This window comes from Ranitomeya variabilis, chromosome 2, assembly GCF_051348905.1.
Source record: "Ranitomeya variabilis isolate aRanVar5 chromosome 2, aRanVar5.hap1, whole genome shotgun sequence".
NCBI classification, from domain to species: Eukaryota; Metazoa; Chordata; class Amphibia; order Anura; family Dendrobatidae; genus Ranitomeya; species Ranitomeya variabilis.
Genome location: NC_135233.1, coordinates 1,013,096,997 through 1,013,169,085, shown reverse-complemented (window position 1 = coordinate 1,013,169,085; position 72,089 = coordinate 1,013,096,997). Strand labels below are relative to the sequence as shown.

General features: G+C 44.5%; 1 protein-coding gene across 1 annotated transcript; it reads left to right on the top strand.

Moving 5' to 3' along the window:
• Window positions 1-34,543: 34,543 nt before the first annotated feature.
• Window positions 34,544-56,976, top strand: LOC143804031 (alpha-1,4-N-acetylglucosaminyltransferase-like). Its single transcript, XM_077281776.1, has 2 exons — window positions 34,544-34,789; window positions 56,398-56,976. Exons 1-2 carry the CDS (start codon window positions 34,559-34,561, stop codon window positions 56,974-56,976), a joined length of 810 nt encoding a protein of 269 aa, XP_077137891.1. The 5' UTR covers window positions 34,544-34,558.
• The last annotated feature ends 15,113 nt before the right edge of the window (window positions 56,977-72,089 follow it).

Sequence of the window (72,089 nt, the reverse complement as noted above, 5' to 3'; positions counted from 1 at the left end):
TGTTTGCGGTATCCCCAAGGTCATCAGTGTTAAACTAGTGGACAACCTCTTTAAGCTTGTTTAGCTAGTTCTGTACTCCTATAGTAGTAAATCGATAAAGACACACACTTGTGCACCCACACCTAAATTAACTCTCCATTTAGATGGCAAGTACCCGCCATACATGGAGGCACACTAGCTTGGGGGATGCTTGTTCTCAACAAAGATCAATGTTCCACATATTTTTATCACTTTAATCTGGAAATGTCATTAATGTCTTTTACACCTTAAAGGGGTAGTTTAGGAGTTTTGTATTTTTTTTTTTTACGGGGCTAAGTATTAATAGGCAGGTAATTGCTAACTACCAGACTGTTCTGCCTGAAACTGATCTCTACTACCTTAGAGTGGTCAGAGACAGCTTCAAGAAGGATTTCTATGGTTTCTGTTGACATCGCATTGACAGAACGGCCTTTTATTTTCTGCTCTGCTTTGTCAATGTGGCACCTCTCCCAATGTCAGCTGTCAATCAGCGTAGTGTCGGCAGTGACGCCCAATGACAGAATGGAAAGGGAAGAGCTGCTCTGTTGATGTAAGGTCAAATGAAGCACCAGAATCACTGGCAGGAGCTGTCTCTGACCACTTTGAGTCAGCAGAAATCGGCACCAGGAAGGACAGGCAGATACGTAGCAAGTTCATAGCCTCATAAGAAAAAAATACTAAAGTCTTGGATAACCCAACTCAGATATATTGAACTTTAAAGGGTTTTTCCATTTTTAGAAAAGTGGAAACCAGAGTACGCCCTATCCCCTGCTGCAGTGCTAGCTCCAAACCATTGGCCATTCTCTGTGTTTTGACTTCAGCAGAGATATCACATTGATAACTGAAATCATTGCTGCAGTTAAACGCTGAGCACAGGGTCTCGTGCCAATTATAATAGTTCCTAAGTAGAGATCTATAAATGGATATGCAGAGGATCAAGTTCAAGTCGAAGTTCCTGTGGTTTCACACAAGTTTGTGCACTTTGAGATTTTATCTGTGGTTTGCAAAAAAAATCTTACTTTGTAGCATTTCCCGCATGGCTAATGTATAAAGACATGGACACGTGTAATTTTGCATTGCCATGCAGGATTCCCCATAATTCCCTGCAGCTATGACATCTTACGGATTATCATACTTTGTACAGTGGTGATCACTACTTTGGCCATCACTAATCAGTGGTTTTTGTTCCCCTCCTCTTTTTGTTCTCCCCTTTATTTGCTTTTTGTTTTGGTTAATATGCTAAAGAGGTAGAGTTAACGTACATAAGGGGGTGTGTATGTGATGACAAAAGAGACAAAAGAAGCATAATTTACGTGAAACAGCTGTCGCTCATACGTCTCTTTATGTCTCCTCTCCTCATTCTATGACCTCAATAAGGTTGCAGATATTTCACATACCAGTGGTGAGTGTAGCTCTTTTTCATGTTTTCATTCTTCATTATCATGAAATCATTGGTGGCCAGCAGCTTTGATCCTCCTTCTTGAAGAGATTCAGATTATCTAATATTCTTTTGTGCCGTGCTGAGTAGTGTTGAGCATTCTGATACCGCAAGTATCGGGTATCGGCCGATACTTGCCGTATCGGAATTCCGATACCGAGATCCGATACTTTTGTGGTATCGGGAATCGGTATGGGGATTAATATCAATGTGTAAAAGAAAGAATTAAAATAAAAAATAGGGATATACTCACCTCTCCGGCGGCCCCTGGACTTTACCGCCGTAACCGGGAGCCGTTGTACCTAAGAATGCGCGCTTGAAGGGCCTTAGATGACGTCACTGCGCTCTGATTGGTCGCGTAGCGGTCACGTGACAACTACGCGACCAATCACAAAGCCGTGATGTCACCTAAGGTCTTTCAAGCGCTTGAAAGACCTTAGGTGACATCACGGCTCTGTGATTGGTCGCGTAGCGGTCATGTGATCGCTACGCGACCAATCAGAGTGCAGTGACGTCATCTAAGGCCCTTCAAGCGCGCATTCTTAGGTACAACGGCTCCCGGTTACGGCGGTAAAGTCCAGGGGCCGCCGGAGAGGTGAGTATATCCCTATTTTTTATTTTAATTCTTTCTTTTACACATTGATATGGATCCCAGGGCCTGAAGGAGAATTTCCTCTCCTTCAGACCCTGGGAACCATCAGGATACTTTCCGATACTTGGTGTCCCATTGACTTGTATGGGGATCGGGTATCGGTATCGGATTAGATCCGATACTTTGCCGGTATCGGCCGATACTTTCCGATACCGATACTTTCAAGTATCGGACGGTATCGCTCAACACTAGTCCTGAGCTGTTTTATGTCTGCTCTGTGAGACTCATGTGTGATCACAGCAGCAGTAGTCAAGTTTCTAATCCCTGGTTCAGCATCTTCCCCTCAAATACCCTACTCCCCAATAGCACTTTTAACCCACTTTTCCTTTTTGCGTGTTTTACATGAGAGCGTTCTGTGGCCGCAATACTGTGATAGGAGTCTAAATCCCCCACTTCCCAATTGCATTTTATGCTGAGCATCCATGTTTAACCCCTTCACCCCCAAGGGTGGTTTGCACGTTAATGACCGGGCCAATTTTTACAATTCTTACCACTGTCCCTTTATGAGGTTATAACTCTGGAACGCTTCAAAGGATCTTGGCGATTCTGACATTGTTTTCTCGTGACATATTGTACTTCATGATAGTGGTAAAATTTCTTTGATATAACTTGCGTTTATTTGTGAAAAAAATGAATATTTGGCGAAAATTTTGAAAATTTTGCAATTTTCCAACTTTGAATTTTTATGCCCTTAAATCACAGACATATGTCACGCAAAATACTTAATAAGTAACATTTCCCACATGTCTACTTTACATCAGCACAATTTTGGAACCAAAATTTTTTTAGGTGACGGAGTTATAAGGGTTAAAAGTTGACCAGCAATTTCTCATTTTTACAACACCATTTTTTTTTAGGGACCACATCTCATTTGAAGTCATTTTGAGGGGTCTATATGATAGAAAATACCCAAGTGTGACACCATTCTAAAAACTGCACCCCTCAAGGTACTCAAAAGCACTTTCAAGAAGTTTATTCACCCTTCAGGTGTTTCACAGGAATTTTTGGAATGTTTAAATAAAAATAAACATTTAACTTTTTTTCACTCAAAATTTGTTTCAGCCCCAATTTGTTTTATTTTACCAAGGGTAACAGGAGAAAATAGACCTCAAAATTTGTTGTACAATTCGTCCTGAGTACGCTGATACCCCATATGTGGGTGTAAACCATTGTTTGGGCGCAGGGCAGAGCTCGGAAGGAAAGGAGCGCCATTTGACTTTTCAATGCAAAATTGACTGGAATTGAGATGGGACGCCATGTTGCATTTGGAGAGCCCCTGATGTGCGTAAACATTGAAACCCCCCACAAGTGACACCATTTTGGAAAGTAGACCCCCTAAGGATCTTATCTAGATGTGTGTTGAGCACTTTGACCCAACAAGTGCTTCACAGAAGTTTATAATGCAGAGCCGTAAAAATAAAAATCATATTTTTTCACAAAAATGATCTTTTCGCCCCCATTTTTTTATTTCCCCAAGGGTAAGAGAAGAAATTAGACCACAAAAGTTGTTGTGCAATTTGTCCTGAGTACGACGATACCCTATATGTGGGGATAAACCACTGTTTGGGTGCATAGCAGAGCTCGGAAGGGAAGGAGCGCTATTTTACTTTTCAATGCAAAATTGACTGGAATTAAGATGGGATGCCATGTTGCGTTTGGAGAGCCCCTGATGTGCCTAAACATTAAAAACCCCCACAAGTGACACCATTTTGGAAAGTAGACCCCCTAAGGAACGTATCTAGATGTGTGGTGAGCACTTTGACCCAACAAGTGCTTCACAGAAGTTTATAATGCAGAGCCGTAAAAATAAAAAATCATATTTTTTCACAAAAATGATCTTTTCGCCCCCAATTTTTTATTTTCCCAAGGGTAAGAGAAGAAATTGGACCCCAAAAATTGTTGTGCAATTTGTCCTGAGTACGCTGATACCCCATATGTGGGTGTAAACCATTGTTTGGGCGCAGGGCAGAGCTCGGAAGGGAAGGAGCGCCATTTGACTTTTCAATGCAAAATTGACTGGAATTGAGATGGGACGCCATGTTGCGTTTGGAGAGCCCCTGATGTGCCTAAACATTGAAACCCCCCACAAGTGACACCATTTTGGAAAGTAGACCCCTTAAGGAACTTATCTAGATGTGTGTTGAGCACTTTGACCCAACAAGTGCTTCACAGAAGTTTATAATGCAGAGCCGTAAAAATAAAAATCATATTTTTTCACAAAAATGATCTTTTCGCCCCCATTTTTTTATTTTCCCAAGGGTAAGAGAAGAAATTAGACCACAAAAGTTGTTGTGCAATTTGTCCTGAGTACGACGATACCCCATATGTGGGGGTAAACCACTGTTTGGGCGCATAGCAGAGCTCGGAAGGGATGGAGCGCTATTTTACTTTTCAATGCAAAATTGACTGGAATTAAGATGGGATGCCATGTTGCGTTTGGAGAGCCCCTGATGTGCCTAAACATTAAAAACCCCCACAAGTGACACCATTTTGGAAAGTAGACCCCCTAAGGAACTTATCTAGATGTGTTTTGATAGCTTTGAACCCCCAAGTGTTTCACTACAGTTTATAACGCAGAGCCGTGAAAATAAAAATTCCTTTTTTTTTTTCACAAAAATGATTTTTAGCCCCCAGTTTTGTATTTTCACAAGGGTATCAGGATAAATTGGACCCCAAACTTTGTTGTCCAATTTGTCCTGAGTACGCTGATACCCCATATGTGGGGGGGAACCACTGTTTGGGCACATGACAGAGCTCAGAAGGGATGGAGCGCCATTTGGAATGCAGACTTAAATGGATTGGTCTGCAGGCGTCACGTTACATTTGCAGAGCCCCTGATGTACCCAAACAGTACAAACCCCCCACAAGTGACCCCATATTGGAAACTAGACCCCCCAAGGAACTTATCTAGATGTGTTGTGAGAACTTTGAACCCCCAAGTGTTTCACTACAGTTTATAACCCAGAGCCGTGAAAATAAAAATTCCTTTTTTTTTCACAAAAATGATTTTTTAGTCCCCAGTTTTGTATTTTCACAAGGGTATCAGGATAAATTGGGCTCCAAAAGTTGTTGTCCAATTTGTCCTGAGTACGTTGATACCCCATATGTGGGGGGGAACCACTGTTTGGGTGCATGACAGAGCTCGGAAGGGAAGGAGCGTCATTTGGAATGCAGACTTAAATGGATTGGTCTGCAGGCGTCACGTTGCATTTGCAGAGCCCCTGATGTACCCAAACAGTACAAACCCCCCACAAGTGACCCCATATCGGAAACTAGACCCCCCAAGGAACTTATCTAGATGTGTTGTGAGAACTTTGAACCCCCAAGTGTTTCACTACAGTTTACAACGCAGAGCCGTGAAAATAAAAAATCTTTTTTTTCCCACAAAACATATTTTTTGGCCCCCAGTTTTGTATTTTCCCAAGGGTAGCAGGAGAAATTGGACCCCAAAAGATGATGTCCAATTTGTCCTGAGTACGCTGATACCCCATATGTTGGGGTAAACCCCTGTTTGGGCACACGGGAGAGCTCTGAAGGGAAGGAGCACTGTTTTCCTTTTTCAACGCAGAATTGGCTGGAATTCAGATCGGATGCCATGTCCCGTTTGGAGAGCCCCTGATGTGCCTAAACAGTGGAAACCCCCCAATTATAACTGAAACCCTAATCCAAACACATCCCTAACCCTAATCCCAACGGTAACCCTAACCACTCCTCTAACCCAGACACACCCAACCCTATTCCCAACCGTAAATGTAATCCAAACCCTAAACCTATCTTTAGCCCCAACCCTAACTGTAGCTCCAACCCTAGCCCCAACCCTAACCCTAACCCTAGCCCTAACCCTAGCAATAACCCTAGCCCTATCACTAGCCCTAACACTAGCCGTAACACTAGCCCTAACCCTAGCCCTAACCCTAGCCCTAACCCTATCCCCAACCCTAGCCCTAACCCTAGCCCTAACCCTAGCCCCAACCCTAGCCCTAACCCTAGTCCTAACCCTTGCCCTAACCCTAACCCTAGCCCTAACTCTAGTCCTAACTCTAGCCCTAACCCTAGCCCCAACCCTAGCCCTAACCCTAACCCTAGCCCTAACCCTAGCCCTAACTCTAGTCCTAACTCTAGCCCTAACCCTAACCCTAATGGGAAAATGGAAATAAATACATTTTTTAATTTTTTTATTTTTCCCTAACTAAGGGGGTGATGAAGGGGGGTTTGATTTACTTTTATAGCGGGTTATTTAGCGGATTTTTATGATTGGCAGCCGTCACACACTGAAAGACGCTTTTCATTGCAAAAAATATTTTTTGCGTTACCACATTTTGAGAGCTGTAATTTTTCCATATTTGAGTCCACAGAGTTATGTGAGATCTTGTTTTTTGCGGGGCGCGTTGACGTTTTTATTGGTAACATTTTCGGACACGTGACATTTTTTGATCGCTTTTTATTCCGATTTTTGTGAGGCAGAGTGATCAAAAACCAGCTATTCATGAATTTCTTTTGGGGGAGGCGTTTATACCGTTCCGCGTTTGGTAAAATTGATAAAGCAGTTTTATTCGTCGGGTCAGTACGATTACAGCGATATCTCATTTATATCATTTTTTTATGTTTTGGCGCTTTTATACGATAAAAACTATTTTATAGAAAAAATAATTATTTTGGTATCGCTTTATTCTCAGGACTATAACTTTTTTATTTTTTTGCTGATGATGCTGTATGGCAGCTCGTTTTTTGCGGGACAAGATGACGTTTTCAGCGGTACCATGGTTATTTATATCAGTCTTTTTGATCGCGTGTTATTCCACTTTTTGTTCGGCGGTATGGTAATAAAGCGTTGTTTTTTGCCTCGTTTTTTTTTTTTTTTCTTACGGTGTTTACTGAAGGGGTTAACTAGTGGGGCAGTTTTATAGGTTGGGTCGTTACGGACGCGGCGATACTAAATATGTGTACTTTTATTGTTTTTTTTATTTTATTTAGCTAAAGAAATGTATTTATGGGAATAATTTTTTTTTTTTTCTTTATTTAGGATATTTTTTTTATTTTTTTTTTACACACATGTGGGGAATTTTTTTTTTACTTTTTTACTTTGTCCCAGGGGGGGACATCACAGATCATTGATCTGGCAGTGTGCACAGCACTCTGCCAGATCTGCGATCCGCTGTGCAGGGCTGCAGGCTTACCAAGTGTCTGCTCTGAGCAGACACTCGGTAAGCCACCTCCCTCCCTGCAGGACCCGGATGCCGCGGCCATCTTGGATCCGGGACCTGCGGCGAGGAGGGAGGTAGGAGACCCTCAGAGCAACGCGATCACATCGCGTTGCTCCGGGGGTCTCAGGGAAGCACGCAGGGAGCCCCCTCCCTGCGCGATGCTTCCCTATACCGCCGGTACACCGCGATCATGTTTGATCGCGGTGTGCCGGGGGTTAATGTGCCGGGGGCGGTCCGTGACCGCTCCTGGCACATAGTGCCGGATGTCAGCTGCGATAGTCAGCTGACACCCGGCCGCGATCGGCCGCGCTCCCCCCGTGAGCGCGGCCGATCGGCTATGACGTACTATCCCGTCGAGGGTCAGATAGGCCCAGGTCACCTCGACGGGATAGTACGTCTAAGGTCACAGAGGGGTTAAAGGAAATCTGTCACCCCGGGACTAGTGTTGAGCATTCCCATACCGCAAGTATCGGGTATCGGAATTCCGGTACCGAGTTCCAATATTTTTGTGATATTGGAAATCGGAATCGGAAGTTCCCAGTGTATGGTTCCCAGGGTCTGAAGGAGAGGAGACTCTCCTTCAGGCCCTGGGATCCATATTCATGTAAAAAAAAAAATAAATAAAATAAAAAATATGGATATACTCACCCCTCTGGCGGCCCCTGGACCTTACCGATGTAACCGGCAGCCTCCGTTCCTAAGAATGAGGAGTTTAGGACCTGCGATGACATCGCGGCTTGTGATTGGTCGCATGAGCGGTCACATGAGCGGTCACGCGACCAATCACAAGCCGCGACGTCATCGCAGGTCCTAAACTCCTCATTCTTAGAAACGGAGGCTGCTGGTTACAGCGGTTACTACCAGGGCGCGTCAGAGGGTGGGTATATCCCTATTTTTTATTTTTATTCTTTATTTTACACATGAATATGGATCCCAGAGTTTCCTCTCCTTCAGACCCTGGGAACCATCCAGGATACCTTCCGATACTTGTTTCCCATTGACTTGCATTGGTATCGGGTATCGGTATCGGCGATATCCAGTATTTTTCAGATATCGGCCGATACCATCCGATCCCGATACCTTTGAGTATCGGAAGGTATCGCTCAACACTACCCGGGACGCTTTTCAGCTATCACTATGAGTATATAGGTAATAGAAAAGTTAATCTATTCTTACATGTATGCCTCATAGCTGCTGTCTAGATGTGGAGAAATAGACTTTTATTTCATTATGCTAATGCTTTCTTCCTGGCTTCGGGGTGTGAGGTGTCAGGAATAAATCCCTGCTTCCATTCTTCATTATACTATCACTTCGCTGACATGCATATCTGTTATGATCCTCAGTGGCTGAGGATCACAAATCTGACCAACTAAGAAAGAGAACAGGACGAGTTCTGGGGATGTAGGAACTAGACTGACCGCAAACCTGATCCTAACCGCACACACTATAGGCAGCCGTGGAACGTTCCTAAAAATCCTAGACGTCTCTTCACAGCCTGAGAAACTGGCTACCCCTAGAGAGAAATAAAAGCCTCACTTGCCTCAGAGAAAATACTCCAAAGTTTAGACAACCCCCCACAAATAATAACGGCGAATTAAGGAGAAAACACAAACGTAGAAATGAAAACAGGTTCAGCATAGGAGGCCCGCTAATCACTAAATAGAGAAAGGATAGCAAAGAATCTGTGCGGTCAGTAAAAAACTCTATCCAAAAATATCCACGCAGAGAATGCAAGAACCCCCACACCAACTAACGATGTGAGGGGAGCAACTCTGCACCCCAGAACTACCAGCAAGCAAGAAGATCACATATTAGCAAGCTGGACAGAACTCATCAGATACTGAGAAACATATTGTACAAAGATGAGCAAAAATGAACTAGCCAAAACTTAGCTTCTCTTGAAGAGACAGATACGAATGAAGTCAGGAAAGCTCAGAACCAGTACTGAATACAATGACAGCAGGCAACAACTGAAGGTCCAGGTGAGTTAAATAGGAAACCTGAATAGCAGGTGATGAAGCAGCTGATCCCAGCCACAGTCCCGCAGAATAACAAAAGAGCCACCAGAGGGAGCCCAAAGATAGAACTCACACAGTACCACTCATGACCACAGGAGGGAGTCCGAAAACAGAGTTCACAACAGTACCCCCCCTTGAGGAGGGGTCACCGAACCCTCATCAGGGCCCCCAGGGTGATCAGGATGAGCCACATGGAAGGCACGAACCAAATCAGCCGCATGAACATCAGAGGCGACAACCCAGGAATTATCCTCCTGATCATAGCCCTTCCACTTAACTAAATACTGAAGCCTCCGTCTTGAAATACGAGAATCCAAGGTCTGATTAGTTTGCTCGGTTTGGCCATTCGTCTGAGGATGGAAGGCCGATGAAAAAGATAAATCAATGCCCATCTTAGCACAAAAAGACCGCCAAAATCTGGACACAAACTGGGATCCTCTGTCAGACACAATGTTTTCAGGGATGCCGTGCAAACGAACCACATTCTGAAAAAACAGCTGAACCAAATCGGAGGAGGAAGGCAACTTAGGCAAGGGCACCAAATGGACCATTTTAGAAAAACGATCACAGACTACCCAGATGACAGACATTCTCTGAGAGATTGGAAGATCCGAAATAAAATCCATGGAAATATGCGTCCAAGGCCTCTTCGGAACAGGCAAAGGCAAAAGCAATCCACTGGCACAAGAACAGCAAGGCTTGGCCCAAGCACAAATCCCACAGGACTGCACAAAGGAACGCACATCCCGCGACAAAGAAGGCCACCAGAAGGACCTAGCCACCAAATCTCTGGTACCAAAAATCCCAGGATGACCCGCCAACACCAAAGAATGAACCTCGGAAATAACTCTGCTGGTCCATCTATCTGGGACAAACAGTCTCTCTGGTGGACAACGGTCAGGTCTATCCGCCTGAAACTCCTGTAGCACCCGTCGCAAATCTGGGGAAATGGCAGACAAAATCACCCCCTCTCTGAGAATACCAGTCGGCTCTGAAACCCCAGGAGAGGCAGGCACAAAACTCCTAGAAAGAGCATCAGCCTTCACATTCTTCGAACCAGGAAGGTACGAGACCACGAAATCAAAACGGGAGAAAAACAACAACCAACGAGCCTGTCTAGGATTCAACCGTTTGGCAGACTCGAGATAAATCAAATTTTAGTGATCAGTCAAGACCACCACACGATGCTTAGCTCCCTCAAGCCAATGTCACCACTCCTCAAATGCCCACTTCATTGCCAACAACTCCCGATTACCAACATCATAATTCCGCTCGGCCGGCGAAAATTTTCTTGAAAAGAAAGCACATGGCTTCATCACAGAGCCATCAGAGCTTCTCTGCGACAAGACAGCCCCTGCTCCAATCTCCAAAGCATCAACCTCAACCTGGAAGGGAAGAGAGACATCTGGCTGACACAAGACCGGAGCCGTAAGAAAACCGGCGCTTCAGCTCCCGAAAGGCCTCCACGGCCGCAGGAGACCAATTAGTCACATCAGAACCCTTCTTGGTCAAATCCGTCAAAGGCTTTACCACACCAGAAAAATTTGCGATGAAACGACGGTAAAAATTAGCAAAACCCAAGAACTTCTGAAGACTCTTAACCGATGTAGGTTGAGTCCAGTCATGAATAGCCTGGACCTTGACTGGGTCCATCTCAATAGTAGAAGGAGAAAAAATAAAGCCCAAAAAGGAAACCTTCTGGACTCCAAAAAGACACTTTGAGCCTTTCACAAATAAAGCATTGGCACGCAGGACCTGAAACACCATCCTGACCTGCTTCACATGGGACTCCCAATCATCTGAAAAGACCAAAATATCATCTAGATACACAATCATAAATTTATCCAGATATTCTCGGAAGATGTCGTGCATGAAGGACTGAAACACAGAAGGGGCATTAGAAAGTCCAAAAGGCATCACCAAGTACTCAAAATGGCCTTCGGGCGTATTAAATGCTGTTTTCCATTCATCGCCCTGCTTTATACGCACAAGATTATACACACCACGAACATCTATCTTGGTGAACCAACTAGACCCCTTAATCCGAGCAAACAGATCGGATAACAATGGCAAAGGATACTGAAATTTGACCGTGATTTTATTTAGAAGGCAATAATCAATACAGGGTCTCAATGAACCATCCTTCTTGGCCACAAAAAAGAATCCCGCACCCAGAGGGGACGAGGACGGGCGAATATGTTCCTTCTCCAAAGACTCCTTGATATAACTCCGCATAGCGGCATGTTTGGGTACAGACAAATTAAACAGTCAGCCCTTAGGGAACTTACTACCAGGAATCAAATTTATAGCACAATCACAATCCCTATGAGGAGGTAGGGGCACTGGATTTAGGCTCATCAAATACATCCTGGTAGTCCGACAAAAACTCAGGGACTTCAGAAGGAGTAGAGAAAGCAATTGATACCAAAGGAGCATCGCCATGAATTCCCTGGCAACCCCAACTTAACACAGACATTGCTTTCCAATCCAAGACTGGATTATGAGCCTGCAACCATGGCAGACCTAACACGACAACGTCATGCAAATTATATAGTACAAGAAAGCGAATCACCTCCTGATGTGCAGGAGTCATACACATGGTCACTTGAGTCCAGTACTGAGGTTTATTCTTGGCCAATGGTGTAGCATCAATTCCCTTCAATGGAATAGGGAACTGCAAAGGCTCCAAGACAAAACCACAGCGCTTGGCAAATGACAAATCCATCAGATTCAGGGCAGCACCTGAATCTACAAAAGCCATAACCGAGTCAGATGACAGGGAACAAATCAAAGTAACAGACAAAATGAATTTAGGCTGTACAGTACCAATGGTGACAGATTTAGCGAACTTTTTTGTGCGCTTAGAACAATCTGAGATGACATGAGCAGAGTCACCACAGTAAAAGCACAACCCATTCTGACGTCTATGATTTTGCCGTTCCATTCTGGTCAGAATCCTGTCACATTGCATAGACTCAGGTTTCTGTTCAGAAAATACTGCCAGATGGTGCGCAGGTTTGCACTACCGTAAACGCCGATCTATCTGAATGGCCAAAGCCATTGACTCATTCAGACTCGCAGGCGTGGGGAATCCCACCATAACATTCTTAAGGGCTTCAGAAAGACCTTTTCTGAAAATAGCTGCCAGGGCACACTCATTCCATTGAGTAAGCACCGACCACTTCCTAAATCTCTGACAATAAACCTCTGCTTCATCCTGGCCCGGAGAAAAGGCCAGCAAAGCCTTTTCTGCCTGGTCCACAAGATTAGGTGTTGTGAATTTGCTTTTTGCTCCCTCTAGTGGTTTCTAGTTTTTTGACTCTGGTTTTTCTGTCATTCCTTTTATCCGCACCTGGGTCGTTAGTTAGGGGTGTTGCTATATAAGCTCCCTGGACCTTCAGTTCAATGCCTGGCAACGTAGTTATCAGAGCTAGTCTGCTGTGCTCTTGTCTACTGATCCTGGTTCCAGTTATATCAGCTAAGTCTGCCTTTTGCTTTTTGCTATTTGTTTTGGTTTTGTATTTTTGTCCAGCTTGTTCCTAATCTATATCCTGACCTTTGCTGGAAGCTCTAGGGGGCTGGTGTTCTCCCCCCGGACCGTTAGACGGTTCGGGGGTTCTTGAATTTCCAGTGTGGATTTTGATAGGGTTTTTGTTGACCATATAAGTTACCTTTCTTTATTCTGCTATCAGTAAGCGGGCCTCTCTGTGCTAAACCTGGTTCATTTCTGTGTTTGTCATTTCCTCTTACCTCACCGTCATTATTTGTGGGGGGCTTCTATCCAGCTTTGGGGTCCCCTTCTCTGGAGGCAAGAAAGGTCTTTGTTTTCCTCTACTAGGGGTAGCTAGATTCTCCGGCTGGCGCGTGTCATCTAGAATCAACGTAGGAATGATCCCCGGCTACTTCTAGTGTTGGCGTTAGGAGTAGATATATGGTCAACCCAGTTACCACTGCCCTAAGAGCTGGATTTTTGTATTCTGCAGACTTCCACGTTCCTCTGAGACCCTCGCCATTGGGGTCATAACAGTTTGCCAGGCCAGTATTAAATGTTTAATGCATTGCAGAAGAGGGATTATAAGAAAGAAGATTCTGAGTTTTTTTTTTCTCCTTCCCCTTTACCTCAGAGTGGCTATGCTTGCTGCAGACATGAATGTCCAGACCTTGATTACAAGTGTGGACCAGCTGGCTACTCGTGTGCAGGGCATACAAGACTATGTTATCAGAAATCCTAGGTCAGAACCTAAAATACCGATTCCTGAACTGTTTTCCGGAGACAGGTTTAAGTTTAGGAATTTCGTGAATAATTGTAAATTGTTTTTGTCCCTGAGACCCTGTTCATCAGGAGATTCTGCTCAGCAAGTAAAAATTGTTATTTCGTTCTTACGGGGCGACCCTCAGGATTGGGCTTTTTCGCTGGCGCCAGGAGATCCGGCATTGGCTGATCTTGATGCGTTTTTTCTGGCGCTCGGTTTACTTTATGAGGAACCCAATCTTGAGATTCAGGCAGAAAAGGCCTTGCTGTCTATGTCTCAGGGGCAGGACGAGGCTGAAGTGTATTGCCAAAAATTTCGGAAATGGTCCGTGCTGACACATTGGAACGAGTGTGCACTGGCCGCTAATTTTAGAAATGGCCTTTCTGAAGCCATTAAGAATGTTATGGTGGGTTTTCCCATTCCCACAGGTCTGAATGATACTATGGCACTGGCTATTCAAATTGACCGGCGGTTGCGGGAGCGCAAAACCGCAAATTCCCTCATGGTGTTGTCTGAACAGACACCTAATTCGGTGCAATGTGATAGAAAAACCGCAAATTCCCTCATGGTGTTGTCTGAACAGACACCTGATTTAATGCAATGTGATAGAATCCTGACTAGAAATGAGCGGAAAATTCATAGACGCCGGAATGGCTTGTGCTACTACTGTGGTGATTCTACACATGTTATCTCAGCATGCTCTAAACGTATAGCTAAGGTTGTTAGTCCTGTCACCGTTGGTAATTTGCAACCTAAATTTATTCTGTCTGTAACTTTGATTTGCTCACTGTCATCTTATCCTGTCATGGCGTTTGTAGATTCAGGTGCTGCCCTGAGTCTCATGGATCTCTCATTTGCTAAGCGCTGTGGATTTACTCTTGAACCATTAGAAAATCCTATTCCTCTTAGGGGTATTGATGCTACACCATTGGCAGCAAATAAACCGCAGTATTGGACTCAGGTTACCATGTGCATGACTCCTGAACACCGCGAGGTGATACGTTTCCTGGTTTTACATAAAATGCATGATTTGGTCGTTTTAGGGCTGCCATGGTTACAGACCCATAATCCAGTCCTGGACTGGAAGGCTATGTCAGTCTCAAGTTGGGGCTGTCGTGGTATTCATGAGGATTCCCTGCCTGTGTCTATTGCTTCTTCTACGCCTTCGGAAGTTCCGGAGTATTTGTCTGATTATCAGGATGTCTTCAGTGAGTCTGAGTCCAGTGCACTGCCTCCTCATAGGGACTGTGACTGTGCTATAGATTTGATCCCAGGCAGTAAATTTCCTAAGGGAAGACTGTTTAATCTGTCGGTACCTGAACATACCGCTATGCGTTCATATATCAAGGAGTCTCTGGAAAAAGGACATATTCGTCCGTCTTCTTCCCCTCTTGGTGCGGGATTCTTTTTTGTGGCAAAAAAGGACGGATCTTTGAGACCTTGTATTGATTATCGGCTTTTAAATAAGATCACTGTCAAATTTCAGTATCCTTTACCGCTGTTGTCTGACTTGTTTGCCCGGATTAAGGGTGCCAAGTGGTTCACCAAGATAGACCTTCGTGGTGCGTACAACCTTGTGCGCATTAAGCAAGGTGATGAATGGAAAACCGCATTCAATACGCCCGAAGGTCATTTTGAGTACTTGGTGATGCCTTTTGGGCTCTCCAATGCGCCTTCAGTTTTTCAGTCCTTTATGCATGACATTTTCCGGAAGTATCTGGATAAATTTTTGATTGTTTATCTGGATGATATTTTGGTTTTTTCTGATAATTGGGATTCGCATGTGGAGCAGGTCAGGTTGGTCTTTAAAATTTTGCGTGAAAATTCTTTGTTTGTCAAGGGCTCAAAGTGTCTCTTTGGTGTACAGAAGGTTCCCTTTTTGGGGTTCATTTTTTCCCCTTCTGCTGTGGAGATGGACCCAGTCAAGGTCCGAGCTATTCTTGATTGGACTCAGCCCTCGTCAGTTAAGAGTCTTCAGAAGTTCTTGGGCTTCGCTAACTTCTACCGTCGTTTTATCGCTAATTTTTCTAGCATTGTGAAACCTTTGACGGATATGACCAAGAAGGGCTCCGATGTAGCTAACTGGGCTCCTGCTGCCGTGGAGGCTTTCCAGGAGTTGAAACGCCGGTTTACTTCGGCGCCTGTTTTGTGCCAGCCTGACGTCTCACTTCCCTTTCAGGTTGAGGTGGATGCTTCGGAGATTGGGGCAGGGGCCGTTTTGTCGCAGAGAGGCCCTGGTTGCTCTGTTATGAAGCCTTGTGCCTTTTTCTCTAGGAAATTTTCGCCTGCTGAGCGAAATTATGATGTGGGCAATCGGGAGTTGTTGGCCATGAAATGGGCGTTTGAGGAGTGGCGTCATTGGCTCGAGGGTGCTAAGCATCGTGTGGTGGTCTTGACTGATCACAAAAATCTGATGTATCTCGAGTCTGCTAAACGCCTTAATCCGAGACAGGCCCGCTGGTCATTGTTTTTCTCCCGCTTTGATTTTGTTGTCTCGTATTTACCAGGTTCAAAGAATGTGAAGGCCGATGCTCTTTCTAGGAGCTTTGTGCCTGATGCTCCTGGAGTCGCTGATCCTGTTGGTATTCTTAAAGATGGAGTCATCTTGTCAGCTATTTCTCCGGATCTGCGACGTGTGTTGCAGAGATTTCAGGCTGATAGGCCTGAGTCTTGTCCACCTGACAGACTGTTTGTCCCGGATAAGTGGACCAGCAGAGTCATCTCCGAGGTTCATTCCTCGGTGTTGGCAGGTCACCCGGGAATTTTTGGCACCAGAGATCTGGTGGCCAGGTCCTTTTGGTGGCCTTCCTTGTCAAGGGATGTGCGGTCATTTGTGCAGTCCTGTGGGACTTGTGCTCGAGCTAAGCCTTGCTGTTCTCGTGCCAGCGGTTTGCTCTTGCCCTTGCCTGTCCCGAAGAGACCTTGGACACATATCTCCATGGATTTCATTTCTGATCTTCCGCTATCTCAGGGCATGTCCGTTATCTGGGTGATATGTGATCGCTTCTCCAAGATGGTCCATTTGGTTCCTTTGCCTAAGCTGCCTTCCTCTTCCGATCTGGTTCCTGTGTTTTTCCAGAACGTGGTTCGTTTGCACGGCATCCCTGAGAATATTGTGTCAGACAGAGGATCCCAGTTCGTTTCCAGGTTCTGGCGATCCTTTTGTAGTAGGATGGGCATTGATTTGTCGTTTTCGTCTGCTTTCCATCCTCAGACTAATGGACAGACGGAGCGAACCAATCAGACTTTGGAGGCTTATTTGAGGTGTTTTGTCTCTGCTGATCAGGACGATTGGGTGACATTCTTGCCGTTGGCTGAGTTTGCCCTTAATAATCGGGCTAGTTCCGCCACCTTGGTTTCGCCTTTTTTCTGCAACTCTGGTTTCCATCCTCGCTTTTCTTCGGGTCATGTGGAGCCCTCTGACTGTCCTGGGGTGGATTCTGTGGTGGATAGGTTGCAGCAGATCTGGAATCATGTGGTGGACAACTTGAAGTTGTCACAGGAGAAGGCTCAGCGCTTTGCCAACCGCCGCCGCGGTGTGGGTCCCCGACTACGCGTTGGGGATTTGGTGTGGCTTTCTTCCCGCTTTGTTCCTATGAAGGTCTCCTCTCCCAAATTTAAACCTCGTTTTATTGGGCCTTACAAGATATTGGAAATCCTTAATCCTGTATCTTTTCGTCTGGATCTTCCTGTGTCGTTTGCTATTCACAATGTATTTCATAGGTCCTTGTTGCGGCGGTACATTGTGCCTGTAGTTCCTTCTGCTGAGCCTCCTGCTCCGGTGTTGGTTGAGGGCGAGTTGGAGTACGTGGTGGAGAAGATCTTGGATTCTCGCCTCTCCAGGCGGAGGCTTCAGTACCTGGTCAAGTGGAAGGGCTATGGTCAGGAGGATAATTCCTGGGTGGTCGCCTCTGATGTTCATGCGGCCGATTTAGTTCGTGCCTTTCATGCCGCTCATCCTGATCGCCCTGGTGGTCGTGGTGAGGGTTCGGTGACCCCTCACTAAGGGGGGGGTACTGTTGTGAATTTGCTTTTTGCTCCCTCTAGTGGTTTCTAGTTTTTTGACTCTGGTTTTTCTGTCATTCCTTTTATCCGCACCTGGGTCGTTAGTTAGGGGTGTTGCTATATAAGCTCCCTGGACCTTCAGTTCAATGCCTGGCAACGTAGTTATCAGCGCTAGTCTGCTGTGCTCTTGTCTACTGATCCTGGTTCCAGTTATATCAGCTAAGTCTGCCTTTTGCTTTTTGCTATTTGTTTTGGTTTTGTATTTTTGTCCAGCTTGTTCCTAATCTATATCCTGACCTTTGCTGGAAGCTCTAGGGGGCTGGTGTTCTCCCCCCGGACCGTTAGACGGTTCGGGGGTTCTTGAATTTCCAGTGTGGATTTTGATAGGGTTTTTGTTGACCATATAAGTTACCTTTCTTTATTCTGCTATCAGTAAGCGGGCCTCTCTGTGCTAAACCTGGTTCATTTCTGTGTTTGTCATTTCCTCTTACCTCACCGTCATTATTTGTGGGGGGCTTCTATCCAGCTTTGGGGTCCCCTTCTCTGGAGGCAAGAAAGGTCTTTGTTTTCCTCTACTAGGGGTAGCTAGATTCTCCGGCTGGCGCGTGTCATCTAGAATCAACGTAGGAATGATCCCCGGCTACTTCTAGTGTTGGCGTTAGGAGTAGATATATGGTCAACCCAGTTACCACTGCCCTAAGAGCTGGATTTTTGTATTCTGCAGACTTCCACGTTCCTCTGAGACCCTCGCCATTGGGGTCATAACAATTAGGTTCCTCATAAAGCAATCCAAGTGCCAGAAAAAACGCATCCACATTCATCAATGCAGGATCTCCTGGCGCCAGGGAGAATGCCCAATCTTGAGGGTCATCACGTAACAAGGAAATAATATTTTTAACTTGCTGAGCAGGGTCACCTGAGGAACGAGGTCTCAAAGAAAGGAATAACTTGCAATTATTCTTAAAATTCAAAAACCTAGATCTATCTCCAGAAAACAACTCAGGAATAGGTATTTTAGGTTCTGACATAGGACTGTGAATGACATAATCCTGAATGCTTTGTACCCTTGCAGTAAGATGATCCATGCTAGAAGTCAAACTCTGAATATCCATGTCTGCAGCTCAACTCAGAGCCACCCAGAGATTAAGGGGAGGAGAGAAGCTAGACAAACTGCAGCAAAGAAAAAAAATGCACTCAGGACTTCTCTTATCCCGCTTCTGCGATGCATTTAACACTTTCGGGCCTGCTGTACTGTTATGATCCTCAGTGGCTGAGGATCACAAATCTGACCAACTAAGAAAGAGAACAGGATGAGTTCTGGGGATGTGGGAACTAGACTGACCGCAAACCTGATCCTAACCGCACACACTATAGGCAGCCGTGGAATGTTCCTAAAAATCCTAGACGTCTCTTCACAGCCTGAGAAACTGGCTACCCCTAGAGAGAAATAAAAGCCTCACTTGCCTCAGAGAAAATACCCCAATGGTTAGACAGCCCCCCACAAATAATAACGGTTAATTAAGGAGAAAACACAAACGTAGAAATGAAAACAGGTTCAGCATAGGAGGCCCGCTAATCACTAAATAGAGAGAGGATAGCAAAGAATCTGTGCGGTCAGTAAAAAACCCTATCCAAAAATATCCACGCAGAGAATGCAAGAACCCCCACACCAACCAAAGAAGATCACATATTAGCAAGCTGGACAGAACTCATCAGATACTGAGAAACATATTGTACAAAGATGAGCAAAAATGAACTAGCCAAAACTTAGCTTGTCTTGAAGAGACAGATACGAATGAAGTCAGGAGAGCTCAGAACCAGTACTGAATACAACGACAGCAGGCAACAACTGAAGGTCCAGGTGAGTTATATAGGAAACCTGAATAGCAGGTGACGAAGCAGCTGATCCCAGCCACAGTCCCGCAGAATAACAAAAGAGCCACCAGAGTGAGCCCAAAGATAGAACTCACACAGTACCACTCATGACCACAGGAGGGAGTCCGAAAACAGAGTTCACAACACATATCACACTGACCTGTGACATGCAGTTGTGGCTCCGGAATCCCACAATGCACCCTGTACTCGCATGACAATCTGTACCTCTTCTTTCTCTCTATGGTCAGTATATTCAGCATTCTTGTGCACCGGTGCCTGCGCACAAGGACCGGAACTTAGAAAGAAGGATGAAGTATAGACTGTAGTGGAAGGGCAGGGCAGGCTGCATGCACGGGATTCCGGAGCCAGATTCAAGCACCACAACTGCACCACACAGGTCCGCTATTTATAGCTGACACAGGTCAATGTGATGTACATGACAGCGGGGAGATAGTATAATGAAGAGCGGAGGCAGGGATTTCTTCCAGGCACCACACATCCCAAAGCCTGTAAGAAATCATTAACATAATGAAATAAAAGTCTATTTCTCCACATTTAGACAGGAACTATAAGGCATACAGGTAAGACTAGATGGGTGAATAGTTACTCCCACTAAAGTTTATTTTTTTTGTCCTATTCGTTATTTGCTCCATAGTAAAAAGAAAACCAAATTTTCACAATTGTAGGCAAGTTCAATACATGAACTGATGCAAACCCTCAAAAAAACCTATGAAATTTTAGGTTCTGAGGTAGTAAAGCATGAAATATGCCAAGGCAGTTGAATAATTTTGCAAGCCTTTGTACTAATGTACACATTTCTAATTTTTAGAAGAATGAAATAAAAATTACTTTGTAATCAAGAAGACACATAGGTGTTGTGAATTTGCTTTTTACTCCCTCTAGTGGTTACTAGTTTTTTGACTCTGGTTTTTCTGTCATTCCTTTTATCCGCACCTGGGTCGTTAGTTAGGGGTGTTGCTATATAAGCTCCCTGGACCTTCAGTTCAATGCCTGGCAACGTAGTTATCAGAGCTAGTCTGCTGTGCTCTTGTCTACTGATCCTGGTTCCAGTTATATCAGCTAAGTCTGCCTTTTGCTTTTTGCTATTTGTTTTGGTTTTTGTATTTTTGTCCAGCTTGTTCCAAATCTATATCCTGACCTTTGCTGGAAGCTCTAGGGGGGCTGGTGTTCTCCCCCCGGACCGTTAGACGGTTCGGGGGTTCTTGAATTTCCAGTGTGGATTTTGATAGGGTTTTTGTTGACCATATAAGTTACCTTTCTTTATTCTGCTATCAGTGAGCGGGCCTCTCTGTGCTAAACCTGGTTCATTTCTGTGTTTGTCATTTCCTCTTACCTCACCGTCATTATTTGTGGGGGGCTTCTATCCAGCTTTGGGGTCCCCTTCTCTGGAGGCAAGAAAGGTCTTTGTTTTCCTCTACTAGGGGTAGCTAGATTCTCCGGCTGGCGCGTGTCATCTAGAATCAACGTAGGAATGATCCCCGGCTACTTCTAGTGTTGGCGTTAGGAGTAGATATATGGTCAACCCAGTTACCACTGCCCTATGAGCTGGATTTTTGTATTCTGCAGACTTCCACGTTCCTCTGAGACCCTCGCCATTGGGGTCATAACAGTTTGCCAGGCCAGTATTAAATGTTTAATGCATTGCAGAAGAGGGATTATAAGAAAGAAGATTCTGAGTTTTTTTTTTTTTTTTTTCTTCTTCCCCTTTACCTCAGAGTGGCTATGCTTGCTGCAGACATGAATGTCCAGACCTTGATTACAAGTGTGGACCAGCTGGCTACTCGTGTGCAGGGCATACAAGACTATGTTATCAGAAATCCTAGGTCAGAACCTAAAATACCGATTCCTGAACTGTTTTCCGGAGACAGGTTTAAGTTTAGGAATTTCGTGAATTATTGTAAATTGTTTTTGTCCCTGAGACCCTGTTCATCTGGAGATTCTGCTCAGCAAGTAAAAATTGTTATTTCGTTCTTACGGGGCGACCCTCAGGATTGGGCTTTTTCGCTGGCGCCAGGAGATCCGGCATTGGCTGATCTTGATGCGTTTTTTCTGGCGCTCGGTTTACTTTATGAGGAACCCAATCTTGAGATTCAGGCAGAAAAGGCCTTGCTGGCTATGTCTCAGGGGCAGGACGAGGCTGAAGTGTATTGCCAAAAATTTCGGAAATGGTCCGTGCTGACACATTGGAACGAGTGTGCACTGGCCGCTAATTTTAGAAATGGCCTTTCTGAAGCCATTAAGAATGTTATGGTGGGTTTTCCCATTCCCACAGGTCTGAATGATACTATGGCACTGGCTATTCAAATTGACCGGCGGTTGCGGGAGCGCAAAACCGCAAATTCCCTCATGGTGGTGTCTGAACAGACACCTAATTCGGTGCAATGTGATAGAAAAACCGCAAATTCCCTCATGGTGTTGTCTGAACAGACACCTGATTTAATGCAATGTGATAGAATCCTGACTAGAAATGAGCGGAAAATTCATAGACGCCGGAATGGCTTGTGCTACTACTGTGGTGATTCTACACATGTTATCTCAGCATGCTCTAAACGTATAGCTAAGGTTGTTAGTCCTGTCACCGTTGGTAATTTGCAACCTAAATTTATTCTGTCTGTAACTTTGATTTGCTCACTGTCATCTTATCCTGTCATGGCGTTTGTAGATTCAGGTGCTGCCCTGAGTCTCATGGATCTCTCATTTGCTAAGCGCTGTGGTTTTACTCTTGAACCATTAGAAAATCCTATTCCTCTTAGGGGTATTGATGCTACACCATTGGCAGCAAATAAACTGCAGTATTGGACACAGGTTACCATGTGCATGACTCCTGAACACCGCGAGGTGATACGTTTCCTGGTTTTACATAAAATGCATGATTTGGTTGTTTTAGGGCTGCCATGGTTACAGACCCATAATCCAGTCCTGGACTGGAAGGCTATGTCAGTCTCAAGTTGGGGCTGTCGTGGTATTCATGGGGATTCCCTGCCTGTGTCTATTGCTTCTTCTACGCCTTCGGAAGTTCCGGAGTATTTGTCTGATTATCAGGATGTCTTCAGTGAGTCTGAGTCCAGTGCACTGCCTCCTCATAGGGACTGTGACTGTGCTATAGATTTGATCCCAGGCAGTAAATTTCCTAAGGGAAGACTGTTTAATCTGTCGGTACCTGAACATACCGCTATGCGTTCATATATCAAGGAGTCTCTGGAGAAAGGACATATTCGTCCGTCTTCTTCCCCTCTTGGTGCGGGATTCTTTTTTGTGGCAAAAAAGGACGGATCTTTGAGACCTTGTATTGATTATCGGCTTTTAAATAAGATCACTGTCAAATTTCAGTATCCTTTACCGCTGTTGTCTGACTTGTTTGCCCGGATTAAGGGTGCCAAGTGGTTCACCAAGATAGACCTTCGTGGTGCGTACAACCTTGTGCGCATTAAGCAAGGTGATGAATGGAAAACCGCATTCAATACGCCCGAAGGTCATTTTGAGTACTTGGTGATGCCTTTTGGGCTCTCCAATGCGCCTTCAGTTTTTCAGTCCTTTATGCATGACATTTTCCGGAAGTATCTGGATAAATTTTTGATTGTTTATCTGGATGATATTTTGGTTTTTTCTGATAATTGGGATTCGCATGTGGAGCAGGTCAGGTTGGTCTTTAAAATTTTGCGTGAAAATTCTTTGTTTGTCAAGGGCTCAAAGTGTCTCTTTGGTGTACAGAAGGTTCCCTTTTTGGGGTTCATTTTTTCCCCTTCTGCTGTGGAGATGGACCCAGTCAAGGTCCGAGCTATTCTTGATTGGACTCAGCCCTCGTCAGTTAAGAGTCTTCAGAAGTTCTTGGGCTTCGCTAACTTCTACCGTCGTTTTATCGCTAATTTTTCTAGCATTGTGAAACCTTTGACGGATATGACCAAGAAGGGCTCCGATGTAGCTAACTGGGCTCCTGCTGCCGTGGAGGCTTTCCAGGAATTGAAACGCCGGTTTACTTCGGCGCCTGTTTTGTGCCAGCCTGACGTCTCACTTCCCTTTCAGGTTGAGGTGGATGCTTCGGAGATTGGGGCAGGGGCCGTTTTGTCGCAGAGAGGCCCTGGTTGCTCTGTTATGAAACCTTGTGCCTTTTTCTCTAGGAAGTTTTCGCCTGCCGAGCGAAATTATGATGTGGGCAATCGGGAGTTGTTGGCCATGAAATGGGCATTTGAGGAGTGGCGTCATTGGCTCGAGGGTGCTAAGCATCGTGTGGTGGTCTTGACTGATCACAAAAATCTGATGTATCTCGAGTCTGCTAAACGCCTTAATCCGAGACAGGCCCGCTGGTCATTGTTTTTCTCCCGCTTTGATTTTGTTGTCTCGTATTTACCAGGTTCAAAGAATGTGAAGGCCGATGCTCTTTCTAGGAGCTTTGTGCCTGATGCTCCTGGAGTCGCTGATCCTGTTGGTATTCTTAAAGATGGAGTTATCTTGTCAGCTATTTCTCCGGATCTGCGACGTGTGTTGCAGAGATTTCAGGCTGATAGGCCTGAGTCTTGTCCACCTGACAGACTGTTTGTCCCGGATAAGTGGACCAGCAGAGTCATTTCCGAGGTTCATTCCTCGGTGTTGGCAGGTCACCCGGGAATTTTTGGCACCAGAGATCTGGTGGCCAGGTCCTTTTGGTGGCCTTCCTTGTCAAGGGATGTGCGGTCATTTGTGCAGTCCTGTGGGACTTGTGCTCGAGCTAAGCCTTGCTGTTCTCGTGCCAGCGGTTTGCTCTTGCCCTTGCCTGTCCCGAAGAGACCTTGGACACATATCTCCATGGATTTCATTTCTGATCTTCCGCTATCTCAGGGCATGTCCGTTATCTGGGTGATATGTGATCGCTTCTCCAAGATGGTCCATTTGGTTCCTTTGCCTAAGCTGCCTTCCTCTTCCGATCTGGTTCCTGTGTTTTTCCAGAACGTGGTTCGTTTGCACGGCATCCCTGAGAATATTGTGTCAGACAGAGGATCCCAGTTCGTTTCCAGGTTCTGGCGATCCTTTTGTAGTAGGATGGGCATTGATTTGTCGTTTTCGTCTGCTTTCCATCCTCAGACTAATGGACAGACGGAGCGAACCAATCAGACTTTGGAGGCTTATTTGAGGTGTTTTGTCTCTGCTGATCAGGACGATTGGGTTACATTCTTGCCGTTGGCTGAGTTTGCCCTTAATAATCGGGCTAGTTCCGCCACCTTGGTTTTGCCTTTTTTCTGCAACTCTGGTTTCCATCCTCGCTTTTCTTCGGGTCATGTGGAGCCTTCTGACTGTCCTGGGGTGGATTCTGTGGTGGATAGGTTGCAGCAGATCTGGAATCATGTGGTGGACAACTTGAAGTTGTCACAGGAGAAGGCTCAGCGCTTTGCCAACCGCCGCCGCGGTGTGGGTCCCCGACTACGCGTTGGGGATTTGGTATGGCTTTCTTCCCGCTTTGTTCCTATGAAGGTCTCCTCTCCCAAATTTAAACCTCGTTTTATTGGGCCTTACAAGATATTGGAAATCCTTAATCCTGTATCTTTTCGTTTGGATCTTCCTGTGTCGTTTGCTATTCACAATGTATTTCATAGGTCCTTGTTGCGGCGGTACATTGTGCCTGTAGTTCCTTCTGCTGAGCCTCCTGCTCCGGTGTTGGTTGAGGGCGAGTTGGAGTACGTGGTGGAGAAGATCTTGGATTCTCGCCTCTCCAGGCGGAGGCTTCAGTACCTGGTCAAGTGGAAGGGCTATGGTCAGGAGGATAATTCCTGGGTGGTCGCCTCTGATGTTCATGCGGCCGATTTAGTTCGTGCCTTTCATGCCGCTCATCCTGATCGCCCTGGTGGTCATGGTGAGGGTTCGGTGACCCCTCACTAAGGGGGGGGGTACTGTTGTGAATTTGCTTTTTACTCCCTCTAGTGGTTACTAGTTTTTTGACTCTGTTTTTTCTGTCATTCCTTTTATCCGCACCTGGGTCGTTAGTTAGGGGTGTTGCTATATAAGCTCCCTGGACCTTCAGTTCAATGCCTGGCAACGTAGTTATCAGAGCTAGTCTGCTGTGCTCTTGTCTACTGATCCTGGTTCCAGTTATATCAGCTAAGTCTGCCTTTTGCTTTTTGCTATTTGTTTTGGTTTTTGTATTTTTGTCCAGCTTGTTCCAAATCTATATCCTGACCTTTGCTGGAAGCTCTAGGGGGGCTGGTGTTCTCCCCCCGGACCGTTAGACGGTTCGGGGGTTCTTGAATTTCCAGTGTGGATTTTGATAGGGTTTTTGTTGACCATATAAGTTACCTTTCTTTATTCTGCTATCAGTGAGCGGGCCTCTCTGTGCTAAACCTGGTTCATTTCTGTGTTTGTCATTTCCTCTTACCTCACCGTCATTATTTGTGGGGGGCTTCTATCCAGCTTTGGGGTCCCCTTCTCTGGAGGCAAGAAAGGTCTTTGTTTTCCTCTACTAGGGGTAGCTAGATTCTCCGGCTGGCGCGTGTCATCTAGAATCAACGTAGGAATGATCCCCGGCTACTTCTAGTGTTGGCGTTAGGAGTAGATATATGGTCAACCCAGTTACCACTGCCCTATGAGCTGGATTTTTGTATTCTGCAGACTTCCACGTTCCTCTGAGACCCTCGCCATTGGGGTCATAACACATAGGCTTTTCTGGCCTCGAACATGGATTAAGGCAGTGAGGAAAATGCCACGTTTTTCTTTTTTTCTTCCTCCTCCTTATCTAGTATTGAGTCGCCTTAACACTAAGACAACTCTTTATAATCATCTCATTTGCTGTGCACTGTGTCAGATCAGCGATCTGACATGCACTCCTTCAGGCTTACCAGCACTTGCACTGAGCAGGCGCTGGTAAGCCACCTCCCTGCAGGACCCGGATGCAGCCCCGCAGCCATTTTGGATCTGGGGCCTGCAGGGAGAGGAGGTAAGAGACACTCAGAGCAACGCGATCACATCGCGTTGCTCCGGGGTCTCAGGGAAGCCCGCAGGGAGCCCCCTCCCTGCGCGATGCTTCCCTATACCGCCACAACACTGCGATCATGTTTGATCTCAGTGTGCCGGGGGTGGTCCGTGACCGCTCCTAGCACATAGTGCCGGATGTCAGCTGCGATAGTCAGATGACACCCGGCCGCAATCGGCCGCGCTCCCCCCGTGAACGCGGCTGATTGCATATGACGTACTATCCCGTTGGTGGTCATACAGGCCCACCCCACCTCGACGGGATTGTACGTCATATGTCAGAAAGGGGTTAATGAATGATGCATAATAAGTGTGTAAGAAGAACAACATATGAATCAATTGACAGAGGTAACAATGCAAATAGCAAAACTTCAATAGATATAAAAAGGTCAATTTTGTATTTCATACCTCTAGCATATTTGCTATCTAAATTTAACCCCTTCCCGACCTTTGACGCCACGTAGGCGTCATGAAAACCCGTGCCAATCCGACCCATGACGCCTATGTGGCGTCATGGAAAGATCGCATCCCTGCAGATCGGGTGAAAGGGTTAACTCCATTTTCACCCGATCTGCAGAGACAGGGGGAGTGGTACTTCAGCCCAGGGGGGGTGGCTTCACCCCCCCGTGGCTACGATCGCTCTGATTGGCTGTTGAAAGTGAAACAGACAATCAGAGCGATTTGTAATATTTCACCTATGAAAATGGTAAAATATTACAATCCAGCCATGGCCGATGCTGCAATAGCATCTGCCATGGCTGGAGACCCCGATCTGCCCCCCCCCCCACGATCGCCCCCCCAGTCGTCCTTTCTGCCCCGATCTCCTGTCCGCTCCCCTCCTCCCTCCTGTCTGCTCCCCCGGTCCTCTTGTCCGCTCCCCCGGTCCTCCGATCCCCCCCCCCGTGTTCCGATCCCACCCCCCCATACTTACCTAGCTTCGATGTCCCTCCCGGTGTCCGGCTGTCTTCTCCATGGGCGCCGCCATCTTGGAAAATGGCGGGCGCATGCGCAGTGCGCCCGCCGAATCTGCCAGCCGGCAGATTCATTACAAGTACATTTTGATCGCTGTGGTAGGTTCTATCGCAGCGATCAAAATAAAAAAATAATAAATAAACCCCCCACCTTTATCACCCCCATAGGTAGGGACAATAATAAAATAAAGAAAATATTTTTTTTTCATTTTCCACTAGGGTTAGGGTTAGAACTAGGGTTAGAACTAGGGGTAGGGTTAGGGTTAGGGGTAGGGTTAGGGTTACGGGTAGGGTTAGGGGTAGGGTTATGGCATGTGCACACAGAGCGGATCGGCCGCGGATCCGCAGCGGATCGGCCGCGGATCCGCAGCGGATCGGCCGCGGATCCGCAGCGGATCGGCCGCGGATCCGCAGCGGATCGGCAGCGGATCCGCAGCGGATCGGCCGCGGATCCGCAGCGGATCGGCCGCGGATCCGCAGCGGATCGGTCGCGGATCCGCAGCGGATCGGCCGCGGATCCGCAGCGGATTGGCCGCGGATCCGCAGCGGATTGGCCGTGGATCCGCAGCAGATTGGCCGCTGCGAATTCGAAGCAGTTTTCCATCAGGTTTACAGTACCATGTACACCTAAGGAAAACCAAATCCGCTGTGCCCATGGTGCGGAAAATTCCGTGCAGAAACGCTGCGTTGTATTTTCCGCAGCATGTCAATTCTTTGTGTGGATTCCGCAGCGTTTTACACCTGTTCCTCAATAGGAATCCGCAGGTGAAATCCGCACAAAAAACCACTGGAAATCTGCTGTAAATCCGCAGGTAAAACGCAGTGCCTTTTACCTGCAGATTTTTCAAAAATCGTGCGGAAAAATCTCACACGAATCCGCAACGTGGGCACATAGCCTTAGGGTTAGGGTTGGAATTAGAGTTAGGGTTGGAATTAGGGCTAAGGTTTGAAATAGGGTTAAGATTAGGCTTGTGGTTAGGGTTACGGATAGGGTTAGGGGTGTGTTGGGGTTACAGTTGTGGTTAGGGTTGGGATTAGGGTTACGGTTGGGATTAGGGTTAGGATTAGGGTTAGGGTTGGAATTAGGGTTACGGGTGTGTTGCGGTTAGGGTTGTGGTTAGGGGTGTGTTGGGGTTAGGGTTGTGATTAGGGTTATGGCTACAGTTGGGATTAGGATTAGGGGTGTGTTGGGGTTAGTGTTGAAGTTAGAATTGAGGGGTTTTCACTGTTTAGGCACATCAGGGGTCTCCAAACGCAACATGGCGCCACCATTGATTCCAGCCAATCTTGCGTTCAAAAAGTCAAATGGTGCTCCCGCCCTTCCAAGCCCCGACGTGCGCCCAATCAGTGGTTTACCCCCACATTTGGGGTACCAACGTACTCAGGACAAACTGGGCAACAACTGTTGGGGTCCAATTTCTCCTGTTACCCTTGCAAAAATAAAAAATTACTTGCTAAAACATAATTTTTGAGGAAAGAACAATTATTTTTTATTTTCACGGCTCTGCGTTATAAACTTCTGTGAAGCACTTGGGGGTTGAAAGTGCTCACCACACATCTAGATAAGTTCCTTGGGGGGTCTAGTTTCCAAAATGGGGTCATTTGTGGGGTGTTTCTACTGTTTAGGCACATCAGGGGCTCTGCAAATGCAATGTGACGCACGCAGACCATTCCATCAAAGTCTGCATTTCAAATGTCACTATTTCCCTTCCGAGCCCTGACGTGTGCCCAAACAGTGGTTTACCCCCACATATGGGGTATCAGCGTACTCACAACAAACTGGGCAACAAATATTGGGGTCCAAATTCTCCTGTTACCCTTGTGAAAATAAAAAATTGCTTGCTAAAACATCTTTTTTGAGGAAAGAAAAATGATTTTTTATTTTCACTGCTCTGCGTTGTAAACTTCTGTGAAGCACTTGGGGGTTGAACGTGCTCACCACACATCTAGATAAGTTCCTTGGGGGGTCTAGTTTCCAAAATGGGGTCACTTGTGGGGGGTTTCTACTGTTTAGGCATATCAGGGGCTCTGCAAACGTAACATGATGCCCGCAGACCATTCCATCAAAGTCTGCATTCCAAAACGTCACTACTTCCCTTCCGAGCCCCGGCATGTGCCCAAACAGTGGTTTACCCCCACATATGGGGTATCAGCGTACTCAGGAGAAACTGGACAACAACTTTTGGGGTCCAATTTCTCCTGTTACTCTTGCAAAAATAAAAAATTCTGGGCTAAAAAAATATTTTTGAGGAAAGGAAACACATTTATTATTTTCACGGCTCTGCGTTATAAACTTCTGTGAAGCACTTGGGGGTTCAAAGTGCTCACCACACATCTACATAAGTTCCTTGGGGGTCTAGTTTCCAAAATGGAGTCACTTGTGGGGAGTTCCTACTGTTTAGGCACATCAGGGGCTCTGCAAACGCAACCTGATGCCCGCAGAGCATTCCATCAAAGTCTGCATTTCAAAACGTCACTACTTCCCTTCCGAACCCCGACGTGTGCCAAAACAATGGTTTACCCCCACATATGGGGTATCAGCGTACTCAGGAGAAACTGGACAACAACTTTTGGGGTCCAATTTCTCCTGTTACTCTTGCAAAAATAAAAAATTCTGGGCTAAAAAAATATTTTTGAGGAAAGGAAACACATTTTTTATTTTCACGGCTCTGCGTTATAAACTTCTGTGAAGCACTTGGGGGTTCAAAGTGCTCACCACACATCTAGATAAGTTCCCTTGGGGGTCTAGTTTCCAAAATGGAGTCACTTGTGGGGAGTTCCTACTGTTTAGGCACATCAGGGGCTCTGCAAACGCAACCTGACGCCCGCAGAGCATTCCATCAAAGTCTGCATTTCAAAACGTCACTACTTCCCTTCCGAACCCCGACGTGTGCCAAAACAGTGGTTTACCCCCACATATGGGGTATCAGCGTACTCAGGAGAAACTGGACAACAACTTTTGGGGTCCAATTTCTCATGTTACCCTTGGGAAAATAAAAAATTGTGGGCTAAAAAATCATTTTTGAGAAAAGAAAAATTATATTTTATTTTCATGGCTCTGTGTTATAAACTTCTGTGAAGCACTTGGGGGTTCAAAGTGCTCACCACACATCTAGATTAGTTCCTTGGGAGGTCTAGTTTCCAAAATGGGGTCGCTTGTGTGGGAGCTCCAATGTTTAGGCACACAGGGGCTCTCCAAACGCGACATGGTGTCCGCTAATGATTGGAGCTAATTTTCCATTCAAAAAGCCAAATGGCGTGCCTTCCCTTCTGAGCCCTGCCGTGCGCCCAAACAGTGGTTTACCCCCACATATGGGGTATCATCGTACTCAGGACAAACTGGACAACAACATTTGGGGTCCAATTTCTCCTATTACCCTTGGGAAAATAAAAAATTCTGGGCTAAAAATCATTTTTGAGGAAAGAAAAATTATGTTTTTATTTTCACGGCTCTGCGTTATAAACTTCTGTGAAGCACCTGGGGGTTATAAGTGCTCACTATGCATCTAGATAAGTTCCTTGGGGGGTCTAGTTTCCAAAATGGGGTCACTTGTAGGGGAGCTCCAATGTTTAGGCACACAGGGGCTCTCCAAACGCGACATGGTGTCTGCTAACGATTGGAGCTAATTTTCCATTCAAAAAGTCAAATGGCACGCCTCCCCTTCCGAGCCTTGCCGTGCACCCAAACAGTGGTTTACCCCCACATATGAGGTATCGGCATACTCAGGAGAAATTGCCCAACAAATTTTAGGATCCATTTTATCCTGTTGCCCATGTGAAAATGAAAGAATTGAGGCTAAAAGAAATTTTGTGTGAAAAAAAAGTACTTTTTCATTTTTGCGGATCAATTTGTGAAGCACCTGGGGGTTTAAAGTGCTCACTATACCTCTAGATGAGTTCCTTGGAGGGTCTAGTTTCCAAAATGGGGTCACTTGTGGAGGAGCTCCAATGTTTAGGCACACAGGGGCTTTCCAAACGCGACATGGTGTCCGCTAATGATGGAGATAATTTTTCATTCAAAAAGTCAAATGGCGCTCCTTCCCTTCCGAGCCTTACCATGTGCCCAAACAGTGGTTTACCCCCACATGTGAGGTATTGGTGTACTCAGGAGAAATTGCCCAACAAAATTTAGGATCCATTTTATCCTGTTGCCCATGTGAAAATGAAAAAATTGAGGCTAAAATAATTTTTTTGTGAAAAAAAAGTACTGTTTCATTTTTACGGATCAATTTGTGAAGCACCTGGGGGTTTAAAGTGCTCCCTATGCTTCTAGATAAGTTCCTTGGGGGGTCTAGTTTCCAAAATGTGGTCACTTGTGGGGGAGCTCCAATGTTTAGGCACACGGGGGCTCTCCAAACGCGACATGGTGTCCGCTAAAGATTGGAGCCAATTTTTCATTCAAAAAGTCAAATGGCGCTCCTTCCCTTCCGAGCCCTGCCGTGCGCCCAAACAGTGGTTTACCCCCACATATGAGGTATCAGCATACTCAGGACAAATTGGACAACAACGTCCGTGGTCCAGTTTCTCCTTTTACCCTTGGGAAAATAAAAAAATTGTTGCTAAAAGATCATTTTTGTGACTAAAAAGTTAAATGTTCATTTTTTACTTCCATGTTGCTTCTGCTGCTGTGAAACACCTGAAGGGTTAATATACTTCTTGAATGTGGTTTTGAGCACCTTGAGGGGTGCAGTTTTTAGAATGGTGTCACTTTTGGGTATTTTCAGCCATATAGAACCCTCAAAATGACTTAAAATGTGAGGTGGTCCCTAAAAAAAATGGTTTTGTAAATTTTGTTGTAAAAATGAGAAATCACTGGTCAAATTTTAACCCTTATAACTTCCTAGCAAAAAAAAAAATTGTTTCCAAAATTGTGCTGATGTAAAGTAGACATGTGGAAAACGTTATTTATTAACTATTTTGTGTCACATAACTCTCTGGTTTAACAGAATAAAAATTCAAAATGTGAAAATTGCGAAATTTTCAAAATTTTCGCCAAATTTCCGTTTTTTTCACAAATAAACTCAGAAATTATCGACCTAAATTTACCACTACCATGAAGCCCAATATGTCACGAAAAAACAATCTCAGAATTGCTAGGATCCGTTGAAGCGTTCCTGAGTTATTACCTCATAAAGGGACACTGGTCAGAATTGCAAAAAACGGCAAGGTCATTAAGGCCAAAATAGGCTGGGTCATGAAGGGGTTAATATCCAGTGTGCCTCCAGTAACATAAGTCACTTTCACAAACTGCTTCATCTCAGGTAATAATGGACTTTTTCTATTTAAAAAAAAATTAAATTCACAGATCACCATCATGTTCGGCAACAAAATGCTTGGCTTCACCAGAATAGGACCCATTTCTCTTGACAATATTGTTTAAATGTTCCCAAATTCTTTGTTTTAATTCTCTTACAGTGCATCCTATATACTGTATCCTGCATAAATTGCAAAAGATATAGAGTACACTATACCACAGTTAATAAGATTATCAATATGATGTGTGTCTCCTAGAGATGAGAGAAAAAGTTTTGTTTTGTCTGCAGCAAAGACTGCCATGTTGCAGCCGTTTCCTCAACATTTTAAAATAACCTTTTGGTTTCAACCAACTTGTCCCTTTAGGGCTGTTGCGGAACAGACTAGATGAAAGCATGTTACCTAGAGTACGGCCCATCTTTGCCACAAATCTACAACCCTGAGAAATAGGTCGTAAAATCCAGTCATCCTGGTTGATAACAGGAAGATTTTTTTGTATGATTTTAATGGTTTGGTTATATTGCAGGCTATAAGATGTGGAAAAGGAGACGGGTGCACAGTTAGTATTTCCTGGAGAGGCATCTCTAATGTTAAATAAAATCTGATCTCTAGTTTTCGTTCGAACTTTTTTTCTTTCAAAGTAGCTATTTATATATCGGATGCAATAAAGCATGTTAAAAAAATATCACAAGGATTTAAAGTTATCCATGGAAAATTCATACTTGTGTGACCATGTATAAGGTTTGGATTCATAAAGCTACAATATCAGCTCAACAAGGAGACATTTTTAAAATTGGCTTTTCGTACATCATTCCTGAACTTAAATTGTAACTTGTTTAGAAAGTGCATTTTAATACATTTTGTTCATTTCAGTCTGCCTTTGGGAGGATTAATATACATTCTGTTATTGGCCACATTTTTCCCGAGCCACTTTTGACAATTTTAAGCCATGATAGCATATATTGTCATAAACAGTGACATTTTGATGCAGTAAAAGAAGCCCTAATGTGATAAATTCTCCTTCAATTGGTACCACGGATGCTGTGCTTGGATCCATACTGTATATAGCTGTGTCCATCAAGTCTTAAGTTAATCAAAGATATAGGAATTAAACCTGATTGACTGCAGATTTTGAATATAGAATTAAAAACATTTACAACCATGTACAGACAGAAAAGAGATTAAGTAAAATTACAAAAAGTTATGTGGCACTCAGAAATGGTGCCTCTCTCTCTCAGGTTTCAATATCAGCTTTTCTTAGAATTGACATGCTTGTGATCAGTAGGCGTTTAAATCATTAGTTCTATAACCAGTTAATGTTTGACCAACTCACTGTTTCAGACTTAGGTTTCTTGGGACTGAAAAAGAAAATCAGCCAATGTACACATCCAATTTCAAGAATTTTGTAAAATTATTTTTTATCCTTAGGATATCCACGGGAGACATAATAGTTTTTTTTTCTTTTATCAACCGATATGAAAGAAACCCTAATGGAAAAATGATGATGTTCTAAGTCATCCCTATTTGAAGTTGACTTTGTTGGGCCTTTGTGGACCTATATTATCCTATCAGATCCTTATATAAACTGTTGCACCACTTCAATTGAGTCTAATTATGTCCCTTTTTCTTCCTATGCAGATATCCTAGGACATCACAAATATGTTGAAAATACAAAGAATTGTCATAATTGTGGTTTTCGTACTAACTGTCAGATTTTTTATGAGAATAACTATCAAACAAAAAGGCATGTTTATCCCAGACTCCTTAATTCACAAAAGTTTGATATCTTATTCTTCAAGAGCAAAAAATGCAATCAGCTACAATATTAGCCAAACATTCAATTATGAATATGCATTTGAAAAGGATGTTCTTCAGCAAGGAAAAAGTATCAAATTTATGGAAACGACAGACAGAATGGATGAGCCATCCTTGGTTTTATGTTCTGTTGAATCAGCAGCTCGAATGTATCCGGACAGACCAGTGGTCTTCTTCATGAAAGGACTAGGAGACATAGTCACTGAAGATGATGAGAAGAAAGCACAGAAACGTTACCCAACCCTCTCCATTTATAAGAATATCTACATTTTCCCTTTAAGATTAAAGCAATTATTTGCTGACACACCATTCCTGGATTGGTATAAGAAGGTAAGAGCTTTTATATGCAAAATAAGGGAGGAGATTTAACAAAATTCATACAAGGAGAAAAAAAAATAATTGCTTACTTTTTCCAATGCCACACCTTACTTTCATTTTCCAAAAGGCCTCTTTTGACTTTCATGCATTTTATTATATCTTACTCATTATTTATAAAAAATACTCAAGTAAACAGAACTTGATTTTATTTTAATAGTTTTTTATACGCCAGTTTTACAAGTCAAAGAAAAAAAATCTTTAAAAGAGATCTATATTTTTACAATCATTAGGAAATGTTTTCATATATACAGCTCTGGCAAAAATTAAGCGACCTATTCAAAATTTTTAGTTTCTCTGATTTTTTTCTTTATAGGTATATTGTTGCTTAACCCCTTCCCGACCTTTGACGCCACGTAGGCGTCATGAAAGTCGGTGCCAATCCGACCTGTGACGCCTATGTGGCGTCATGGAATGATCGCGTCCCTGCAGATCGGGTGAAAGGGTTAACTCCTATTTCACCCGATCTGCAGGGAGAGGGGGAGTTGTACTTCAGCCCAGGGGGGTGGCTTTGCCCCCACGTGGCTACGATCGCTCTGATTGGCTGTTGAAAGTGCAACAGCCAATCAGAGCAATTTGCAATATTTCACCTATGAAAATGGTGAAATATTGCAATCCAGCCATGGCCGATGCTGCAATAGCATCTGCCATGGCTGGAAATCATGTTCTGCCCCCCCACCGCCCCCGATCTCCTCCCCAGTCCTCCGTTCTGTACGGTACCCCCCTCCGTCCCCCTGTCCGCTCCCCAGTGCTCCTGTCCGCTCCCCCCATCCTCTGATCCCCCCCCTGTGCTCCGATCCACCCCCCCACCACCCCCTCATACTTACCGAGCCTCCCGAAGTCTGTCCGTCTTCTCCCTGGGCGCCGCCATCTTCCAAAATGGCGGGCGCATGCGCAGTGCGCCCGCTGAATCTGCCGGCCGGCAGATGCGTTCCATGTACATTTTGATCACTGTGGTAAACTTATCACAGTGATCAAAATAAAAAAATAGTAAATGACCCCCCCCTTTATCAACCCCATAGGTAGGGACAATAATAAAATAAAGAAAATATTTTTTTTCCCACTAGGGTTAGAACTAGGGTTAGAGTTAGAACGAGGGTTAGGGTTAGGGTTAGGGGTAGGGTTAGGGTTAGGGGTAGGGTTAGGGGTAGGGTTAGGGGTAGGGGTAGGGTTAGGGTTAGAACTAGGGTTAGCGTTAGAATTAGGCTATGTGCACACGGTGCGGATTTGGCTGCAGATCCGCAGCGGATTGGCCGCTGTGGATTCATAGCAGTGTTCCATCAGGTTTACAGTACCATGTAAACCTATGGAAAACCAAATCCGCTGTGCCCATGGTGCGGAAAATACCGCACGGAAATGCTGCGCTGTATTTTCTGCAGCATCTCAATTCTTTGTGCGGATTTCGCAGCGTTTTACAGCTGTTCCTTAATAGGAATCCTCAGGTGAAATCCGCATAAAAAACACTGGAAATCCGCGGTAAATCCGCAGGTAAAATGCAGTGCCTTTTACCTGCGGATTTTTCAAAAATGGTGCGGAAAAATCTCACACGAATCCGCAACGTGGGCACATAGCCTTAGGGTTAGGGTTGGAATTAGAGTTAGGGTTTGAATTAGGGCTAGGGTTGGAAATAGGATTAAGAATAGGCTTGTGGTTAGGGTTATGGTTAGGGTTAGGAGTGTGTTGGGGTTAAAGTTGTGGTTAGGGTTGGGATTAGGGTTAGGGTTGGGATTAGGGTTAGGGTTGTGGTTAGGGGTGTGTTGGGGTTGGGTTGTGATTAGGGTTATGGCTAGAGTTGGGATTAGGGTTAGGGGTGTGTTGGGGTTAGGGTTGGGATTAGGGTTAGGGGTGTGTTGGGGTTAGTGTTGGAGTTAGAATTGAGGGGTTTCCACTGTTTAGGCACATCAGGGGTCTCCAAACGCAACGTGGCGCCACCATTGATTCCAACCAATCTTGCGTTCAATGTCATGGTACCCAATGGCAGGGACATAGGCAAAAACGGACTAGCTCTAGGATGATGGAATCTCAGATGACCGCGATACTGAACCTAACACACAAATAACAGTAGCCGGGGGCGTGCCTACGTTTTTATCCCTAGACATCTCGCACCAGCCGGAGATCTAGCTACCCCTAGTAGAGGAATACACAGACCTGACTTGCCTCCAGGGAAACCCCAAAAGTGATAGTAGCCCCCCACATATAATAACGGTTAGGTAAGAGGAAAACACGTACGCAGTATGAATATAGGTTCAGCAAAGAGAGGCCCTCTGACTAGATAGCAGAAAATACAAAAGAGGACTTCGCAGTCACCTCAAAACCCTAATCAGCCATCCTGAAATTACTTTAACTCCGATATCAACTCATGACACCGGAGTAGTAATTTCAGATCACTAGAGCTTCCAGCAGCAAGAGTGTATAAATGCGTGCTGGACAAAACAAACACAAAAATACAAAAGATCCAACTTAGCTGAATTGCAGACTTGGAGCAGGTAGCAAGCAACAGAGGTGCTCTGATAACATTGATTGCCGGCACTAGAATGACTGAGAAGCCAAACTAAATAGGAAACTCCCAAACCCTGATGGGAACAGGTGCACTGGAAACAAAAGACAAAAGTAAGCCAGTACCACCAGTAGCCACCAGAGGGAGCCAAAAACAGAATTCACAACAGTACCCCCCCTTAAGGAGGGGGCACCAAACCCTCATGAGAACCACCAGGGCGATCTGGATGCGCCCTATGAAAGGCGCGAACCAAATCAGAGGCATGAACATCAGAGGCAGTCACCCAAGAATTATCTTCCTGTCCGTATCCCTTCCATTTAACCAAATATTGGAGTCTCCGTCTGGAAACGCGAGAGTCCAAAATCTTTTCCACAACATACTCCAATTCACCCTCCACCAGCACAGGAGCAGGAGGTTCAACAGAAGGCACAACCGGTACCTCGTACCTCCGCAACAACAACCGATGGAAGACATTATGAATGGCAAAAGATGCTGGTAGGTCCAAACGAAAAGATACAGGATTAAGAATCTCCAAAATCTTATAAGGACCTATGAACCGGGGTTTAAACTTAGGAGAAGAGACCTTCATAGGGACAAAACGAGAAGATAACCACACCAAGTCCCCAACACGAAGACGATGACCCACACGACGATGACGATTAGCAAACTGCTGAGTCTTCTCCTGAGACAACTTAAAATTGTCCACCACATGACTCCAAATCCGGTGCAGTCTATCCACCACAGTGTCCACTCCAGGGCAATCCGAAGATTCCACCTGACCAGATGAAAAACGAGGGTGAAACCCTGAATTTCAAAAGAAAGGAGAAACCAGAGTGGCAGAACTGGCCCGATTATTAAGGGCAAACTCTGCCAACGGCAAAAAGGCGACCCAATCATCCTGATCAGCAGACACAAAACACCTCAAATAAGTCTCCAAGGTCTGATTAGTTCACTCCGTCTGGCCATTAGTCTGAGGATGGAAAGCAGACGAGAAAGATAAATCAATGCCCATCCTGGCACAGAACGCTCGCCAGAACCTAGACACAAATTGAGATCCCCTGTCAGAAACGATGTTTTCCGGGATACCATGTAAACGAACCACATTTTGAAAAAACAAAGGAACCAACTCCGATGAAGAAGGCAATTTGGGCAAGGGTACCAAATGAACCATCTTAGAAAAACGGTCACACACCACCCAAATGACGGACATTTTCTGAGAAACCGGGAGGTCCGAGATAAAGTCCATAGAGATGTGCGTCCACGGCCTCTTCGGAATAGGCAAGGACAACAACAATCCACTAGCCCGAGAGCAGCAAGGCTTGGCCCGAGCACAAACATCACAAGACTGCACAAAAGTACGCACATCCCGAGACAGGGAAGGCCACCAGAAGGACCTGGCCACCAAATCTCTGGTACCAAAGATTCCAGGGTGGCCTGCCAACACAGAAGAATGAACCTCCGAGATGACTCTACTGGTCCACTCATCTGGAACAAACAGTCTCCCAGGCGGACAACGATCAGGCCTATCAGTCTGAAACTCCTGCAAAGCACGTCGCAAGTCAGGGGAGACAGCAGACAAAATCACCCCATCCTTAAGGATACCCATAGGCTCAGAATCACCAGAAGAGTCAGGCTCAAAACTCCTAGAAAGGGCATCTGCCTTCACATTTTTCGAACCAGGCAAGTATGAAACCACAAAATTAAACCGGGAGAAAAACAGCGACCAGCGCGCCTGTCTAGGATTCAGACGCCTGGCAGACTCAAGGTAAATCAGATTCTTGTGATCAGTCAAGACCACAACCTGATGTCTAGCACCCTCAAGCCAATGACGCCACTCCTCAAATGCCCATTTCATAGCCAAGAGCTCCCGATTACCGACATCATAATTTCGCTCGGCGGGCGAAAACTTTCGAGAGAAGAATGCACATGGTCTCATCACTGAGCAATCGGGACTTCTCTGCGACAAAACCGCCCCCGCTCCAATCTCGGAAGCATCAACCTCGACCTGAAAAGGGAGCGAAACATCAGGCTGGCGCAACACAGGGGCAGAAGAAAAGCGGCGCTTAAGCTCCCGAAAGGCCTCCGCAGCCGCAGAGGACCAATTGGCAACATCAGCACCCTTCTTAGTCAAATCAGTCAGAGGCTTAGCAACACTTGAAAACCCAGTTATAAATCGACGATAGAAATTAGCAAAGCCCAAGAATTTCTGAAGACTCTTCAGAGAAGTAGGCTGCGTCCAATCACAAATGGCCCGAACCTTGACAGGATCCATCTCAACAGAAGAAGGGGAAAAAATGTACCCCAAAAAAGAGATCTTCTGAACCCCAAAAATACACTTCGAACCCTTTACAAACAAAGAATTGGCCCGCAAAACCTGAAAAACCTTCCTAACCTGTTGAACATGCGACTCCCAGTCATCCGAAAAAATCAAAATATCATCCAAATACACAATCATAAATTTATCCAGATATTCATGGAAAATATCGTGCATAAAGGACTGAAAGACTGAAGGGGCATTAGAAAGACCAAAAGGCATTACCAAATACTCAAAATGGCCCTCGGGCGTATTAAATGCAGTTTTCCACTCATCTCCCAGCTTAATCCGCACCAAATTATACGCACCCCGAAGATCAATCTTAGAGAACCACTTTGCCCCTTTAATACGAGCAAATAAATCAGTCAATAGTGGCAAAGGATACTGGTATTTGACTGTAATCTTATTCAACAGGCGATAATCAATACAGGGCCTCAGGGAGCCATCTTTTTTACCCACGAAAAAAAATCCTGCTCCTAAAGGAGATGAGGATGGACGGATATGTCCCTTTTCCAAGGACTCCTTAATATACTCTCGCATAGCAGCATGCTCAGGCACAGACAGATTGAACAAACGACCCTTAGGAAACTTGCTGCCAGGAATTAAGTCTATAGCACAATCGCATTCCCTGTGAGGGGGGAGAGAACTAAGTTTAGGCTCCTCAAAAACATCACAATAGTCAGACAAAAATGCCGGAACTTCAGAGGGAGTAGATGAAGCAATGGAAACCAAAGGTACTTCCCCATGAGCCCCCTGACATCCCCAGCTTAACACAGACATTGTTTTCCAATCAAGGGCTGGATTATGAGTTTGCAACCATGGCAATCCAAGCATTAAGACATCATGCAAGTTATGCAACACAGGGAAGCGAATCACCTCCCGATGGTCAGGAGTCATACACATAGTCACTTGTGTCCAGTATTGTGGTTTATTCCTAGCCAATGGTGTGGAGTCGATACCCTTCAGAGGGATAGGAACTTCCAAAGGCTCTAGGCTAAACCCATAGCGTCTGGCAAAGGACCAATTCATAAGACTCAAGGAAGCGCCAGAATCCATATAGGCATCCACGGTAATAGATGATAATGAACAAATCAAAGTTACAGACAAAATAAACTTAGACTGTAAAGTGCCAATTGCAAAAGACTTATCACCCTTTTTTGTGCGTTTAGAGCATGCTGATATAACATGAGCAGAATCACCACAGTAGAAGCACAACCCATTTTTACGTCTATAATTCTGCCGTTCATTTCTTGACAGAATTCTATCACATTGCATATTCTCCAGTGCCTGCTCAGAAGACACCGCCAAATGGTGCACAGGTTTGCGCTCCCGTAAACGCCGATCAATCTGAATAGCCATAGTCATGGATTCATTCAGACCTGTGGGCGTAGGAAACCCCACCATGACATATTTAACGGCGTCAGAGAGACCTTCTCTGAAATTCGCCGCCAGGGCGCACTCATTCCACTGAGTAAGCACAGACCATTTTCGAAATTTTTGACAATATATTTCAGCTTCATCATACCCCTGAGAGAGGGCCATCAAGGCTTTTTCAGCCTGAATCTCCAAATTAGGTTCCTCATAGAGCAACCCCAGTGCCAGAAAAAACGCATCCACATTGAGCAGCGCAGGATCCCCTGGTGCCAATGGAAATGCCCAATTCTGGGGGTCACCCCGTAACAAGGAAATAACAATTTTAACCTGCTGAGCGGGGTCTCCAGCGGAGCGAGATCTCAGAGAAAGATACAATGTACAATTGTGCTTAAAATTCAAAAAACGAGATCTATCTCCAGAAAAAAACTCAGGTATAGGAATCTTGGGTTCAGACATAGGAGCATGTATAACAAAGTCTTGGATATTTTGAACTTTAGAGGCAAGAGTATTCAGGTTTGCAGCTAAACTCTGGATATCCATTTCTCAACAGCTGAGATCTGAGCCATTCAGGGATTAAGAGGAGAGAAAAAAAAAAAACAGCAGATTGAAATTATGGCTAGACAGAACTTCTGAGTAAAAAAAAAAAAAAAAAAAAAGTGTCAGAAACTTCTTTTTTCTCTCTTTCTTCAGCCAATACCTTTAATACATTTTGGCCGGCAATACTGTCATGGTACCCAATGGCAGGGACTTAGGCAAAAATGGACTAGCTCTAGGATGATGGAATCTCAGATGACCGCGATACTGAACCTAACACACAAATAACAGTAGCCGGGGGGCGTGCCTAAGTTTTTATCCCTAGACGTCTCGCACCAGCCGGAGATCTAGCTACCCCTAGTAGAGGAATACACAGACCTGACTTGCCTCCAGGGAAACCCCAAAAGTGATAGTAGCCCCCCACATATAATAACGGTTAGGTAAGAGGAAAACACGTACGCAGTATGAATATAGGTTCAGCAAAGAGAGGCCCTCTGACTAGATAGCAGAAAATACAAAAGAGGACTTCGCGGTCACCTCAAAACCCTAATCAGCCATCCTGAAATTACTTTAACTCCGATATCAACTCATGAAACCGGAGTAGTAATTTCAGATCACTAGAGCTTCCAGCAGCAAGAGTGTATAAATGCGTGCTGGACAAAACAAACACAAAAATACAAAAGATCCAACTTAGCTGAATTGCAGACTTGAAGCAGGTAGCAAGCAACAGAGGTGCTCTGATAACATTGATTGCCGGCACTAGAATGACTGAGAAGCCAAACTAAATAGGAAACTCCCAAACCCTGATGGGAACAGGTGCACTGGAAACAAAAGACAAAAGTAAGCCAGTACCACCAGTAGCCACCAGAGGGAGCCAAAAACAGAATTCACAACAGTTCAAAAAGTCAAATGGTGCTCCCTCCCTTCCGAGCCCCGACGTGTGCCCAAACAGTGGTTTACCCCCACATATGGGGTACCAGCATACTCAGGACAAACTTGGCAACAATTATTGCGGTCCAATTTCTCCTGTTACCCTTGCGAAAATAAAACATTGCTTGCTAAAACATAATTTTAGAGGAATGAAAAATGATTTTTTATTTTCACGGCTCTGCGTTGTAAACTTCTGTGAAGCACTTGGGGTTCAAAGTGCTCACTATACATCTAGATAAGTTCCTTGGGGGGTCTAGTTTGCAAAATGGGGTCACTTGTGGGGGTTTCTACTGTTTAGGCACATCAGGGGCTCTGCAAATGGAATGTGACGCACGCAGACCACTCCATCAAATCCTGCTTTTCAAAACGTCACTACCTCCCCTCCGAGCCCCGACTTGTGCCCAAACAGTGGTTTACCCCCACATATGGGGTATCAGTGTACTCAGGACAAACTGGGCAACAACTATTGGGGTCCAATTTCTCCTGTTACCCTTGTGAAAATAAAAAATTGCTTGCTAAAACATCATTTTTAAGGAAAGAAAAATGATTTTTTATTTTCACGGCTCTGCGTTGTAAACTTCTGTGAAGCACTTGGGGGTTCAAAGTGCTCACCACATATCTAGATAAGTTTCTTTGGGGTCTAGTTTCCAAAATGGGGTCACTTGTGGGGGGTTTCTACTGTTTAGGCACATCAGGGGCTCTGCAAATGGAATGTGACGCACGCAGACCACTCCATCAAAGCCTGCATTTTAAAACATCACTACCTCCCTTCCGAGCCCTGACTTGTGCTCAAACAGTGGTTTACCCCCACATATGGGGTATCAGTGTACTCAGGACAAACTGGGCAACAACTATTGGGGTCCAATTTCTCCTGTTAACCTTGTGAAAATAAAATATTGCTTGCTAAATCATCATTTTTAAGGAAAGAAAAATGACTTTTTATTTTCACGGCTCTGCGTTGTAAACTTTTGTGAAGCACTTGGGGGTTCAAAGTGCTCACCACATATCTAGATAAGTTTCTTGGGGGTCTAGTTTCCAAAATGGGGTCACTTGTGGGGGGTTTCTACTGTTTAGGCACACCAGGGGCTCTGCAAATGGAATGTGATGCAAGCAGAACACTCCATCAAAGCCTGCATTTCAAAACATCACTACCTCCCTTCCGAGCCCCGACCTGTGCCCAAACAGTGGTTTACCCCCACATATGGGGTATCAGCATACTCAGGAGAAACTGGACAACAAATTTTGGGGTCCAATTTCTCCTGTTACCCTTGGGAAAATAAAAAATTGTGGGCTAAAAAATCATTTTTGAGAAAAGAAAAATTATTTTTTATTTTCATGGCTCTGCGTTATAAACTTCTGTGAAGCACTTGGGGGTTCAAAGTGCTCACCACTAGTGTTGAGCGATACCGTCCGATTCTTGAAAGTATCGGTATCGGAAAGTATCGGCCGATACCGGCAAAGAATCGGATCCAATCCGATACCGATACCCGATACCAATACAAGTCAATGGGACTCATGTATCGGACAGTATTCCTGATGGTTCCCAGGGTCTGAAGGAGAGGAAACTCTCCTTCAGGCCCTGGGAACCATATTAATGTGTAAAAGAAAGAATTAAAATAAAAAATATTGCTATACTCACCTCTCCGACGCAGCCTGCACCTTACCGAGGGAAGCGGCAGCGTTCTTTGTTTAAAATTCGCGCTTTTCTTTCCTTTACTGAAGTCCCGGCTTGTGATTGGTCGCGTGCCGACCATGTGGCCGGGACGCAACCAATCACAGCAAGCCGTGACGTAATTTCAGGTCCTTCAGGATTTTAAAATTACGTTCCGGCGTTGTGATTGGTTGCTTCGCAGTCACATGGGCAAAGCAACCAATCACAGCAAGCCGTGACGTAATTTCAGGTCCTTAAGGATTTTAAAATTACGTCCCGGCTTTGTGATTGGTTGCATCGCAGTCACATGGGAGACGCAACCAATCACAAGCCGTGACGTCACGGGAGGCTGGACACGCGCGCATTTTAAAATGGGCGCGTGTCCAGCCTCCCGTGACGTCCCGGCTTGTGATTGGTTGCGTCGCGATCAACCAATCACAAGCCGGGAGGCTGGACACGCGCGCATTTTAAAATTTTAAAATGCGCGCGTGTCCAGCCTCCCGGCTTGTGATTGGTTGACCGCGACGCAACCAATCACAAGCCGGGACGTCACGGGAGGCTGGACACGCGCCCATTTTAAAATGCGCGCGTGTCCAGCCTCCCGTGACGTCACGGCTTGTGATTGGTTGCGTCTCCCATGTGACTGCGACGCAACCAATCGCAAAGCCGGGACGTAATTTTAAAATCCTTAAGGACCTGAAATTACGTCACGGCTTGCTGTGATTGGTTGCGTTGCCCATGTGACTGCGACGCAACCAATCACAACGCCGGAACGTAATTTTAAAATCCTGAAGGACCTGAAATTACGTCACGGTTTGCTGTGATTGGTTGCGTCCCGGCCACATGGTCGGCACGTGCCCAATCACAAGCCGGGACTTCAGTAAAGGAAAGAAAAGCGCGAATTTTAAACAAAGAACGCTGCCGCTTCCCTCGGTAAGATGCAGGCTGCGTCGGAGAGGTGAGTATAGCAATATTTTTTATTTTAATTCTTTCTTTTACACATTTTTACATTAATGTTGTTTCGATACCGATACCCGATACCACAAAAATATCGGATCTCGGTATCGGAATTCCGATACAGCAAGTATCGGCCGATACCCGATACTTGCAGTATCGGAATGCTCAACACTACTCACCACACATCTAGATTAGTTCCATGGGAGGTCTAGTTTCCAAAATGGGGTCACTTGTGGGGGAACTCCAATGTTTAGGCACACAGGGGCTCTCCAACCGCGACATGGTGTCCGCTAATGATTGGAGCTAATCCTCCATTCAAAAAGCCAAATGGCATGCCTTCCCTTCCGAGCCCTGGCGTGCGCCCAAACAGTGGTTTACCCCCACATATGGGGTATCAGCGTACTCAGGAGAAACTGGACAACAACTTTTGATGTCCAATTTCTCCTGTTACCCTTGGGAAAATAAAAAATTCTGGGCTAAAAATCATTTTTGAGGAAAGAAAAATTATTTTTTATTTTCACGGCTCTGCGGTATAAACTTCTGTGAAGCACTTGGAGGTTCAAAGTGCTCACCACACATCTAGATTAGTTCCTTGGGAGGTCTAGTTTCCAAAATGTGGTCACTTGTGGGGGAGCTCCAATGTTTAGGCACACAGGGACTCTCCAAACGCGACATGGTGTCCGCTAACGATTGGAGCTAATTTTCCATTCAAAAAGTCAAATGGCGCTCCTTCCCTTCCGAGCCTTGCCGTGCACCCAAACAGTGGTTTACCCCCACATATGAGGCATCAGCGTTCTCAGGAAAAATTGCCTAACAAATTTTAGGATCCATTTCATCCTGTTGCCCATGTGAAAATGAAAGAATTGAGGCTAAAATAAATTTTGTGTAAAAAAAAGTACTTTTTCATTTTTGCGGATCAATTTGTGAAGCACCTGAGGGTTTAAAGTGCTCACTATGCCTCTAGATAAGTTCCTTGGGGGGTCTAGTTTCCAAAATGGGGTCATTTGTGGAGGAGCTCCAATGTTTAGTCACACAGGGGCTTTCCAAACGCGACATGGTGTCCGCTAACGATGGAGATAATTTTTCATTCAAAAAGTCAAATGGCGCTCCTTCCCTTCCGAGTCTTACCATGTGCCCAAACAGTGGTTTATCCCCACATGTGAGGTATCGGTGTACTCAGGAGAAGTTGCCCAACAAATTTTAGGATCCATTTTATCTTGTTGCCCATGTGAAAATGAAAAACTTGAGGCTAAAATAATTTTTTTGTGAAAAAAAGTACTTTTTCATTTTTACAAATCAATTTGTGAAGCACCTGAGGGTTTAAAGTGCTCACTATGCTTCTAGATAAGTTCCTTGGGGGGTCTAGTTTCCAAAATGGGGTCACTTGTGGGGGAGCTCCAATGTTTAGGCACACGGGGGCTCTCCAAACGCGACATGGTGTCCGCTAAAGATTGGAGCCAATTTTTCATTCAAAAAGTCAAATGGCGCTCCTTCCCTTCCGAGCCCTGCCGTGCGCCCAAACAGTGGTTTACCCCCACATATGAGGTATCAGCGTACTCAGGACAAATTGGACAATAACGTCCGTGGTCCAGTTTCTCCTTTTACCCTTGGGAAAATAAAAAAAATTGTTGCTAAAAGATCATTTTTGTGACTAAAAAGTTAAATGTTCATTTTTTACTTCCATGTTGCTTCTGCTGCTGTGAAACACCTGAAGGGTTAATAAACTTCTTGAATGTGGTTTTGAGCACTTGAGGGGTGCAGTTTTTAGCATGGTGTAACTTTTGGGTATTTTCAGCCATATAGAACCCTCAAAATGACTTCAAATGTGAGGTGGTCCCTAAAAAAAATGGTTTTGTAAATTTTGTTGTAAAAATGAGAAATCACTGGTCAAATTTTAACCCTTATAACTTCCTAGCAAAAAAAAAAATTGTTTCCAAAATTATGCTGATGTAAAGTAGACATGTGGGAAACGTTATTTATTAACTATTTTGTGTCACATAACTCTCTGGTTTAACAGAATAAAAATTCAAAATGTGAAAATTGCGAAATTTTCTAAATTTTCGCCAAATTTCTGTTTTTTTCACAAATAAACTCAGAAATTATCGACCTAAATTTACCACTAACATGAAGCCCAATATGTCACGAAAAAACAATCTCAGAATCGCTAGGATCCGTTGAAGCGTTCCTGAGTTATTACCTCATAAAGGGACACTGGTCAGAATTGCAAAAAACGGCAAGGTCATTAAGGCCAAAATAGGCTGGGTCATGAAGGGGTTAAAATGTACGTTGAAAATTGTTGTTTTATTTTATAAACTGTTGTGAATTCTGCTCTTGGGCTCCCTCCGGTGGTTATAAGTGGTACCGCTGCTGTCTTCAATCACAGCATTTCATCAGTTGGGTCCACTTAATGCTTTCCACTGGGCTATTTAGTTTTGTTCCACCCTTTAGTCAGTGCCAGTTGTCCATTGTTCTTGGAGGATTCACATCTCTGCCTGGTCTCTCCTGCTTTGCAGTTCATTTCCACCAAGATAAGTTCTGGCTTTGTTTTTGCAGTCCACATGCTGTGGGCCTTATAGTTCAGTGCATTTCTATGTTTTGTCTAGTCCAGCTTGGTCTGTATAAGGACTTGCTCATCCAAGCTGGTTTCTCTGGAGATGCAGATATACCCTCTATATCTTTAGTTAGATGTGGAGATTTTGTATTTTCTGTGGTGGATATTTTCTAGAGTTGAAATACTGACCACATAGTACTCTGTCCTATCTTTTCTATCTAGCTAGAATGGCCTCCTTTGCTAAATCCTGATTTCAGTCTGTGTATGTTTATTCCCTCTCCTCTCACCGTCAATATTTGTGGGGGGCTGTCTATCCTTTGGGGATTTTCTCTGAGGCAAGATAGTTTTTCTGTTTCTTTCTCTAGGGGTATTTAGTCCTCCGGCTGTGTTGAGGTGTCTAGGGAGTGTCAGGAACATCCCATGGCTACTTCTAGTTGTGTTGTTAAGTTCAGGGTCCAGAGTACGCCTCATGCTGCTCCTAGGCCACCAGATCATAACAGTACAACTGGCCAACAATGAGTTAATTGCTTCTCAAAAGAAGGGAAGGAAAGTGCTGAGCCATTTTTTTTTCTGTAGTCTTTTGTGTCTTTTTTTCCCTCTTTACCTCAGGGTGGCTCAGGAGTTTGGCGCTGGCATGGATGTTCAGGGATTGGCTTCTCGTGTGGATCAGCTTGCTGCTAGAGTACAGAGTATTTCCGATTATATCGTTCAGACTCCAGTTTTAGAGCCTAGAATTCCAACTCCTGATTTGTGTTTTGGGGACAGGTCCAAATTTTTGAGCTTTAAAAATAACTGTAAACTGTTTTTTCTCTGAAACCACATTTCTCTGGTGATACCATACAGCAGGTTAAAATTGTCATTTCTCTGCTGCGCGGTGATCCTCAGGATTGGGCATTTTCCCTGGAATCTGGGAGTCCGGCTTTGCTTAATGTAGACACCTTTTTTCAGGCGCTAGGGCTATTGTATGATGAACCTAATTCAGTGGATCATGCTGAAAAGACCTTGCTGGCACTGTGTCAGGGTCAAGAAGCGGCAGAATCTTATTGCCAGAAATTTAGAAAATGGTCTGTGCTGACTAAATGGAATGAGGATGCCTTGGCGGCAATTTTCAGAAAGGGTCTTTCTGAGTCCATTAAAGATGTAATGGTGGGGTTCTACACGCCTGCTGGTCTGAGTGATTCTATGTCTCTGGCCATTCAGATTGATCGGCGCTTGCGCGAGCGCAGAGTTGTGCACACTGTGGCGTTATCCTCTGAGCGGAGTTCTGAGCCTATGCAGTGTGATAGGATTTTGTCTAGAGCTGAATAACAAGGATTCAGACGTCAGAATAGGTTGTGTTTTTACTGCGGCGATTCTGCTCATGTTATTTCTGATTGCCCTAAGCGTACAAAGAGAATCGCTAGTTCCGTTACCATCAGTACTGTACAACCTAAATTTCTGTTATCTGTGACCCTGATCTGCTCATTATCGTCATTTTCTGTCATGGCATTTGTGGATTCAGGTGCCGCTTTGAACTTAATGGACTTAGAATTTGCCAAACGTTGTGGTTTCCCCTTGCAGCGTTTGCAGAACCCTATTCCTTTAAGGGGTATTGATGCTACACCGTTGGCTAAAAATAAACCTCAGTTTTGGACACAGCTGACCATGTGTATGGCGCCAGCCCATCAGGAAGATTGTCGCTTTCTGGTTTTGCAGAATTTGCATGATGCTATTTTGCTGGGTTTCCCATGGTTACAGGTACATAATCCGGTGTTAGATTGGAAATCTATGTCTGTGACTAGTTGGGGTTGTCAGGGGGTTCATGGTGACGTTCCTTTGATGTCAATTTCCTCTTCCCCTTCTTCTGAAATTCCTGGGTTTTTGTCAGATTTCCAGGATGTATTCGATGAACCCAAATCCAGTTCCCTTCCACCGCATAGGGACTGTGATTGTGCTATTGACTTGGTTCCAGGCTGTAAGTTCCCTAAAGGCCGTCTTTTCAACCTGTCTGTGCCAGAACATGCCGCCATGAGGAGTTATGTTAAGGAGTCTTTGGAGAAGGGGCATATTCGGCCATCTTCTTCACCTTTGGGAGCAGCTTTTTTTTTTGTTGCCAAGAAGGATGGCTCCTTGAGACCCTGTATTGATAATCACCATTTGAATAAGATCACAGTCAAATTCCAATAACCTTTGCCTTTGCTTTCTGATTTGTTTGCTAGGATTAAGGGGGCTAGTTGGTTTACTAAGATTGACCTTCGAGGGGCATATAATCTTGTTCGTATTAAGCAGGGTGACGAATGGAAAACTGCGTTTAATACGCCCGAAGGCCATTTTGAATACCTTGTGATGCCATTCGGGCTCTCTAATGCTCCATCTGTGTTTCAGTCCTTCATGCATGATATCTTTTGGAGTTATCTTGATAAATTCATGATTGTATATTTGGATGATATTTTGATTTTTTCCGATGATTGGGAGTCCCATGTGAAACAGGTCAGGATGGTATTTCAGATCCTTCATGATAATGCATTTTTTGTGAAGGGGTCTAAGTGCCTCTTTGGAGTGCAGAAGGTTTCTTTTTTGGGCTTCATTTTTTCTCCATCATCTACAGAAATGGATCCAGTTAAGGTTCAGGCCATTCATGATCGGATTCAGCCCACATCCGTGAAGAGCCTTCAGAAATTTTTGGGCTTTGCTAATTTTTATCGCCGTTTCATTGCCAACTTCTCCAGCGTGGTTAAACCCCTGACCGATGTGACGAAGAAAGGCGCTGATGTGATGAATTGGTCCTCTGCGGCGGTTTCTGCCTTTCAGGAGATTAAACGCCGATTTACTTCTGCCCCTGTGTTACGTCAGCCGGATGTTTCTCTTCCTTTTCAGGTTGAGGTTGACGCTCCTGAGATTGGGGCAGGGGCCGTTTTGTCTCAGAGGAATTCTGATGGTTCCTTGATGAAACCGTGTGCCTTCTTTTCTCAAAACTTTTTGCCTGCAGAACGCAATTATGATGTCGGCAATCGTGAGTTGTTGGCTATGAAGTGGGCATTTGAGGAGTGGTGACATTGGCTTGAGGGGGCCAAGCACCGTATTGTGGTCTTGACCGATCATAAGAATCTGATTTACCTCGAGTCTGCCAAGCGGCTGAATCCTAGACAGGCTCAATGGTCCCTGTTTTTCTCCCGTTTTGATTTTGTGGCCTCGTATCTTCCGGGTTCTAAGAATGTTAAGGCAGATGCCCTCTCTAGGAGCTTTTTGCCTGATTCTCCTGTGGTCCTTGAGCCGGTCGGTATTCTGAAGGAAGGGGTGATTCTTTCTGCCATCTCCCCTGATTTACGACGGGTTCTTCAGGAATTTCAGGCTGATAAACCGGACCGCTGTCCAGTGGGGAAACTGTATGTTCCTGATAGATGGACTACTAAAGTGATTTCTGAGGTTCATTGTTCTGTGTTGGCTGGCCATCCTGGGATTTTTGGTACCAGAGAATTGGTTTGTAGGTCCTTTTGGTGGCCTTCTTTGTCACGGGATGTGCGTTCTTTTGTGCAGTCCTGTGGGACTTGTGCGCGGGCTAAGCCTTGCTGTTCCCACGCTAGTGGGTTGCTTTTGCCTTTGCCAGTCCCTGAGAGGCCTTGGACGCATATTTCTATGGATTTTATTTCAGATCTTCCGGTTTCCCAGAGGATGTCGGTTATCTGGGTGGTTTGTGACCGGTTATCTAAGATGGTTCATTTGGTACCTTTGCCTAAATTGCCTTCCTCTTCTGATTTGGTTCCGTTGTTTTTCCAGCAAGTGGTTTGTTTGCATGGTATTCCGGAGAATATTGTGTCCGACAGAGGTTCCCAGTTTGTTTCTAGGTTTTGGCGAGCCTTTTGTGCTAGGCTAGGCATTGATTTGTCTTTTTCTTCCGCATTTCATCCTCAGACAAATGGCCAAACCGAACAAACTAATCAGACTTTGGAAACTTATTTGAGATGCTGTGTGTCTGCTGATCAGGATGATTGGGTGGCTTTCTTGCCATTGGCTGAGTTTGCCCTTAATAATCGGGCTAGTTCTGCTACCTTGGTTTCGCCCTTCTTTTGCAATTCTTGTTTTCATCCTCGTTTTTCTTCAGGGCAGGTTAAGCCTTCTGATTGTCCTGGGGTGGATTCTGTGGTTGACAGGTTGCAGCAAATTTGGGCTCATGTGGTGGACAATTTGGTGTTGTCTCAGGAGGAGGCTCAGCGTTTTGCTAACCGTCGTCGGTGTGTTGGTTCCCGGCTTCGGGTTGGGGATTTGGTCTGGTTGTCTTCCCGTCATGTTCCTATAAAGGTTTCTTCCCCTAAGTTCAAGCCTCGGTTTATTGGCCCTTATAGGATTTCTGAGATTATTAATCCTGTGACTTTTCGTTTGGCCCTTCCAGACTCTTTTTCCATCCATAATGTTTTTCATAGATCTTTGTTGCGGAAATATGTGGTGCCCGTTGTCCCCTCTGTTGATCCTCCTGCCCCGGTGTTGATTGATGGGGAGTTGGAGTATGTGGTTGAGAAGATTTTGGATTCTCATTTTTCGAGGCGGAGGCTTCAGTATCTTGTCAAGTGGAAGGGTTATGGCCAGGAGGATAATTCTTGGGTTGTTGCCTCCGATGTTCATGCTGATGATTTGGTTCGTGCCTTTCATTTGGCTCGTCTCATCTCTGCCTGGTCTCTCCTGCTTTGCAGTTCATTTCTACCAAGATAAGTTCTGGCTTTGTTTTTGCAGTCCACATGCTGTGGGCCTTATAGTTCAGTGCATTTCTATGTTTTGTCTAGTCCAGCTTGGTCTGTATAAGGACTTGCTCATCCAAGCTGGTATCTCTGGAGATGCAGCTATACCCTCTATATCTTTAGTTAGATGTGGAGATTTTGTATTTTCTAGTGTAGTGATATTTTCTAGTGTTTTAATACTGACCGCATATTACTCTGTCCTATCTTTTCTATCTAGCTAGAATGGCCTCCTTTGCTAAATCCTGATTTCAGTCTGTGTATGTTAATTCCTTCTCCTCTCACCGTCAATATTTGTGGGGGGCTGTCTATCCTTTGGGGATTTTCTCTGAGGCAAGATAGTTTTTCTGTTTCTTTCTCTAGGGGTATTTAGTCCTCCAGTGCCAGGAGAAGAAAATGTAGCGCACTCCTCAATCCGGTTAAAACTTTTTCTTTATTGGGACATTATTGTAAAAGACAGGCGGGCGGGAGAAAACGTACGAAGGAGTGAAGGACTACAGCTGTTTCACGCACAAAGCGCTTCTACAGGTCCTAATGACGGGCGGAAATGGGGAGGAGGAATTTATAGTCTAAACCGAAACATGGTAACCTCCCCATATTTCCGTGCATCGTGGGCGATACAAGACACTTATTTATTAACAATACATTTGTACACATAACAACATGATAAAAGGTACTTAAAAAATCAAAGTGATGTGTGCCAAGATGTTTTTCATTTTGAGTACTGTAAGAGAAAATGAGAGGTACATGAGTGTGCGGATCTGTGGGAAAGGGTTTACAAAAAGACTGACATGTCTATGCGTTCATTTAATCCCATTGGACCAGTAGCGCTGGTACGCATTATCCACCGAGCCTCACATCTTAGGAGGATCTGATTTAAATTCCCCCCTTGTTTTGGTGAGTACACGCGTGCGATGCCAGCAAACCGCAACGTATTTAGTCCTCCGGCTGTGACGAGGTGTCTAGGGAGTGTCAGGAACATCCCACGGCTACTTCTAGTTGCGGTGTTAAGTTCAGGGTCCGCGGTCAGTACAGGTACCACCTTCTCCAGAGTACGTCTCATGCTGCTCCTAGGCCACCAGATCATAACAATAAACTACTGACAACATGTCTCCGAAATTCAAAGCTAAAAATTTAGCATATTTTTGCGGCAACTTATTATTATTATTATTATTATTATTATTATTATAGAGCCATTTATTCCATGACGCTTTACACGTGAATGAAAAATCATCAAAATATTAACAAAAACAGTGCTTTCAGACTTCAAATAATGCAAAGAAAACAAGTTCTTATTCATTTAGAAGCAACAATACTAATGTTTTAACTCAGGAAGAGTTGAGAAATCAATATTTGGTGGAATAACCATGATTTTTAATCACAGCTTTCATAAGTCTTGGCATGCCTCTTGATCTCCTAACCAGAAGCACATTAAGTAGAATGAGGTGTACTTTGGTTGGAATTCAACTGACACTGGAATGGAATGGCTGTCAGACATGTAGAGATGGTGAATTTTAGAAAACTATGCAGTGGTCTCTTAATTTTTTCTAGAGCTGTAAGTGTTACTTTTTAGGTTCTTTGTCAATAATGTCAACAGAAACCACAGGAATAATATTTTGAGTTCATCTCCAGTTTAAAAGGCTGGCAATGGATCATGGCAGACCCCATTGTGTAGGAATCGATTGGATCCATGTAAGGTGATGGTATCCTTTGATGGATTTAGCAGAGCATCGTGGCTTCTGTTAAAGCAAATACACTACACAAATAAGAGAATAAATTTAAAGGATAGAATATGCCATCATTTTATGATAATATGAGTCTCAATTAAAATAGATTTATTTGAGCGAGCTTACAAAAATGCAGACTAAGGCTAGACAAACTGTTAAAAAATAGTAATACTTATCTCACCACTCAACTGTCCCACTACCCATGGGCCTATTCTTTTCCTTTCAACATTGTGCGCATCTTTTACAGCCTCTTTAATCAGGACCATGATTTCTGGCTTTACTAAGGCCTCTGACATCACTGGACACTGTGCCATTACAGCACATTTTATGATGTCACGGTGTTACGACATCCAGCACCTGAGTGATGGCACTGTGCACAGTGATGTACGAGACCTAATAAAGCTGAGAGGTCCAGCACGGTGTGCAGAGTTCAAAGAGAATAAACATGATGGGGTATGGGGAAAGGAAGACGGATTATAGGTGACAGCTGAGGTATCATTTTTATTATACATTATATGGTTAGCTTTAAGGTCTGCAGAGACCCCAGAGCATATTACGGAACATTTTATTTGTATCGAATAATGTCACTCCAAAATAAATTTCAATGTAAAATCATGATTTGGCAAATTCGAGTCTTGGCAGGTTCGGTCATCTCTTATCTCAACCTCTAAAGGCCCCGTCTCACATAGCGAGATCGCTAGCGAGATCGCTGCTGAGTCACAAGTTTTGTGACGCAACAGCGACCTCAGTAGCGATCTCGCTATGTGTGACATGTACCAGCGATCAGGCCCCTGCTGTGAGATCGCTGGTCGTGTCGGAATGGCCTGGACCTTTTTTTGGTCATTGAGGTCCCGCTGACATCGCTGAATCGGTGTGTGTGACACCGATCCAGCGATGTCTTCACTGGTAACCAGGGTAAACATCGGGTTACTAAGCGCAGGGCCGCGCTTAGTAACCCGATGTTTACCCTGGTTACCAGCGTAAATGTAAAAAAAAAAAAAAACAGTACATACTCACCATCTGATGTCCGTCAGGTCCCTTGCCGTCTGCTTCCTGCTCTGACTGAGATCCGGCCGTACAGTGAGAGCACAGCACAGCAGTGACGTCACCGCTGCGCTCTGCTCTCACTGTACGGCGGCACTGTCAGAGCAGGAAGTAGACGGCAAGGGACCTGACGGACATCAGATGGTGAGTATGTAGTGTTTGTTTTTTTGGTAACCAGGGTAAACATCGGGTTACTAAGCGCGGCCCTGCGCTTAGAAACCCGATGTTTACCCTGGTTACCCGGGTGCTGCAGGGGGACTTCGGCATCGTTGAAGACAGTTTCAACGATGCCGAAGTCGTTACCCTGATCGTTGGTCGCTGGAGAGAGCTGTCTGTGTGACAGCTCCCCAGCGACCACACAACGACTTACCAACGATCACGGCCAGGTCGTATCGCTGGTCGTGATCGTTGGTAAATCGCTATGTGAGACGGGTCCTTAAGACTTCCAACACTTCTAGAAATTAAGGCATTTCACAGAATTGTTTCATTAATTTGCCCTTCATATTGGTAATTCTAAGAATATGATTGTGCAGAAAACTATAATTGTCCCCATACATTAGAATAGAAAGGAACTGAACTTCCCTAAACTGTGAAGGGTGCAGGGAAAGTAATTGAATGGACACAATTAGGGCAAGAGCAGTTCAGGAGAGGTGAAGATCCTAGGAATGGAGTAGAGTTGATAGCAGTGTTTATAATGTAGCACAGTTAAACACTCAACTTTGTTGCCCTTCCCCCCAAAGGGAGCTTATCTGAAATGTGATAGTCACCTGTGCTGTTCTCAAGCAATTTCTAATCATGCAGGATATTAGTCCAAGGAGATCATGGATATATTCCTATATCTCACACACTGAGAAATCTGCTCTAAGCAATGGTGGGGACTTGTTATTTTTCTGCTGTGTTGCTGCTTGCTTTTCATTGGTCAATGTCATAGAATAAAAAGGAGTAAACGCCCTCAGACAAAATTATATGATAACGCCCACTTTGACTGTAACTCATTATGTGCCAAATATTTTGATTGCTAATGTATCAAAAGATTGTTTGAAATGTCCTTTTTAACTATCATCCTAATAGGTACAGATTCTGAAAATATCGCTCCCTAAAGCGACAAATTACATCTATAGTGTCTCAAAGTAATCTAAAGTTACTGTTTCCACAGAACACGTTATTGCTAGATGATCTGAGAACTTGCTCTAAAGTAAAAATTGTTCTTTTAAATAATTAATTTGAAATAAAAATGTTTATATAATTCTGTTATTATTATTTTTGTATGCTTAGATAGACCCAAAGAAAGAAATCTACTGGACAAATAATAAATCAAATGCTGGCAGATTGGCTATGATGTGGAAATATGGAGGCATTTACATGGATACTGATGTAATTTCCATTCAGCCCGTTCTTGAAGACAATTTTCTAGCTGCAGAAAAGTTAAAAGATACCAGCAGTAGTGTTTTTGGTCTTTCTCCATATCACAATCTGACATGGGAGCTTATGGAAAACTTTGTGCAGAATTATAAAGGCAATAAATGGGGACATCAAGGACCTGGACTTTTCACGCGTGTTGTGAAGAAGCATTGTGTTCCCAAGTTCACATCTGTAGATCATGTTAAATGTGAAAATGTCTCCTACTTTCATCCCGAACGTTTCTATCCCATTTATTATGCATCTTGGAGAAGGTACTTTGAGGTTTGGAAAAATTTGCCAACCTTTAAAGATTCATATGCTCTTCATCTCTGGAACTATATGAATAACAAAAGAATATCCATGGTGGTTGGAAGCAACACCTTGGTAGAACATCTCTATAAACAATATTGCCCTTCCACTTATGAAGGAGTTTTAAATAAAACTGTCTCCTAGGGAGGGGGAGACTGCCATATAAAAAGTACTTTAGAATATATTAAAGTAATAAAAGAAAGAATAGTAAATTTAACAAAGTTTATATCAGTAAAGGAAAGTAAACACTAATCTTTGTTATGTGCGTTTTTATATTATCGCTGATCTTGAATAAAATGTCTACCAAGATTAGAGATCGGCAAAAGATGATCACTCCCTTTATTTAAATACACTAGATGGTGGCCCGATTCTAACGCATCGGGTATTCTAGAATATGCATGTCCACATAGTATATTGCACAGTCCACGTAGTATATTGCCCAGCCACACAGTATATTACCCAGTCACATAGTATATTGCCCAGCCACATAGTATATTGCCCAGCCACATAGTATACAGTACAGAGCCACGTGGTACACAGCACAGACACGTAGTATACGGCACAGAGCCACGTAGTATATTGCCCAATCACATAGCATATTGCACAGTCACGTAGTATGCACCATATCCCTGTTAAAAAAAGAATTAAAATAAAAAATAGTTATATACTCACCCTCTGTTGGACCCGGATCGAAGCGGCCGGTTACCGATGCTCCTCGCCCGCTCTGGTCTGAAGAGTGCATTGCGGTCTCGCGAGGTGATGACGTAGCGGTCTTGCGCGACCGCAAGTCATCATCTTGCGAGACCGCAATGCATGGAGCGGTCATCAGGACGTCACCAGGTGCGTCGGTAACCGGCCGCTTCGATCCGGGGACCAACGGAGGGTGAGTATGTAACTATTTTTATTTTTTTTTATTATTTTTAACATTAGATCTTTTTACAATTCATGCTGCATAGGCAGCATGAATGAATAGTAAAAATGTGGTCACACAGGGTTAATAGCAGCGTTAACCAAGTGCGTTACACCGCGGTCAACGCTGCCATTAACCCTGTGTGAGCGCTGACTGGAGTGCAGTACGGAGCGGGCACTGACTGCGGGGAGGAAGGAGCTGCCATTTTTCCGCCGGACTGTGCCCGTCGCTGATTGGTCGTGGCTGTTTTGCCACGACCAATCAGCGACTTGGATTTCCATGACAGACAGAGGCCGCGACCAATGAATATTCGTGACAGACAGACAGAAAGACAAACAGACAGTCGGAAGTGACCCTTAGACAATTATATATATAGATATCTTGCTTCTTTGCATTTACTTTGCTGACTTTTGTGACATCCACCATCAGTTAAAATATTGTACATTTTTAACTACATCGCAAACTTTTATTCCATCAATAAACTTTTATAATTACAAGAAAACCTGAGCACACAAAATAAAAAGTATGTGAAAAAGGTAAACTCATAACATAACCATATTGCTTAATTTACGCAGCAGTGAAAATGATACCAAAATGTGTCTGTTTGACTACTTTCGGAACAGCCCGGACGTTAATTGTTTATATTTCTAAAAATGTTACTGCATAGTACAGCAGCTGGATGCGATTGTGCAGTGGCTGAAGTGGGGAGCTAGCTGTCAGACACTGTGGCTCCTCATAAAGTAGGCAGTGATGGTTTGTTTCCATATTTGCCTTCCCGATTGCTGTATACACAATACTACACAAGTACTGCGTATACAGTAATAGGAAGCCCTTTATGCGCTTGTTCCTTCAGATCCCTGTGATCAATGGGTGTGAAAGTAGTGGGAGATGCTGAGTCCTCTGAGAATCAGACAGCTCTGCTATGCAGCCATAAGGATGAATTTCTTCTGTAACTAGAGCTTTTATTATGACCCTAGTTGAAGGGAAAATCAGTTAAAGTTATTTAAATGTTGAAATGCCGCCGGAAAGGCTTAAGGTTAGGGAGACAATATGCAAAATGAATGGAAAATAAATACTAAAAAAGCAAGAAAAACAAATCATTAAAAAATCGACTGCCAATCCCATGTGAAAAAAATGTGTCAGATATATTTAAATAATTGTTTCATGTAAAGGTGAAGAAAAACTTAAATGTATGGAAACCACATATATTTCCTTTATTTTCTCACCATTTGCACCTGATATCGATAAAAGAATAAAACTTTGAACTTAAGAGGATCGGGTGAAATTAAACTTTATGCAGATTTTCCCAACAAAACAAAAATATATTTATACTCACTTTACAGCTAACTTCCTCTCTTCACCCTTCACCGTCCACCATCTGGTTTTTTTTACATCTTTTCACCACTGCTAAAAACTAAGGCTTTTTCACGCCAGGTGGGTGCAACGGCTCTGAGAAGGCCTGGGACGGTTCTGTGCCTGCTGTGACAGCACACGTCACTCTGCTATACACGCACTCAGCTCTGCCACACATACTATTGTCAAACAAAATTGCATAGCTGTGCTATAAACTCACTCAGCTTTATCAACAGCTCTTCTATATGCTCACTCAGCTCTGCTACACACATACTCATCTCTGGTATACACTCACTCAGTTCTGCTATACAATCACTCAGCTATTACACACACATATTTCGCATATTTAGCTCTGCTATACAATCATCAGGTCTGCTACGCATTCACACAGTTCGCCCATAAACACTCAGCTCTGACATACACTGAGCTTTGTCATATACTCAGCTCCACTATATACACACTCTGATATACATTCACAGCATTGCCACTCATCCACACACACACTGCTCTGTATACATGTAGTATGCTATCAGGTGCCTAGGATGCAGTGACACACAGGAGGCAGAGCAAGGGTTAACAGGTTCTTTATATAAATATATATATATTTTTATATATATATATATATATATATATATATATATATATATATATATATATATATCCCCTCTATAATTTGTAAAGTGCTGCGGAATATGTTGGCGCTATATAAATAAAAATTATATATATATATATATATATATATATATATATATATATATATATATACACTCACCGGCCACTTTATTAGGTACACCATGCTAGTAACGGGTTGGACCCCCTTTTGCCTTCAGAACTGCCTCAATTCTTCGTGGCATAGATTCAACAAGGTGCTGGAAGCATTCCTCAGAGATTTTGGTCCATATTGACATGATGGCATCACACAGTTGCCGCAGATTTGTCGGCTGCACATCCCAAAGATGCTCCATACAAGGCAGGATGGATCCATGCTTTCATGTTGTTTACGCCAAATTCTGACCCTACCATCCGAATGTCGCAGCAGAAATCGAGACTCATCAGACCAAGCAACGTTTTTCCAATCTTCTACTGTCCAATTTCGATGAGCTTGTACAAATTGTAGCCTCAGTTTCCTGTTCTTAGCTGAAAGGAGTGGTACCCGGTGTGGTCTTCTGCTGCTGTAGCCCATCTGCCTCAAAGTTCGACGCACTGTGCGTTCAGAGATGCTCTTAGGCCTACCTTGGTTGTAACGGGTGGCGATTTGAGTCACTGTTGCCTTTCTATCAGCTCGAACCAGTCTGCCCATTCTCCTCTGACCTCTGGCATCAACAAGGCATTTCCGCCCACAGAACTGCCGCTCACTGGATTTTTTTTCTTTTTCGGACCATTCTCTGTAAACCCTAGAGATGGTTGTGCGTGAAAATCCCAGTAGATCAGCAGTTTCTGAAATACTCAGACCAGCCCTTCTGGCACCAACAACCATGCCACGTTCAAAGGCACTCAAATCACCTTTCTTCCCCATACTGATGCTCGGTTTGAACTGCAGGAGATTGTCTTGACCATGTCTACATGCCTAAATGCACTGAGTTGCCGCCATGTGATTGGCTGATTAGAAATTAAGTGTTAACAAGAAGTTGGACAGGTGTACCTAATAAAGTGGCCAGTGAGTGTATATATATATATATATATATATATATATATATATATATATATATATATATATAAACAGTAATGGTACAAGCTGGGGAATAATGGATGTGAACTTGAGGGCGGGAGAAAATCAAATGCAAAAGAAAGTAATAGGTTAACTTATCAGTCTCTGTGCACTGGAGGAAGGTGACTGGAAGATCCCTTGGCGGAGCCACAGGTGACATGAGATGTCTCCGATCTGGTCCCGCAGAAGGGCGATGCACTGTCTTCTGGCAACGACAAATTCTCCAGGCTCTTCGGCAAGTGATCTCCTGATCTGGGCACATGGTGGGGTAGAGATGATAGCTGGCGGCACAGTGGGAGAAATGGAAAGTTCCGTAGACAAGGTTGCAGCTGAAGCACACAGTCCAGCAGACACAGCCACAGGCACAGGCCGGTCCTTAGCAGGCACCACAAGGATGGGACTAAGCAGTGCCTCCGTGGTGGTGAGCGGAGCAAAGGTATGCACTCTATCCTGGTCACTACCCGGTGCTGATGTCTATCTGAGCTCGGGGTAGTATGTGTCGGCAGTATAGCTAGCCGAGGGATACAGGGACAGCTAGCTGGCGTGGGTCCATCTCATTACTCACCGGCTCGTTCCCCGCCGAATGTCCCATCTTCCCGCTCAGACAGCTATTTATGTCAGACCCGCCCCCATCAGTCAGGTGTCCTGAACTGCTCCGGTCCGAATCTCTTCCCCCTGAAACACTGGAGACAGTCCTGACAGTTCCGGCCCAGACCCGCAAGAGAGACCGCAAGTTTGGCTCTCCTCCCTACATACAGTCAATCAGATCTGCCACATATACACACACTCGGTTCTGCTATACACTCACTCAGCTCTGGTACACACACACACTCATCTCTAAAGTAAAAGTTCACACTGTGCTTCTGATAGTGATCAGTGCAGAATTATTATGCATAACAGTATGCATGGGACTTTTAAGAAACAATAATGCCTGTATAGGAATTATTTTGATGTTTTCTTATAGCAGAAATTAAGTGGGGAAAGCCTTGGTTTTTTTCTGGTTGTAAGATCATGTCCGGAAGGAGATAAATGGAATGGCAGGTTGTGCGTGTGCTCTAATGCTCAATGCAATTCTGTGATATTAATGATATGGACCATAGCTGAACTCTGGACTTTGATATCTTAAGCAGTGCTATAGTTTTGAATAGAGCTGCAGATTGGATGTACCACTTTTTAAATCTCCTAGTTGCTACCTTAAGACATGTCCCCTGTTCTGAAAGTGAATAAGGGTCCCTTTGGTGAGACTCACAATGATCTTGTAGTTAACTCTTAAAGTTGCCTTCACATTGAGTTTAGGCACCCGCTTAGTGGCTCACATCATTGGATATGTCCGAATTCCCCTGGAAAATTGGATTCGGAAGTATGTGTGGACGAGGCCACAGACTAGAATGGTGCCGGGCCGGCAGAGCGAACATGCTCCCTGACGTTCATCTTTTTCGACTACTGGAGGCCGACACTCAGATGCAGTCTATGTTTGAGTGTCCGCCTCCAGTTGGCGTACACATCTGAAAATGAAGCATGGCAGAATGCACGTTCAGGCTGCTGGCACCATTGTAGTTTATGGTCTCATTATACGAATCCTGTTCTGCAGGGGATTCGGACGTAAGCCCCATTGGGCCACTGAACGGGTGTGTAAACGCAATATGAAAGCATCCTTAGCCATCCTAATCCTGCTGAAATATCTTTTTGTGTTAAAATCTGCCCTGATTACCGTATTTTTCAGACTACAAGACGCACTTTTTCCCCCCCAAAAAAGGGGGGAAAATGGGGGGTGCGTCTAATAGTCGAAATGCAGGCTTACCCGTGGCGGCAGAGGTGCGGTGGCAGAGGTGCGGCGGCAGAGGTGCGGCGGCAGACGTGCGGAGATGAGGAGGCGCAGTGAGCGGGGTCCCTTTCCCCGGTGAAGTGATGCAGCAGCCCGGTAAGGAGCAGAGCCGGGTGAATCCTGTTGTCATCGGTGGTGGCGGCCATCTTCCGGGGGCCGCGCGTGCGCAGATGAAGCGCTCTGCTTCCCGGGGATTCAGGAAAATGGCCGCGGGATGCCGCGCGTGCGCAGATGGGGATCGCGGCGGCCATTTTTCTGAAGTTCTTAGCTTCAGGAAAATGGCCGCGCGATCTCCATCTGCGCACGGGCGGCCTCCCGCGGCCATTTTCCTGAAGCCCCGGGAAGCAGAGCGCTTCATCTGCGCTCGTGGGGCCCCCGGAAGATGGCCGCCACCACCGATAACAACAGCATTCACCCGGCTCTTCTCCTTACCGGGCTGCTGCATCACCTCACCGGGGAAAGGGACCCTCTCACACCATACCTGTCACTGCGCCTCCTGATCCCAGCACCTCCTGATCCCAGCACCTCCTGATCCCTGCACCTCCTGATCCCAGCACCTCCTGATCGCAGCACCTCCTGATCGCAGCACCTCCTGATCGTAGCACCTCCTGATCCCAGCACCTCCTGATCCCAGCACCTCCTGATCGCAGCACCTCCTGATCCCAGCACCTCCTGATCGCAGCACCTCCTGATCCCTGCACCTCCTCATCCCAGCACCTCCTCATCCCAGCACCTCTGCCGGTAACCAGTGCTGCAACCCTCCCATGGACACCAGGCCGTGGCGTCGCCCACCTAAGCAGGAAGGGACCCTGCTCAGGTGTACGCTGTACCGCATCACCCCACCTCTGCCGACACCATGCCTCCTGTGACCCTGCTCTGCCACCGCCAGCAATCAGGTAAGATACTGTAAATTCGGACAATAAGACGGACCCCCATCTTATAAAAAATCTTTTTTTCTGCAATTTTCACCCCAAATTTGGGGTGCGCCTTATGGTCCGGTGCGTCTTATAGTCCGCGAAATACGGTACTTGTTCTAAAAGTTCCATCACAAAAGTAGCCTCTAGGGAACAGAGGAGAGAATGTTGACAAGTTTTGTTAGCTATTTGGAAGATCCTAGATAGCATTCAATTTTTAAAACATTTCACATTTGGTTGCAAGGAGGATATTGCCTGATTTTGTTCTGAAGAAGACCAGCATTTTTGTACAATGTTTGGGATCACAATTAATAAGGGAAATGGATCTAAACATCACAGGGTAGGTTTAGTTTACTTCAGAATAGTCACTATTGTTGTAGCATCTCTAAGTGAAGTCAGGCTTTTAATACTGCTTTATTGAAAATTCAGTCTAGGTTTAGAGAAAAGGTAGGCTAACAGGTCTGATTATATTAGTTAAATATACAACTCGCCTCTTCAAAGAGGAAGAGAACTTGAACTCTATAGCACCACCAGTTGAAAGCAGTGATTCTACAAGTCAATATTGACCCTTTTATGAACCCTGAAATATGACTTAGGATAAAAGCCAAATCAGAATCTCAATTTGCAGTCCAGGTGTTTCGAGGTATGGCCGCATTTCAGCATAATAGTTAGAGAAGTTGTCTTGCCTAAGGGTTTTTTTTCTTTTTACTTAATTTGAAAACTCTTAACATTTTAGATTGCAGGATATGGCATTCAATTGTTGAACAATTGAACGCACAAGAGGAGGAAGTCGCCAACGCTGCTCCGGCATTGGCACCATCTCAGAAGGGAGGGTTAGCATGGCAAAAATGTGGAGAACCTTACTCAGCAAGTCGCAACATCCAGAACTACCATCTAATATGATCCATATTAGCAGGATCCAGCACTTAGGTTAGGCTTGTGTAGCAACTCACTCAGGATTAATAGTTTAGACACTATAAAACTGCAATTGAGTCAGCCAGTTCCGGTACACAATAAATATTCCAATACCAAAGTCCCTAGTGGTGCCTGCAGGTACAAATATAGCCCTAAGCAAAGAACTATTAGACGGCAACTCAGACCTGAACTTCCTAAATGATTTTCGAGTTGCTTCATAATCCTCCTAAAGAACAGGAGGGCTGAGCAGAGTGTGAACTGACTACAAGAGGAGAAGTGTGCTGGACAAAAGAAAGATTTTACAGTGATTAAAGCAATTAAAATACCAAACAAAGAATAAAGCAATTACTCTTAACAAATATAGAGCCTACTTACTAAACTTAAAGAGTATAGAGGTGCAAAAGCATATAAAAGAAACAGGGGGAAAATCCTTAGCTCAAAGCTCACAGACTGGCTCCAAACATCAAAACAATGTGAGAAAATTTTAAACAATCACCAACAGGAAGTAACTGTAGGGGGGACAGAATATAAAGCTGCATCCAAAAGGTGATAGGTGAACTTTACATCTGTCAAACAGCCGCATGACATGCAGGTGCGAGGACACAAGCATATTTTTAGAGAATGATGAAGACATTGGGTTAGCACATGAGCGTTCTCTGACCACACCTTGTCCGAGCATGTTCGTTCATCACTAATGGACAAATTAAAACACCTGTGTTAATACAGACAGATTGAAAAGGTGTAACTCCTGTGGCTCAGCAGAAAGAGAAGCCAACTACAAAACACAAGCTCATGGGATCAAATCCATGAGCAAAACCATTTCAACAACATAGTGGAAGAGTGTGTGCCCACCCCACACATCTCCACATACTGATTGATGGGTCTGGCACATTTAACGTCTAAGTCTCCAAGCTGGACACATGGCCTGAGCTTGCCCTTTATACTTTAGAGGTGCTGGCTTTCCCTGTGGAAAGAGTAGTGTTGGAACTTGTGTTTAGCATGGCAGAAGGTGTGATCACAGACAGGCACATGTGCCTGTCCACAGGCAATGTGGGCAGGCTCACATTCATTAAAATGAGCCAGTCATGGAACCTACAGGACTTGCCTGTACCTTTGACTGAATATAGAAGAATACCATCCGCACTCAGTCACTGTTAAACTCCAAATCAGTTTGTTTGTTCTATTTTCCATTAACAATGTTTTGGGGCTAACACAAATTAAAATAAAAAAATAAAAATAATAAAAAAAAACAGGCTGCTTTTCAGAGTACCCCCAAAGAGGCTTTTTTTCAGAGTCCCTCAGAGATGCATGCAGAATGAACACACGCATTTTCTGGCACAGCATTCCCACAGACATGACTGCAGAGTAGAAACATTTGTTTTTTATGCATAGTTTTCCCACAGACACGGTTTCAGAGTATGACTAGTTTTTAGGCACACTACTCATACAAAGCTGCAGAGTACACAGACAGGCTTTTGGCACAGCACACACATGGCCTTTTTGGTATATTACTCACAGAGGCTTTTGGGCACATTACTCCCAAAAAGTTTTCTGGCAGTACTGACAGAGGCAGGGTTATAGAGTAAACACAAAGGCTTAAAGACACGGTTATTTTTTAAGGACAGCCACAAGTTGTACAGATACAGCAGTATATTAGAATTTATTTTAGACACACTACTCACAAAAATACAGCTGCAGAGTTGAATAATTTTTTGACACACTTCGTATAGACACATAGGTAGAATAAATTAATTATTTTGGCCCACAAATGGAAAAGAAATGGCTTCATAGTAGAATTGTATTTTAGACACACTAGTTACAAAGAGATGGCTGCCGAGCAGTGATGAGAAAATTTGTTTGGAAAACGATTGCCAAACATAAATTTGGCATGAATATGGCACATTCGGATTCGTGATCAGAAATACAAGCAAAATGTTATAAAGTCAGGGAAAAATAGGTAACATTCAGTAAAAAGTGCGGGAAAATATTTGCGTTACCTCAAAATTATTTTCAGCACTTTAATAAGATTAGGAGGCTAGCAGAGGTCAGAGGTGCAGCGTTCTTGTAAACAGTCATTTTTTTTGCCTAACTTTTCTTGTGTACCCATTGTGGCTAGCCAATAAGGGCGCAGGAAACATCCAAAATATCCTGACTCAACAGCTTGTTTCATTGGCTGTTGAAATCAGATGTCCCTCTCCTTATCAAGAGCGGACATCTTGTTTTAGTGCCATGTTGACATTGTAACAGCGCAGAGAGGCTGCTCCTGATGCTGGCACTTTTAGCAGCAAGATTTTAGTTACTTAGCTATGCGAATTTATATCAGACAGATAGTGTAGCTAGCTAGTGTCCAGTGTGGCTGTTAAATTTACCTTTTCTGGCCACAGACAAAGCCAGCAGGGCACATGTCCTACAAGTGTGTTGTACACTGCTTCTATTGTGCTCCATGCACAATTATAGCATTCTAAATAATATTTTTTCACTAGCTAAATGTGAAACAGCCTGCTGTATTCCACCTAGTCATTTAGTGCTGTGGTGATGTGAAACTGTCTGTAGATCTAATTATAATGTTTCAGTTGCAAAAAGTTAGACCTCCTGCCATATCACACTTTATCATTTTGTTGGGTTGAAATTCAGCTGGCTGCAGATCTTATGCACATAACCAAAAAATGTTATCTGCTGCTAAATGTCATGCAGTGCTGGACCTGACTTTTAAATAATTTGTAGCATCTAGTGTGTTATAGAGGCCTGATCCAGAGACCACAAAAATTCTTCTTTTCCTAGTGTCATACAGTAGGGGAACTGATTTTCAAATACATTGTAGCATCTAGTGTGTTATAAAGGTCTGATTCAGAGGCCACAAAAAATTCTTCTGTTCTTAGTGTCATACAGTAGGGGACTGTTCTGAATTCCGCTCTTGGGCTCCCTCCGGTGGTTGTAAGTGGCACTTTTGTGAGTTCTGCTCTTGGGTTCCCTCCGGTGGTTTTAAGTGGTACGGCTGCTCCTTGGATCTAGCAGTCAGCAGCTGCTTCCACTGATTGTCTTTCTGGCTCGGCTATTTAACCTGGTTCTATCCTTCAGCCTGTGCCAGTTGTCAATGTTTCCTGGTTGGATTCACATCTCAGCTTGGATTTCCCTGATATTCTGACCAGTTCAGCAAAGATAAGTCCTTGCCTTGTTCTTTTGCAGTCCACTTGTGTGGACTTTATTGTTCTGCACTTTCTATGTTTTTTCTAGTCCAGCTTGTCAGTATGGATTTATTCAGTTAAGCTGGAAGCTCTGGGAAGCAGATTTACCCTCCACACCTTTAGTCAGGTGTGGAGATTTTTGTAAACTCTGTGGTGGATTTTTCTAGTTTTTAATACTGACCACACAGTATTCCATCCTGTTCTATCTATCTAGCTAGAGTGGCCTCCTTTGCTACATCCTGGTTTCATTCTGCGTTTGTCGTTTCCCTCTCCACTCACAGTCAATATTTGTGGGGGGGCTGTCTATCCTTTGGGGATTTTCTCTGAGGCAAGATAGCTTTCCTGTTTCTATCTTTAGGGGTAGTTAGTCCTCCGGCTGTGACGAGGTGTCTAGGGAGTGACAGGAACATCCCACGGCTACTTCTAGTGTTGTGTTAAGCTCAGGAACTGCGGTCAGTACAGGTACCACCTCCTCCAGAGCACATCCCATGTTGCTCCTAAACCACCAGTTCATAACAGTACAACTGGCCGCAAATGAATTAAATGCATCTCAAAAGAAGGAAAAAAAAAAGTTCTGAGCCATTTTTTTTCTGCAGTCTGTTTTGTCTTTTTTTCCTCTTAATCTCTGGGTGGTTCAGGATTTTGGTGCTGGCATGGATGTTCAGGGTTTGTTTTCTCGTGTGGATCAACTTGCTGCAAGAGTGCAGAGTATCCAAGATTATGTTGTCCAGACTCCGGCTTTAGAGCCTAAAATTCCTACTCCTGATTTGTTTTTAGGGGACAGATCCAAGTTTTTGAACTTTAAAAATAACTGCAAATTGTTTTTTGCTTTGAAACCCCGTTCCTCTGGTGATCCCATTCAGAAGGTTAAAATTGTCATCTCTCTGCTGTGTGATGACCCTCAGGACTGGGCATTCTCCCTTGAATCAGGGAATCCGGCATTGCTTAATGTAGACTTTTTTTTCAAGCGCTCGGTTTATTATATGACAAACCTAATTCTGTGGATCATGCAGAAAAAACCTTGTTGGCCCTATGTCAGGGTCAGGAAGCGTCAGAATTATACTGCCAGAAATTTAGAAAATGGTCTGTGCTCACTAAATGGAATGAGGATGCTCTGGCAGCAATTTTCAGAAAGGGTCTTTCTGAAGCCCTTAAAGATGTTATGGTGGGGTTCCCCATGCCTGCTGGTTTGAGCGAATCTATGTCTCTAGCCATTCAGATTGATCGGCGCCTGCACGAGCGCAAAGTTGTGCACCATATGGCGGTGTCCTCTGAGTGGAGTCCTGAGCCTATGCAATGTGATAGGATTTTGACTAGAGCAGAACGGCAGGGATTCAGATGTCAGAATAGGCTGTGTTTTTACTGTGGTGATTCTGCTCATGTTATTTCTGATTGCCCTAAGCGTACTAAGAGGGTCGCTAGGTCTGTTACCATCAGTACTGTACAGCCTAAATTCCTCTTATCTGTGACCCTGATTTGCTCATTATCGTTATTTTCTGTCATGGCATTTGTGGATTCAGGCGCTGCCCTGAACTTAATGGACTTGGAATTCGCCAGGCGCTGTGGTTTTTCCTTGCAGCCTTTGCAGAGCCCTATTCCTTTGAGGGGCATTGATGCTACACCGTTGGCCAAGAATAAACCTCAGTATTGGACTCAGCTGACCATGTGCTTGGCTCCAGCACATCAGGAAGATTGCCATTTTCTGGTGTTGCATAACTTGCATGATGTTGTTGTACTGGGTTTTCCATGGTTACAGGAACATAATCCGGTGCTGTATTGGAAATCTATGTCTGTGACTGGTTGGGGTTGTCAAGGGGTACATAGTGACGTTCCTTTGATGTCAATTTCCTCTTCCCCCTCTTGTGAAGTCCCTGAGTTTTTGTCGGATTTCCAGGATGTATTTGATGAGCCCAAGTCCAGTTTCCTTCCTCCACATAGGGACTGTGATTGTGCTATTAACTTGATTCCTGGCTGTAAGTTCCCTAAGGGCCGACTTTTCAATCTGTCTGTGCCAGAGCATGCCGCCATGCGGAGTTATGTCAAGGAGTCTTTGGAGAAGGGGCATATTCAGCCGTCTTCATCACCATTGGGAGCGGGATTCTTTTTTGTTGCCAAGAAGGATGGCTCCTTGAGACCCTGTATTGATTATTGCCTTCTTAATAAGATCACGGTCAAATTTCAATACCCTTTACCTTTGCTTTCTGATTTGTTTGCTCGGATTAAGGGGGCTAGTTGATTTACTAAGATTGACCTTCGAGGGGCATATAATCTTGTTCGTATTAAACAGGGTGACGAATGGAAAACTGCATTTAATACGCCCAAGGGCCTTGTGATGCCTTTCGGGGTTTCTAATGCTCCTTCTGTATTTCAGTCCTTCATGCATGATATTTTCCGCTATTATCTTGATAAATTCATGATTGTGTATTTGGATGATATTTTGATTTATTCCGATGATTGGGAGTCTCATGTGAAGCAGGTCAGGATGGTATTCCAGATCCTTCGTGATAATGCTTTATTTGTGAAGGGGTCTAAGTGCCTATTTGGAGTTCAGAAGGTCTCTTTTTTGGGTTTTATTTGTTCTCCCTCGTCTATAGAAATGGATCCTGTTAAGGTCCAAGCCATTCATGACTGGATTCAACCCACATCGGTGAAGAGCAGTGTTGAGCATTCCGATACCCGATACTTGCGGTATCGTAATTCCGATAAGCTCAGGAACTGCGGTCAGTACAGGTACCACCTCCTCCAGAGCACGTCCCATGTTGCTCCTAAACCACCAGTTCATAACAGGGGATATCTTACATTCAAATAGTTTGTAGCATATCTTATTTCTCATAGAGGTCTCATCCACACTCAAACAATTTTTTCTTCTGTGACTAACGAGAGACAGCATGCCAAATTTCAACTTGGAATTTACTGCATCAAAAATTCAGCTGTTTGCAAAGGTGGTGCAGAGTTTAAAATCAAATTTTTTGCTGCAAATAATGTGCTCCTACCACATGGTCTAAGCAACATGCCTGGGAAAAAACGAGGCCGTGGTGGAAGGCAAATTAGGTATGGTGTTCAAGGTGTGCTTGTTATACGTGGTAAAGTTAGTGAAAGCACTAGTGAACCAACAACGTCACATCCTATGCAAAGACATCTGACTACTTCTGTTACTGGATGGGCTACTCCACTACCTTTCTTTGGCAGACGCACAGCAGTATACCTTGTTGATGAGGCCCAGAAAAAGCATGTGCTCGAGTGGATCTCAAGCGCAGCTTCAAACGGCCTCTCCTCCTTTTCCTCCACCTCAACATCACACCCATTACCATCAAGAGAGGTGGCACCCAAATTCCTCTTGCTTCCCTCCTCGTCCCAACTCTCCATTCGTACAACTGATTGTATGGAACCACAGACGGGTGAGTCTCAAGAGTTGTTCACACATTCTATGCCATGGTCATCAGAAGTGTATTCAAAAGCTTCACAGAATCAAAAGGAGGAAATCTGCATAAATGCCCCAACTGTTTTAACGTGGATCAAGGGCAGGACAAAGTAGGGTCCAATAAGCATCCTGACCCTCATCATCAGATGTTCACCCCTGGGTGGAAGGTTATCCTGATGAGACTCAGATATCTGAGGCTCATGCAGACTGTACTGTGCTGTCAGGGAATGAAGAGGAGGAGGGTGACTCCTGGGGAAAGGAATGTGATAACACAGAGGATGATGATGATGAGGTATTAGATCCCAGGTGGCATGAATGTGGCACCCCAAGAGTTCAGGTACCACAGTGGTACTACCTTCCTCTCAGGGAGGGTGATGCCATGCCTGGAAACAAGGAGGATCCCTTTGACAGGTAACCTGTACATGCAACATGTTCTGACCCAAGGCCAGAAAGGGGAGCTCTAGACCTGATTTCAGGGGAGTTTCCCTAGCAATATATATTCTAGCTTGGAGGAGGAGTTAGTTAGTTCAGTCTAGAGTTTGTGTGACACAGAGAAGGAGGAAGGAGCTCAGGAGAGATAAGGAGCTGGAGGAGAGCTGCGACTAGGCTCCCTCAACGCTGAAGCGAAGGAACCGGATACTGGGAGTCTGAGGCTGTGTGGGACTGTATGCCCCACAGCACAAACCAGTGGGCAGGAGATTGAAAGTAACTTGCCCACATCTACACCCTGAGGTACAGCAACAAACAGAGCCTGGAGTCACTGTGAATAGAGACCTTATAAAATGGCTTGCGTTGCCTACCATGCAGGTACTGTCCCAGGAGAGAGAGTGAAAGAGGACCTTGAAAGAAGCCATAGGCAGCAAAGGAGTATTTTACAGCGCATAGTGGAAGGCTCCCAATCTGACCTGGCAAGGGGAATTCAACTCATTTCCAGGCTGCCTGGACTCCACGTCACCTGTTGCTGGTACCCTGGACTGTGGCCGTAAACTGTTGTGAACTATATTTCTTGGCTCCCTCTTGTGGTCA

What these genes read in the sequence shown, in the direction of transcription:
- LOC143804031 (XM_077281776.1), top strand. Translation starts at nt 34,559, where the DNA reads ATGGATGAGCCATCCTTGGTTTTATGTTCTGTTGAATCAGCAGCTCGA. An exon ending in TCCTGGATTGGTATAAGAAG is followed by an intron (nt 34,790 to 56,397) that starts GTAAGAGCTTTT and finishes TTGTATGCTTAG; the next exon opens with ATAGACCCAAAGAAAGAAAT.